The sequence below is a fragment of the Juglans microcarpa x Juglans regia genome, chromosome 6D, assembly GCF_004785595.1.
Source record: "Juglans microcarpa x Juglans regia isolate MS1-56 chromosome 6D, Jm3101_v1.0, whole genome shotgun sequence".
Classification (NCBI taxonomy): Eukaryota; Viridiplantae; Streptophyta; class Magnoliopsida; order Fagales; family Juglandaceae; genus Juglans; species Juglans microcarpa x Juglans regia.
Window position 1 is genome coordinate 29,569,191 of NC_054604.1, and position 71,314 is coordinate 29,640,504.

At 36.1% G+C, this 71,314-nt stretch overlaps 4 protein-coding genes and 1 long non-coding RNA gene across 10 annotated transcripts; 4 read left to right on the forward strand and 1 right to left on the reverse strand.

Annotated features, from left to right (window-relative positions):
* Nucleotides 1-11,629: 11,629 nt before the first annotated feature.
* On the forward strand, nt 11,630-14,764 carry LOC121268908 (putative RING-H2 finger protein ATL21B). Of its 2 annotated transcripts, XM_041173178.1 has the most exons (3): nt 11,630-12,227; nt 12,327-12,407; nt 14,127-14,764. In XM_041173178.1, exons 1-3 carry the CDS (start codon nt 11,726-11,728, stop codon nt 14,600-14,602), a joined length of 1,059 nt encoding a protein of 352 aa, XP_041029112.1. In that variant the 5' UTR covers nt 11,630-11,725; the 3' UTR covers nt 14,603-14,764. The 2 variants fall into 2 exon arrangements, with proteins under 2 accessions (XP_041029112.1, XP_041029110.1); XM_041173176.1 differs by having other exon boundaries at nt 11,633-12,407; nt 14,127-14,763.
* A 9,473-nt stretch (nt 14,765-24,237) lies between these two features.
* Nucleotides 24,238-41,700, forward strand: LOC121235074 (mitochondrial inner membrane protein OXA1-like). Of its 3 annotated transcripts, none has more exons than XM_041131298.1 (11): nt 24,238-24,505; nt 26,587-27,075; nt 28,185-28,275; nt 28,719-28,766; nt 29,334-29,383; nt 29,838-29,913; nt 30,017-30,148; nt 39,018-39,125; nt 40,334-40,388; nt 40,608-40,863; nt 41,115-41,700. In XM_041131298.1, exons 2-11 carry the CDS (start codon nt 26,597-26,599, stop codon nt 41,212-41,214), a joined length of 1,395 nt encoding a protein of 464 aa, XP_040987232.1. In that variant the 5' UTR covers nt 24,238-24,505; nt 26,587-26,596; the 3' UTR covers nt 41,215-41,700. The 3 variants fall into 3 exon arrangements, with proteins under 3 accessions (XP_040987232.1, XP_040987234.1, XP_040987233.1); XM_041131300.1 differs by having other exon boundaries at nt 41,186-41,700; XM_041131299.1 differs by lacking the exon at nt 41,115-41,700 and having other exon boundaries at nt 40,608-40,897.
* Nucleotides 34,189-36,602, forward strand: LOC121235075. Its single transcript, XR_005934504.1, has 2 exons — nt 34,189-34,311; nt 34,373-36,602. It is a non-coding gene; the product is annotated as an uncharacterized LOC121235075 (long non-coding RNA).
* A 4,184-nt stretch (nt 41,701-45,884) lies between the features above and the next one.
* LOC121235072 (long chain acyl-CoA synthetase 4-like) lies at nt 45,885-53,244 on the forward strand. Of its 2 annotated transcripts, none has more exons than XR_005934502.1 (19): nt 45,885-46,332; nt 47,068-47,131; nt 47,233-47,322; nt 47,450-47,506; nt 47,918-47,966; nt 48,185-48,261; nt 48,480-48,519; nt 48,646-48,740; nt 49,037-49,204; nt 49,349-49,459; nt 49,530-49,617; nt 49,842-49,908; nt 50,360-50,435; nt 50,594-50,711; nt 50,825-51,070; nt 51,168-51,307; nt 51,837-52,019; nt 52,114-52,363; nt 52,406-52,983. XR_005934502.1 is itself a non-coding variant. In XM_041131296.1 (19 exons), the coding sequence occupies exons 1-19, from the start codon at nt 46,181-46,183 to the stop codon at nt 53,013-53,015; spliced, it is 1,989 nt and encodes a 662-aa protein (XP_040987230.1). In that variant the 5' UTR covers nt 45,886-46,180; the 3' UTR covers nt 53,016-53,244. The 2 variants fall into 2 exon arrangements, 1 of the variants encoding a protein (XP_040987230.1); XM_041131296.1 differs by having other exon boundaries at nt 45,886-46,332; nt 52,114-52,233; nt 52,968-53,244.
* Nucleotides 53,245-64,339: 11,095 nt separating this feature from the next.
* LOC121235073 (endoglucanase 6-like) lies at nt 64,340-69,981 on the reverse strand. Of its 2 annotated transcripts, XR_005934503.1 has the most exons (10): nt 69,487-69,981; nt 69,112-69,324; nt 68,604-68,804; nt 67,109-67,198; nt 66,849-67,013; nt 66,067-66,351; nt 65,542-65,890; nt 65,361-65,432; nt 64,820-65,177; nt 64,340-64,724 (listed from the first exon to the last, which is right to left on the reverse strand). XR_005934503.1 is itself a non-coding variant. In XM_041131297.1 (9 exons), the coding sequence occupies exons 1-9, from the start codon at nt 69,688-69,690 to the stop codon at nt 64,879-64,881; spliced, it is 1,878 nt and encodes a 625-aa protein (XP_040987231.1). In that variant the 5' UTR covers nt 69,691-69,981; the 3' UTR covers nt 64,340-64,878. The 2 variants fall into 2 exon arrangements, 1 of the variants encoding a protein (XP_040987231.1); XM_041131297.1 differs by having other exon boundaries at nt 64,340-65,177.
* Nucleotides 69,982-71,314: the final 1,333 nt, after the last annotated feature.

Below are 71,314 nucleotides of genomic sequence, written 5' to 3' on the forward strand. Positions count from 1 at the left end.
ATAATTTTATAAAATGATATTATTTTTATAAGATATTTTATTAAAATATTTTTTATTTAAAATATAATTATGCAAAGTATTATAAATAATATTGTATGTAAATAATTTTCCTTGTAACAAAATATAGGAATAGGTCCGTAATTTTAATTAATGATATGATTATAGACTTGTAAAAACAAAATGAGGATTAATTACACTTTCTAATCACAGACTATCACTGAATTTTTCAATTTGCATTCCAAATTATATATATATATATATTAATTTATATACAATCATATACTATACTTTGCACCCTTTTTATTAAACCCAAGTGTTTGTGGGTGGGTTGTTATAATTTTTATTCATGAACAACTTGTTTATTAATTGTTACGTTGTTTCCTGCTTGATGAACCTCAATCAATAATGCTTGCTTTCGCGAAATAATATCATGCACAAAAACGAAGCTGGAGAGCTACAAAAATCAAAACTTAAAAAAAAAAAAAAAAAAAAAAAAAAAAAACTTGTATCACATTTCAATTTATACTAGCAACCACCAGCATATGCTTGTAATTTGAATTGGCTGCTACTGTACTTGCTAAATCCATCATGTCACGAGGAAAATATTTTAGTCACAAAAATATTGTACAAAAATAAATTTATAAATTGATGTGATACGTGAGATTGTAAAGTTATTTTTATTGTAAAGTAGATTTAACAAGTCCATGAAGTCACGTCAATTTGTATAATTTTTTTGTATCTATAGTAGTTCTCTATTTGCAATCATGCCATCACCTCACCAAAGTGCATAAATCAGCCTTTCGTTTGTTTGTTAATTTTCATATTTGAGTTTTGCTATAAAGAAGCTTAGTGTGTAACACACTACTTATAGATCTATTATCATTTAAAAATAGAAACTAAAAAGACTAATAATCTTTTAGCATAGTTTACGTGAAAGATTTCTCAATTTTCATATTCTTTGTAGGCATTTTAATCAATTCAAACCCGCGTCGAAGTTGAAAGATTTTCTGGTGTACGGTAGAGCACTTTGGATTTTGCCCATAGGATCGTTTTCTCTTGTCGGGCTCCTTTGGTGCGAACTTACTCTGGGCCGCCCTCTTGCCCTCCACCTTGCTGGACTTTCACTCTTCCGTGGCTGTGCGCGACCATCGAGTCGTTGGCCGCGTCACTCGTCACTCCGCTGGTCTAGCAGAGCTTCCAATTCTTCCATTTTTCATTTTTTGGTGAAGCAATCTTCTATTCGGAAGCTGTCAATGCAGTGGTAGGTGCAACACTCAGGGCAAGTCAGGCCTTGTTGTTGTTCTCCCTGTGGGCTCGAGTTTCTTTTGGCCTCCATGACCATGTTGGAGTGCGTGCGTTGTCTAACCCGCCCGCGAGCAAGCTACTTTTCCTTGCGCTTGGTCTCGCGTGTCTTCTTCTTGTTACCTTCCCGGCTCACTCTGCTGCTATGGACGATGGTTCTCTTATCTGCCCATTCCAGCTCGGTCTTCCAAGGAGTTGTCAGCGCCCGTAGCGTGTCTTCAGAGTTGATTAAACCGTCAGCTCGGTCCATAAACTCCCTCAATGAAGTTAGGGTTTTCCGCACGATCTCGGTTATAAAAGGGTTAAGGGACCAGACCCCTTAGCAGAGTCGATAGAGTGATTTTTTCATCCTAATTGTTTGTTGTCATGCGCTCAATATTGAACCAAGACAGGTATGACTTCAAACTTTCATCATCACGTTGCTTCACAGTCAAGAGGTAGGCAGTAGAACGTCTAATTTTCCTGCTTGCCATGAACTGAGTTAGTAAGAGTTGGGCCAGCTCCAAGAAGTTGTCAATGGTACCAGGCAGCAAGGACCCAAACCATGCTCTCGTCATCCTCTTCAAAGTGAGAGGAAATGCCCTGCACGCGACTTCCCCCAAAAACCCATGCAGGATCATATGGGTTTTGAATGTTTCCAGATAATCCAAGGGATCCCTGGATCCATCGTACGCATTTATCTGCAGAACTTTAAATATTGAGGTAAGATGGACCACTATAACCTCAGCGCTATATGGCAGGTTCGTAATGGTAAGCAACTGGTCCATTGTGGATGTCGTGCCCATCTGCTTAGCCATCTTGGCGTATTTGTCCTTGAGTTCACGGAGCTCAAGGTGCATCCTACGTCGCTCTTCTTCGGTTGTCGTTACCTTAGGGGCTCGACATGACTCAGAGCGGTGGTTGTGCTTGCCTCCCTCCATTTTCCCATTAGTTTTCCATAAGGTGGCATTCTCTTGGCGGAAAGCTGTCACCACATCAATCAGCTTCCATATCATTTCAGCTTGTTCATTGGCTCTTGCTTCTATTTCTTTACATTGTTCTTCTTCATGACGCGAGACTTGGGAGCGTGTTGTTGCCAGCATGCAAATAACACGCTACTATAGAAAAGAAACGATCCTACAGACGGCGCCACTGTTGTTGTCATGTTTCGCGGCCTAGGCAACTTCACGCTGCTAAGCTTGGTCTAAATCCTGTTGAGATAGAGACTGGGGGCCTCGTGGTGCCGTGGTACCTCTGATGTCTAAGTTCGTTGTTGAGATGAAGTGAAAGAGAGAAATATTCAATTGAAGAGGGTGTTTGTTGAAGTGTGAAAGAGTCTGAACCCTTCTCCTAACTAAGGGAATGGGTATTTATACTTGACTGGGGTGGTCCCCGAGGTGGAGGTGGAGGTGGAGGGTGTGACGCTCCATACTGGGGTCGAGTGTCCCCGCCAACTCTCTGTTGTGCAAAAGTTCTGCTAAACTTGATTGCGGTTGTCACTAACACCCCAGGAGGCAAGGTGTTGCGTGCCGAGCCCTAGGATGCATTAAATGCATCGTGGCATGCCCGTCTCAGTCCCATTAAATGCAGTGTGATTCCGGTCAGGTACATCCATCCCTCTGACCTATCTGAGATTCCGAATGCCAAGGTTCAGGGACAGGGATGTCCCTAAATGTCGGCATGTAGCAGTGTTAGACAGTCCTGCCTTTTGTCTTCTTGTTAGCGTGCTTGGCCCGGTCGCTCCCCCTCCTGGCCTGACCTGGCCCAGCCCAGCCCAGCCCAGCCCTTTTCCTTGGGCTTCAGGATTCTTCAGGCCTCGTGGACCGGCCCAGCCCCAAGGATTACTCCATTTACAGTTAGAATATTATTTTTATTTTGAAATTTAAAAAAAATTAATTGTTTATTATATTTTGTTTGAAAATTTGTGAAAATTATAATAATAAGATAAGATGAGATGAATTGTGATGAACTTTGAATCCAAACCTTCCGACCTCATTTGATTATGCAGTTAATATGAGATATTTTGTTAAATGTTGAATAAAATATTATTTTTAATATTATTTTTATTTTAAAATTTGAAAAGTATTTATTATATTTTATGTGATAACTTAAAATATTGTAATAATTATATAAAATAATTTAATTTTATGTAATTAAACCATGTACTTCTGTCCATTTTGGTAGAGTCTTTTGATGAATTGGGGCTACGAAACACACATTCAAGCCATGTACTTCAGAAGTCTATGGTCATTTTTATCCTGGGTCGTACTTTTCTTCAAGCATTAAATCAAGTCAAAACCGTGTTGAAGATACTCCTAAATTCAACTTTCCGATGTCCCTAGATTGGGAGGAAAAAAGTACACCGTACAAACAGCTGGCTTTTGCTGTACATGACTGTTAAGATTCTCTAGATTTTGTATGAATGACTAATGATAGATCAACAACATATTACATAATAATACTATAAAATAGGTTAATTTTTATAAAATAATTTTATTTTTATAAAAAATTTTATAAAAATATCGTTCATTTAAAATATAATTAAAAAAATATTATGTAAAAATCATTTTTTTTATAATAAAATATAGGAATAGGTCCTTAAATTTAATTAATGATATGATTATAGACTTGTAAAAACAAAATGAGGATTAATTACACTTTCTAATCACAGACTATCACTGATTTTTTCAATTTGCATTCCAAATTATATAATATATATATATATTAATTTACATATAATCATATACTATTCTTTGCACCCTTTTTATTAAGAATAAATATAGATAAAAGTTATTGTTAAAAATAATTATTTTACACACATAATATGGTATTATCTAGACCACACATCTCCTAAATTTAAAATAAAAAAGTAGAGAATTAAAAACAGTTATGTAGTGAGTGCAAAGTGTGCACTGTTACAATAACTTCTCTCTAATATTCTCTTTTATTAAACCCAAGTATTCGTGGGTGGATTGTTATAATTTTTATTCATGAACAACTTGTTTATTATTTGTTACGTTGTTCCCTGCTTGATGAACCTCAATCAATAATGCTTGCTTTCGCGAAATAATATCATGCACAAAAACGAAGCTGGAGAGCTACAAAAATCCCCAAAATCAAAACTTAAAATTAAAAAAAAAAAAAAGAAAAGAAAGGAAAAACTTTAATCACATTTCAATTTATACTAGCAACCACCAGCATATGCTTGTAATTTGAATTGGCTGCTACTGTATTTGCTAAATTCCCCATATTACAAGAAAAATATTTTAGTCACAAAAAGATTGTATAAAAATAAATTTATAAATTGATGTGATACGTGATATTGTAAAATTATTTTTATTGTAAAGTAGATCTAACGGATCCATGAAGCTACGTTAATTTGTGTAATCTTTTTGTATCTGTAATAGTTCTCTATTTGCAATCATGCCATCATCTCACCAAAGTGAATAAATCAGACTTTTGTTTGTTTGTTAATTTTCATAATTGAGTTTTGTTACAAAGAAGCTTAGTGTATAACACACTACTTATAGTGACATCTATTATAATTTAAAAATAAATATTAAAAAGACTAATCATCTTTTAGCATAGTTAACGTGAAAGATTCTGAATAGATTTTCTCAATTTTCATATTCTTTGTAGGCATTTTATCAATTCAAACCCGCGTCGAAGTTGACAGATTTTCTGATGTACTGTAGAGCACTTTGAATGTTTAAGCAAATTTATCAACTCAAACAAAAGAAAAAATGATGTAGTAAACACAAACTGCTGGCCTTGTTCTCGACATTTTACTTTTCTTCCCAATCTACTCAATATTTTCATAGGCCCCATATATGATCTACGATGATTGGCTTCTTGAAGAAGATAGTCCAGTTAACAAATCAACAACACCACCCATGAGAAGTTTGTTAATTATTAATACAAATTAAAAAGAAAGAGTTAGGCCGGTGGGTCCATTCTCGAAAGAGATCAATCCCTTTTACTTTGTTTTGTGAGGTATTTATGGTAGAATAATGCTAGGTATATAAGACTTTTATAAAAAAAAAAAGTGTTTTGAACTCTTATCCCACATTGTAGTTTATTTAACGTGACTCGAATTGCGGGCTAATTGTTCTCCTTACTTGCTACATTGTTACGATGTTTCAGTACTCCGTTGTAGTCATTTCATATTAATTTTTTATTGCTTATATCATTACTTTTTTATTAAAAATATAATACAAATAATTAAATATAAATAATTAAATCAGTATAAATTTTTTAAATAAGTGATAATTCGAACATTGACTCTACACTCAAATCTAATAATTATATATTCTATGTAGTGGGCTCACTCATTGAGAATGAGTCTAGCTTACACATAAGAGAGTGTCAAAAATATATATAAATAATTAAATCTACCTATTTTCGCTTAAACTTTTCTTGTGATTTCTGTAATTTTTGTAATTGTAATGGGTCAACCAATCTAAGGGACTATGTTGTTCCTTGCCTTGCATTCGGGACCTTATCTCCACGGGCTACCTTTCTCCTTTCTTTCATGAGCACGTCCTCATTCATCTCAATCATTTCTATTGATGACAGTTTCACATACCGGATATTGAACTCAATAGCAGCACTACACATTCCGAAAAAATATCCGGATTAATTGTCCCGAAACAACATTTTATTTTTTTATTTTTCTTTTCATTTTTTTCATGTATTTTTTTAATCATCATAAACATTTAAAAAAAATAAAAAATTCACATCATTAAAAAATACTTCTTTAATCATTAAGTAAAAAATAAAAAAATCCATTCGGAACACTTTTTGGATCCCGAATTCGAGACCCAAAGTATTTCTCTTGAACTCAATTACCTGCAACATAGAGAAGTAAGGGGCTCGAGGTTGAAGGGTCACCTCCGACGCCTAAATTAATTTTTCGTTTGTTGGAGAGAATTTAAGCAAGCAAGAGAACGTAAGTCCTATATTCTAACCTAATGCCCGGCTTTTATACTACTTGTCGAGATGGCATTCCGTATCTCATGTCAAGTATTTTGTTTAAATTTTGAAGTTATTTTATGATATAATTATGTGGATATCTGAAACAAAATATTCCACAACGAACATGTACTTCGAGGAGCTATCGGGACTTTATGACCACTTGCAACAGAATTGTGCTGACAGTATGGGCTTGTTGAATGTAATAGCTATGAGAATAAAATAAAAATATAATAAATATTGAGGGAATATGGAGAAGATAAATAGATAATTATTTGTAGTTGTGAACTTTGACCCCCGATATAAGTTGTCGATTGTAGAATGTTAGATTAGGGACCCTCGATGATGAGGACGCTGATAAGTTGATTAGATCGTTTAAATGTGATATTGATGATTTATATAACCATTACAACAATAGTGGTCAGTCTTTAACTGAAGGTTGTAGCTCCTCATGCCCGACCGGCTCGACATCTTCCTGAGATGACGCGCATGCACAAAGTTTAAATTTATTGTTGTTACAACGGTATCATCAAAACCGTACATCAAATAATATTATCCGGTGTAAGTCTGAGGTTGAGCGTTACATTATGGAAGATGTCGAAGTACCTAGTGATACATTCCCGATATTAAGTTGGTGGAAGGTAAATTCTGGCAAGTTTTCAGTCCTTTCTCGATCTCGCAAGGGTCGAAGAGTTGTTACCTGTCACTTAAACTCACATTCCAACATAATATTTATAGACTCCAATTCTCAATGTCATAGAAAAATTATTGTTCCAAACCAACTACCTCAATATAATTAACCTCTCAAAATACCAAATCATCAGAACACGCCAAAATTACTTAATAAAAATTCCTCAATACTCATATAAACCTTTTATGCTTAATCCATTATGCTTAAATCACCTCACTCATACTCCATAATCTTTATCCCCAGCTGAAATATTCAAATCATTTGAAAAATATTGTGGAGATAAGGGGTGAGTTATCAATAACTCAATAAGCAAAGAACATATACTAGTATGTAAACATGAGCATTTACAGAGTTCAAAATGCTGAACAAAATATTTTTATTTTTAAAATGCATAATCAGAACATGTTATCAAAAATATCAGAGCGAAAATTCAGAAATATTCTTATTCAAAAATATCATTTGGTATAGCATAACTAAGCATCATCATTTTATCGTATCGTATCATATTATATCATATCATAACAGAGACCACGTTTGACCTCGTAGTAGGGTTGTGCATTATGTGGAAAGCCAAACAGAATATAAATCACAATGACACCAAATCGATTGCACTCATAACATAGACCACTATTATATCCCGTGGCGAAGCCAAAGGCCACCATTATGTCCTGTGACAGGGCTAAAGGTCACTATTTTATCCCGTGACAGGGCCATAAGTCACTATTATATCCCATAACAAGGCTAGAGGTCACTATTATGTCTCGTGACAGGGCCATATGTCACTATTATCACCCGTGACAGGGCCAGAGGCTACTATTATCACCCGTGACAGGACCAGAGGCTACTATTATCACTCGTAGCAGGGCCATATATTAAAGCAAAACATAATCATAATCATCAGATCATGACCAAAAATAGAATCAGAAAGTTATGCCAAATTTTTTCAGATGCCACGTCATATCATAACAGAGTACTGAACAATTTCATATCATTTTCACATATTCAAAACAGATTCAGAGCATCTTCACATAACATGTACAAATTTTCAGATTTCATATTTACTCTTTTTGTATCATCAAAACAGAATGCTAAAAATTTGTTCATGTCTACACTAGTCATGACAAAAATACTTTTTTCTTTTATACAGATTTCATGAGTAATGCAGAACCAACAACTGAAATTGTTTCAAATTTCTTTTTATAACAAAATATGCATATTTTTCCAAAATCAATATTAGTTCATTTTCTTTTTATACAAAGTCTAGCATATGAACCTTGCTTACTTCGACCTTTTAATTTCTCTAAATATCCTTACAATAGTGCCAAAAAGATATCAATTGTCACTTATAAAATAATCATGTAACTTACGTAAATTTCCAGTAGTATGTAACTATCTAATTAAGCACGCACTTTCTAATTAAAAACCAAAATACTTAAATATATTTAGTCGATAATCATAACCAAAAAAAAAAAAACATCATCACTTGGCATTTTTATATAATCACATGCAGAAGCCAACCCATTTGAAAGTATTAAGAATGGCCACTTGACCAAAGGGCTTGAGGCCCATAACCCATCTCCATTTTAAAGGAGTGGGAACTCTGGGCACAGAGAGGTGCGTGAGAGAGAGAGACCAAGTGAACTCATCGAGAGAGGAAGGAGGTGCGGCGGCGGATTCTGGGTGGTCGGACGAAAACGCCAATCACTATAGTTTCCTCTGTGTGGTGGAGTCTTGCGGGAAGAAATGGAACTGTGGTCTCAACCAGAGAATAACAGAGTGGAGGGAGAGATTTTGCAACAAAGGACTTATGGGGAGGACGTGTGGCAAATCTGGGCTGGTGGGAGGCTTCCAACATCACTTTCTGTGGTTGATTTCGACAGGGTGGTGGTCGAATAGAGGAAGGTGGTTGCGACTTGTGGCTCACAGGCAGGAAGCAATGACTCTATTTATGGATGTAGGGAAAATAGGGGCTTTTGGCAGTTTTACATAGGGTGGGTAGTAGTGGTGCAAAGCAATGGTTGGGTGGCGCCCACTAGGTGGCCTGTTGGACGTGTGTGAAGACTGTTGTTTGGTGTTATAAGGGCTAAGGGAGGCAGGTTGATGGTGGAGGCTACAGTGGTTGGGCAAGGCTGGGCTTTGTTCTTGGTGGTTTGCAGTTGTATGTGGGAGTGGTGGCGGGTTTCACGTCTTATGGTGTTGATGTATGGCATTAGTGAGGTTGGCTTCAATGGTTTATGGTGGAGGAAAGGTTGTTGCTCCAGTGGCTTGCTCGATGTGTGGTGGTGAGGCTCATGATGGCGTTGCCGTGAGGAGTCTGACAAGATTGGGCGTGGCTTTGGTGGAGAAACCGAAGGGTTGAGGCGGTGGGGCAGTCAATTTGGTGGTGCAGGTCATTGTACTTGGTCTTCAGCATGAGAGAGAGTGAGAGAGAGAGAGATTGATCGGTTTGTTGAGAGAGAGAGACCTGGAAGTGAAAATAAATGTGGCGTGAGTGAGTGGAGAGAGAAAGTATCGGAGAGGAGAGGTGACGGCGTGGAGATGGAATCGGGAGGGAGAAACTGTGAGGGTGTGGGGAAGAAGAGGGAAACCAGAGGAGTATTGACCTCTAGGAAATGATGTTGTTTCCTTCTCCAATGGGTTGGGCTTCGCTTAGCTTGGACCTAGGCTTAGGTGTTGGCCTAGGTGTTACATCCTCTCCCTCTTAAAAACTTTCTTCCTCAAAATTTTTTGCACTTAAAACAAAGACTAAGGCACTTATCCATCTCATCCATTTCATGCATATTTTAATCTTCAATCATTATGTTGAATCTAATATTCCAAGATTCTAACCTTATGATATTGTCTCTTGGTGTCTCACATACCTCCTAATCCTTCAGGTATATACATTCGCGCACAAAAAAAAAAAAAAAAATCGATCATCATACTTGCCAGTGTACAATTCAAGTCTAAAATGTAAACTTCCCAAATAGAACAAAAGCTTAATAATGATTCCAGCCAAATTATTAGCTTAACCTCATATAAAATTAACACTCTCCACATAATATTATAACTTCATACGAATAATGAAGGTCGTGTTTTGGATGCTTATCAGAGTTCACTGTCTCCGACCACTGTCGAGACCCTCGTTTGCACACAGAACTGGTTAAATTCAACACCCATTAGAGTAGGTATCGTTGATGCCAAGAGCTATAGGCTTGAATAAAGTAATTTTATGGTTTTAAATGATTATTTATGTAATTTTAATATTTTCATTATTTAATTTATAATTTATATGATTTTGTAGACCTAACTATGAACACCAGACTAATTGTGGATGACTAAGATAGACTCACTGTGGGATGACCCATTTATTGGTGAGAAACTCAATACCATGATTACCATTATGCAAACCTTGTCACAGTTAAAGGTGGAAGTGAGTTCATAATGTGTCATATTTTATGTCATATATCACTTGGTTGATGGTTTAGAAGTTTATAGTTAAATGACTAAAGAAAAAATAGTGTATTTAATCAATAAAACTTCATGCAAGAAAATTAGAAATCATTATCGAGTCATCGACTCAAATGCATAAACTATCAAGACTGATGTGGGGGATTGCGGCTATTTCATATTTGAATGAAATCTATGACATTATTAATATTTTGGTGTTGTAAATTTAAATTTATTATGCTTTGTAGTTTTAAATTTAAATTTATCATTTGCACACATTAAATCACCTATTTTTGTATTGTACATGATTTAGTTATTGAATTTAATTTTTTCCTTTTTTAACTTATTTTTTATAGTATTTTAGATTTTTTTAATTATTTTTTTACATAATTTTTTTTTTATTATTTTTAAACATGAGTGGGCCAATCTGAATTTCAGATCGAGCCTTAAATGTTGGGTCATGGGCCCAGGCCCAATCTGAGTAGGCCAAATGGGGAAGCCCACTTCAACTCTGATTGGAGCTCTGAGCTTTGACTCCAATCTCTGACTCCAATCAAAATTGGAGTCGGAGCCCACCCTATACATGAGGTCTTGTCGTGATATCTGTCCACATCCTGTATCTGATCCTTAAACGTGGTGTGGCACTATCACGACATACGTCTACAGGGTAGTGTGAGGGTAGGCGAAGTTCTATCTTTCCACATCGAACAATTTCCTGTGTAGACCCTGGGCCTTCTTCATCCTTATACAATTCATGGGTCAACAGTACTGCTAATCACTGGGCCTCCACGATAAGCTCAACTCGCCCAGGAGGGATGTAAATATCCCTTCCAACCTCAATTACTGATCACCTCCACTTACGTATAGACTATCTTGCTTTACTTATCATCACTTCGATCTATCCAATATTCTCCCTAAAATTTGTTTTCCCTCCATCCACCTTGCTTTGCTTGCCTTCAGATTGTTATGGTCACGTCCCTAGTGCACCCAAGTCCATTCCCGACAGTTATCTAATAATATTTTCAGCTTGGAGTTTTTTCCTTTTGAATGATTTTCAGCTTGAAGTTGAAGGTTAATAACTTAATACTCTATATTTCCAAATAAATAAATAATAGCCAGCAAGTGTCCTGACTCCTGTATCCTTATATCTTCCGAGTCAAAATCCCGTTATACCCTCGAGTCCAGTTTGTTGGCAACTTTTCCTCCGAGGACTTTAAAGAGAAAGTCTAGGGCCTTCCGACTTTAAAGAATCTCCGACTCGTCTGACCTTTCATATCTCAAGAAACTTAGCAACCAAATTGTGTATCCCCCCGCAGGCCCATTTTTTTTGTACCTCACGAGTCACTCGCTCAAATGGCTTCCTTCCAAAGCTTCTTATTCTTCATCTTCATCTGGGTCTTCCTTTCACGGATAGAATCAAGCACCGCAATCTGCAAAACTTCATCTTGCGATGGCAGCCAAAGCCCGCCGGTTAGGTTCCCTTTCCGACTGAAAGACTCTCAACCAAAATCCTGCGGCTATCCGGGATTCGATCTCTCGTGTAACAACCAAAGCCAAACGATTCTCACTCTCCCTTACTCTGGAGACTTCGTCGTCGAAGACATCGATTACCTGGGGCAGTCCATATACATCAGCGACCCGAATCACTGCTTTCCCAAACGGTTCCTGGACAACTTCAATCTCTCCAACTCTCCTTTCCAGTTCGAGGTTCCTGAGAACTTCACCTTCTTCAACTGCTCGTCCAACGCGACGATGATGTATCTGTACTGGCCGATTTATTGCCTCAGCGGGGATGATTACAAGGTCTTGTTTACGACGACTTTGTACACTGATATCTTGTCGCCGCCGACGTCGTGTAGGATGATATCGACGGCTGTCACGGCTCTGCTTCCTTTTCCACAATCACAACCTGTCCAGTTGATCTGGGGTGTGCCCAATTGTCAACGATGTGCAGGGAGCGGCGGAGATTGTGCTCGCGAGAATGATTCGAGTCTGGAAGTTGGATGCTCCAATATTCCAAGCAATCATAACAATGGTACGTACGTTTAATTGCTTTCCCAGACAAAATTACTTTTGCCAGGTACTTGGGCTAACATGGTAGATTGCTTTGGTTTCCCTTTTTGTTTTTCCCCTGTTGTTTGATTCACCAATGACCAAAAGGATAATTCACAGAACAGAAACAAAAAATAAAGAAACAAAGAAAGAAAAATCAACACCATTCTGATAAGCTTAAAACAATAAATATTATGTTAAAATGATGAAATGAACATATAATCTCTCTAAAGTGGTTTAAAGAATTGAAATGATCGTTAGATGTTAAAACTACACTGTATAGTATATTTATCTCCTTAGCTATAACCGTGAAAAGAATAACTTATTAACAGAGCTAGGTTTGGAAATCAAAATCAACATCTTAATTAATAAAGTCAGAACAACTGGAAGAGAGGGATGCAGTGCCGGCCGTGGTTCCTTGGACACGTTTTCAGGGGGTGGTAGAATATCTCTTTCTTTAACAACCATGTGTAAACAATTAAGGGTTGGTTTGGTTTTACAAAGACATGTTTCAACATATCTCATATCATCTTATCTCAATATTAAAAAATCATTCAAATACAAGCATTTTCTAATTTCATATTTTTTTAATTTTTTATCTAATTATTATCTAATCATTATAATTTTTTCAAATTTTTAAATAAAACACAAAAAATAATTTAATTTTTTCAAATTTCAAAATAAAAATTATATTCTAATTTTATAATATTTTTACTCAAATTTTTCTCTATCATTTTTTAAGATTTCATAAAATATTTTAACTCAAATTATTTTATTACTGTTTACATATTTTTCATGTGTAACCATATGAGACCTAACGGTTCCCATCAAACAGATGATCACACATAGGGCTCTAGGTGAGTTTATTGTTTTTTTAATTTCCTTCATCATCTAATAAAAAAGCCATTATTCTAGCTAGCCAGTTGATTGGGGTGGGAGATCGCTTTCTTCGAGAGCTAGCTGTGAACATGAATTCCACATCACAGGATGATCACACGGAGAGAGATTGAGAAAGCGAGATATGAACAAAAACAAGAGTTTAAACACAGGTCGGTGGAGTAGGACTAGTTCATCACAACACAAAAATGTCTCAAGAGCTGCGCGACTGCTACCGACGACCGTGCTGCTATACTTATTTTCCTAGAAGTTTTGGACCCCACTCAATTTTTATACCGGTCGTAGTCAAAGGCAGCAGTGTCGGCATTCTCTATTGTCCAACCCCAACTTGTTACTAAAGAGACGTATGTGTATCGGCCGGAGGTTGACTACAAAACTTCCGCATCATCTTTCTTACTTTTATAGAAAAATTTTATTCATTACTTTTACACACTATATATTATATATATATATATATTTTTTCTCTTACCAAATAAATAAAATAATTCAATTAATTAAAAAGAATAAAATTTAAAAATTTAAAAATAAATAAAATATAATATAATTTATGATACGTGGGAATGATTATTAGTAAAACTCATTTAAGGCTTTTGGACCCAAGCGTTTAGGTAGATTTAAATATAATAAAAGAACAATTATTTAAACTACGTCAAGTAATGATCACATTCAATAATCTGACATATTTTAAATAAATTTAAATATTAATTAAATAATTTAAATGTGTCGAAATTTATTATAATAAACAAATTGAACGTGTTTATTTTTAATTTTTATTCACAATTTATTTATTAAAATTTTGTTTTAGGTGGTCTTCCGAGGAGCGTGAAGTACGGCGTGGCGATAGGCGTGGGAATACCCGGAATAGTGTGCATGATTGGGCTCGCATGCTACCTATGCGGTCTCGTTAGGGTGTTTAGCCGCAGACGCCATCCAAGCACAGAACTCTCCATCTCAATTACTCCTCAACGCACCATGTTTGCAACGGGTCTTGACGGACCCACCATAGAATCATACCCAAAGACTTTGCTTGGGGAGAGTAGACGTTTACCCAAGCCTAATGACAATACTTGCCCCATATGCCTCTCCGAGTACCAGCCCAAGGAGGAACTTAGAACTATACCCGACTGCAATCACTATTTCCATGCTAATTGCGTAGATGAGTGGCTGAAAATGAATGCCACCTGCCCTCTTTGCCGGAATTCACCAGACGGTTCCGTTTTGGTTACCCCTTCGGCTTCGTCGTCGTCGTCATCATCGTTGTCATCTATATCAATAGTGTAAGCTTTTCCCTAATCCATTGTATAGAATTTGTTTCAATTATGTCGTTGGATTGTTTGTTTTGTGTGATAATTAGGTAGATCTTAATTTTTGGATGATTTGAGATGACATAAATTAGGAGATATAAATACTTAAAATGAGAAATGTGATCATGTTTTTTTTTTTTTTTAATTATTTCTTTTTTCCAATTTTGTTGGGTTGGACCAAAATTCTGCTTTGTTTAGATCTTCATCTACTCTTAACTCATCATTACCATTTTTTCAAATTTCAACACAAAATATAATAAACAATTCAACTTTTTCAGATTTTAAAATAATAATAATATTAAAAAATAATATTCCAACAATATTTTATTATCTCAATTCAACTCAACTCACTCTAATCATTCTCGTTTGCTTTTGTAGATAAATTAAGATGAGATGAAATAAGTTGATATTAAAGTTAAAAGTTGAATAAAATATTGTTAGAATATATTTTTTTAATATTATTTTTATTTTAAGATTTGAAAAAATTGAATTGTTTATTTTATTTTATATGAGAATTTGAGAAAATTATAATAATTAGATGAGATGAAATGAGTTGAAATGAGTTATGAAAACAAACACATATTACAAATTTACTTGCCTTTTCTGATTTTCAGATAAAAAAATAATAGCTTGGATTTTTTTCGAAAAATGATTTAGCTTTTATTCCAAAAGAATGCATGAAGCAGTTGAACGCCACGTGTTGTATGTGTCGAAGAAGTCCACATCAATCTAAAATCATAGAGGCTGAGTTTTCCTTAAGCAAATCTAGCTGACTTGTGGTATGATAGGAATTATTTTAGTACCTTAAGACTTTAACTAATTGCATTTAGCACTCATTTTGCATTATTTTCTCTCTCTCTCTTTTTTACGTGTGGGCAAAGCCTATTTTAGAAAATAGATTTGCTTTGGCGGGTGTATTGGGGTTTGATTTCTGCCTTAGACAATTAATTGTATTTAAACCTATTTACTAACTTATGAAGTGTACGCAAACATTAAAAAAAAAAAAAAAAAACCTTGTTGGGGTAGGATTTTTTATTTTTTTTTATAGATTAATATCCATATTCTCATTTTTAAACATGTTATTCTTGTTTAAATTGATCATAAATAGTTAATGATCCGTTAACAAAAATAAATATTGAAAAAGTATGAGATGTAATTCAACCATTATAAAGTGGATGAATCCTACCAAGAACTCAATTGCTGAGTTGTTCTAGTTCTGTATGAGTCAGTACCGAGATGCATGTGTTAATAACACTTGCAATGACAGTAAATGAAGATAAATGATTTAGGCCTAAAAATATTTCGTAAAAATAAATCTATAAATTAACATGATTTAATGTAATATATTAGATTATAAAATTATTTTAATTATAAAATAGATCTAATATATCATATAAAATAATATCAATTTATAATTTTTTTTTAATAAAATTTGTTTATAACCGTAAAATCAATGATTTTTTGTCGCTCAGTACCCAATCACTTGTGCACTTGCACACCTACTTTAGAAATGCCTCGTCAACACCGATGGTTGCATGCTCCGTGTCCTTGCAAATTTTACATGTAAAGAAAAAGAAATAATGTATTCATCATTTTAATTTTTATCATTATTTTATTATCTTATAATATCACATTAAATGATAAATTTATAAGTGAAATATAATAAATAATTTATAATCACTTAATATCACATTATAGATGATAAAAAAATGATAAAAATTAAAATAACGAGTAGTATTATTCAAAGAAAAAAGTAGGTTAATATTAAATAATTTAAAAAAATTTCATCAATCACTATTCAGTAATCACACTCTACATTTTATAAAATATATCTATATATTTTATAAAATTATAAATATAAAGTGTGAAAATGAAAAAATGATTGCTTCATAGAATTACTTTTAAATAATAGGGAAAACCACTTTTAAAAGAATTAAAAAGGCAAACTATCAACTTAGGAAAGAATAAATAAAATAAAATAATTGGGGCAACATGCATTTTTATTTTCGATTTCGATTGTTGAATTTTTACTGTTTTAAATTTCTTTTAATTCTTTTAGAAGGTAATGTGAAAAGACGCATAAGTACGTAATTATTGGTATTGATGTGACGTTTTTAATAGATTGAAGCAGTTTGATAACTAAGATTTCATTTCTATATTTTTATATTGAGTTAAATTCTTTATAAATAATAATGAATTAAGAAGGAGGTACAAGTTGTGTAAAATTTATCTAAAATGAATTTAAATATATTTAAATGTGAAAATAAATTTATATGTATTAATACAAATTTTAAAAAGATTGTAGATTTTACATATAATGAAATATTGAATTAAAAAAAATTATGAGTCTCACATGTGAAGAGATTTTAAATTAAATTAATTTAATAATTTAAGAATTGAATGTTTAAATATTAGATTAATTTAAAATTAAATTGAACTAAATTAATTTAAATTGAGTCTACCAATCAATGGGAGCCTAAAGGATTGAAAGAACATGGAGATGGAAGACGTGTTACAGATTATTAATATTCTAGCATTAAACCCTTTTGCTTAATTTCCCTAAAACTCAGTTTGGTTGAAGTCTATATATGGGATCGTAATTGGTATTTCAAATTTTAGAAAAAAAGTAGAAAGAATCGGCTAAAACATTGACTTGGCGGTTTGGTTTGGATACACAAAATTATCTTATTTTATTATTATAAATTTTTTAAATTTCTACGTAAAATATAATAAATAATTTAATTTTTTTATTAAATTTTAAAATAAAAATTATATTAAAAAAATTATATTTTAATAATATTTTATTCAACTTTCAACTAAACTTTTTATCTCATCTCATTTCATTTAAACTGCGTAATTAAACTGTTCATTTTCTATGTCAATAGGCCGTACACATGCATGGATTTTTTAAGTCAATTAATGGAGACAAGGGATGCCCGATCCTTATAAACCTAAGACACGAAAATCCCCTTTCGGAGGCAACAATCCTAACTCTGTGGACAACAAAAATTGCATGGCAATATTCACAACATCTACGCCTATATAAGAGTAGTGCTAAAGCAATGGATTATTATAAAAATAATCTCACAAATTAATATAATTTCAAATATTCATTGTATTTGTTTTATATTAAAATTAATTTTACAATTTAATAAACTACATTACTTTATATGATCACTTTGTAACTAGAATATTTATCTATTTACGATATAACAATGCCTGCCCAGCGTCTTTGCCGTTATTTTCTTGCTGGTTTATGGATCAGCGATGGCCTTGTCCACGTACGACAAAGTATACAGTGAAATGCATTATTGCCTTCCTCACCTAAGGGGCAAGAGGCTGAGCCATGATCAACTACTTGCCGTGATGGTGCTAGAGTATTAGCATTAGATTAATCATTTTTATCTTTAAAATTTGATAAAAAATATATATTTTTCATAAATTTAAAATCTCTCTATCCATAACCTCACATTAGATTAACCATTAGATTCATCAAAATAATAATATAATGTAATAATTTTAAACATAAATTCATCAAATTTTAAAGATTGAACTCATTTGATGAGTCCAATGCTAATGCTCTCAAGTGCGTCGATTGGAAGGCTAAATGTGAGTGTCTTAGTTAGCTAGCCAAGCAGCGGCACAAGACTATTAGAGTACTAGTAGGGAACTCAATAAACTTTAGTCAAAATTTGACTAAGAAATTCATTTTTACAAATTTAGCTAGCCACTTGTTAACAATATCAAATAACAGGTTCAATAAATCTTTCACTATTATATTAAAATATTGATTTTAAACTTTTCATTTATTTTAATTCTAATTGTAATTTGAATTTATCAAACGGTTATATTTTCTAACGGATATATTTCTTCAACAGTTATGTTTTCTAACGACTATATTTTTTTAACGGTTATATTTTTTAATTGTTATATTTCTCCAATGGTTATATTCTTCCACTATAAAACATAACATTTCATCAACAATTTCATTCACTTCAACTCAAGTGTGTCTATAAAACATTTTCTTTTCATTTATTCTTAATGGATTGTTCAATTTTTCACAAAATGATACTTTTCGATTCAGGTCTTGACGAAGAATTTGAGCTAGTGAGACAACTTGTTTTGGCAGAAGAAGGATCAAGCTCATGTGGTTCTTCTAAAAAATCACATAAATTCATAAGGTGAGATCAATTGCAAACCCACGAAAATCTTTTTCGTGACTATTTTGTTGATCCTCCAATCTATCCTTACAAATATTTTCGAATGAGGTTTTGAATGAGTCGTTCTCTATTTCTTCGTATCCAAGCTGCGGTAGAAGCTCATGATCTTATTTTGTAAAAAGATGAGATAATTCTGGAGGATTTGATTTTTCTTCCCTTAAAAAAATAACAGCTGCTCTGAGGATGCTTGCATATGGTGTCACGACTGATTTTATGGATGAATATTTGAAGATTGGAGCGACTACTGCATTAAGAAGTCTAAAAATATTTGTTAAAGCAATTGTTTCAATTTTTTCTAAAGAGTACTTAAGGAAACCCAACAATGATGACATTGTTAGACTGCTCGCAACTGGTGAGAAACATGGATTTCCAGGTATGTTAGGGAACATTGATTGTATGGACTGAAAGTGGAAGAATTGCCCAACTGCTGGACATGATATATACTTTGGTCATATCCATGAACCAATAATTATTTTAAAAGTAGTGGTGTCTTACGATCTATGAATTTGGCATTTTTTTTTAATTACCGAGATCTCATAATGATATAAATGTACTTGATAAATCATTTATATTTTCTAACATTGCTCAATGGCTTACTCCGACTGTTAATTACACTATTAATGGTCATAACTATGTAATGAGATACTATCTTGCTGATGAGATTGATCCGCAATGGGCAATATTTGTTAAGATCATCTCAGTTCCTCAAGAAAACAAGAAAAAAAATATTTTACTGCAGCCCAAGAGTCCGCAAGGAAGGATGTGGAGCATGTTTTTGGTGTGCTTCAAGCACGATTTGCTATAACTTGTAGACTTGCACGATTTTTTCACATTGAAACGCTCAATGATATTGTGATGTCATGCATAATTTTACATAAGATGATCATTGAAGATAAACAGGCTGACAATGAAGAAGAAGAGTTCGAAGATTTACCTTATCTGTTTAAAAAATGGGAAGATTTAACTTAGCTGTGTAAAAACAGCTACGAGTTACAAGTGATTGAAAACAACTTCTGCTCTAAAAAAGTTTTAACTCTACTATCGCAATTTATACATAATTATGGCCATAAAAAACAGAAATAACCGGCAAAGAGATCTCATACCCAGCAATTTCATAAAGTAAAACTTGCATATGTACCAACATGTGATAGCTAACTCGCATGGTCATTTTATATACTTTCCAAAAAGATATTTTCAGACGATATAAAAATCAGGTAAAAATAAAACATACTCTCAAACTATGCAACAGAGGCAGTGATCAATATGCTTCACAACCAGCACAATAGGTACATACTAACGCACAATCACTTCTATTTAAAGAGATACTAACGCCCAAACTTGAGAACGGAAACCAACCAAAGACAATGCAACATGATCCAAATTAGTGTGGAAGCATTAAACCGCCAAACAAATGGCAGCATGCACATCTTCAACATTAACAAAAATAAAATGAACTTCCTTTTGTAAACCTAGCAATTTCTTATATAATCCCTGGTTCTTTCCCTAATCCCTCCTCCCCTCTATTTTTCAAGATCTTCATATTCCAACATGAGCCTAAAGTTTCAGTTTTGAAAACGTTTCTAGCAACCAACATTAGAGACGGAAAGCTGGCCATCACATTTTCTTTTCATTAATTCCCACTAGCAACTTCAAGGAAACAAAATCAAATCTTACATCACCTTCCTTTCCTCCAACCACCAAAATCTTACATCACATTTTCTTTTTAGGTATCAGTCCAAAGCAGCAAAAAAAGGCAAATGAGTCATGGGGATTGCAGCAGGCCTCAACTAAGCCGATTCCCAACAAGAATTAACACCAGCAGCAGGGCTAATGAACTTTGAAGCCAAAGGAGGCTTCGCAAAGAGATTTGTGGAGCCTATTTAAGAGCCAGGAAACTTTCTCAAAAAGCACTATAAATCCAAGCGATTGTTCAGGCAATGAAGCAGAGAAAGGAAAATGTAACTAACTAATTAAATCAAGCGGGTGTTAGAAAATCCCTAAATCTTGAATATCCATCTTATAATAAGAAATACCGAGAGAAGATAAATGGAACTAACTAATTAAATCCTAGCTCTGAGACAGAACACATCAAGAGAACAATTAAATCCTAGCTCTGAGACAGAACAAATCACAAGAAAACAATTAAATCATACCTTTTCGAATTTTAATGGATGTTTTATGAGATTTTACTTTTTCGAGGCAGAACCCAGGATTTTGAAAAAGTTAATCCATTTTAGCTCTGGGATTCTAGAGAAAGGAAAATGGAGATTGCATGGCTTACGGGGGCTTTAAAGTCCTAGTTTGGTCAAGGATGAACAATCGGATTCCAAGACTTAAAATCGTAACCCAGGATTAAAATCATTAGGGAAGATTGAAAATCGCACAATCACTAGCCTGGAATTAAAATCGCACAATCACTAGCCTGGAGTTAAAATCGCTAGGGAAGACTGAACAAAACAGAGAAAGAAAAATGGAGATTGTGTGGTTGATGGTGGTGACTCCGACTGACAATGGCGTTTCGGGGCTGCGAGTGGGAGTTGATGGCGTTCCACAGTTCTGACTAGGAGTCGATGGCGTTCTGTGTGTTGCGATGGTGGGAGTCGATGGCCTTCGTTTTTGCGATGGTGAATTTTGTTCAAGCTGAAAGAGGGGAAATGAAGAAAGCCGTGTTTATTTCTTGGAATTTTTTTCTTGTGCGGGAGAGAGAAGGAGCGGGAAGGCAATACTTTAGTTCATAAATAATATTTGACCAGCCAAATTTAGCTAATGAATTCATCTGAAGATAAAATTACTGTTTATTCAGCCAATCCATCGTTGCACTTTAGTTATTTTTTTTATTAAAATTTGACTTTGTTAAGCCCGTTACTACTCTTTTTAGAGTGGTCTAGTTATTTTTAATAAAAATTTAATTATAATTTATTTTTTTTTAAATTTAATTAGTCACTTCTCAATAATACCAAATAATAAATTATCCAAATCTATCACTATTTCATAATTTTTACATTTTCATTTGTTTTAATTCTAATAGTAAATGAAATATTTATTTCTTATTATAAAGTCCACATTAATTTTTTGACAATAACAACTGATAATAACAACTAAAATTAACTGATAATAATCGACACTTCCACGTTTTTCTTATGAAATTTACACTAGAAACTCTAAAATTAACTAGTGGTGGATACCATTTCCAATCCAACCACCAGTGATTGAAAACGCTACTAGAAAACAGATTGTATTTCCCATATTCTTTCGAGAAACCGCAGATGGATGTATGAGAAAACGATACTGTTTCCAATCCAACCACCGGTGGCAGACGATTGTATGAGATGTTGGTGTGCTTCGTTTTTGGCAAATCTATGTCAAGTTTTAAGTTGTGTTTGGATGTTGAAGTGAATTAATTTGAGTTGAAGTGAGATGATAAAATATTGTTAGAATATTATTTTTTAATATTATTATTATTTTAGAATTTAAAAAAAGTTGAATTGTTTATTATATTTTGTGTTGAAATTTGAAAAAATTATAATAATGAATTGAGATGAATTGAAAGGAATTAAGAATACCAACGAAGCATGCTGTGAGAGGAGCTGTTTTGTGGAGAGAAACTAGAGCGCGCGGAGAGCATTAAATTTACTGTAGAATTGTAGATATATTGTGCAAGTCTCAAGCGGAAGAGAATAAAATATTGTGCAAAATGATTTGGTCAGCAAGGAATACAGGACATAATATACGAGAGAATCCGAGGTTGCCCATATTATGGAATCAGGTCATTAACAAGGATAAACGGCTGAATGGGTAGGTGCCTGGGTCTCTTCTTGAAAGCACACAAAAAGCTTCTTGAGAACCGCCCTGAGAACACGGCCCCGTTTTGGGATCCACCGAGGGGCCACAGCAGCAGCAGCTGTATTGGAAGCAGCAAATGCGTCCATGTCGGACTTGTTAGCTTCTGAGATGAGAGCAGTGGGTGACAGTTGGATTAGCGCTTTGCGGCTGAATGAATGCAATGTAATAGAATGGTGCCAAGCAGACAGCCGACGAGGAAAGTATATATATGCGCGTGTCGACCGCGTTGGACGAGGGATCAGAAACGTTCTTTGTTTGCAAGGGAGACTCGTTCCAAAACCCAAACCCATAAAGATTTTCCACTTCCCTTCATCTCGACGTCTCGTTAATCCCCCAAATACTAATAAATAAATAGTAAAAGTCCAAGTTCCGCCGAACATGTCTTTAGGTACTCTTTTTGTACCATCTCTCTCTCAGTATTAATACGTCTCTCCGGTTGGGGTTTGAAGGAGTCAGGTTCAGTTCAGATACACGTTTTGCAAGAAAGAGTAAAATTTAAGCAAATACTATATGACTTGTTTCGTCGGTTGTCTTGTGGTCAATGCCTAATACATGTTTCTCACGTACATCATGACTTAAGTACGTATAGATAAGTTTAGTCATGTGTATACAAGTTCTTAAACTCTCTTCCCTTACAAGCCAATTTGATTCAAAGGTGAATCCTAGCCAATAATTTGTATTTCAGGAGTCGATATTAATTAACACTTGAGTTCTCTTTATTCCTACGATCTTGGCTTGAGAAAAATGCTGTCAGGTCTCGTTTGTTTTCAAGAAACATCTCATTTCATCTCACTTCAACATTACAATTTTTTCAAATCTCTACATAAAATAAAATAAATAATTCAATTTTTTCAAATCTCAAAATAAAAATAATATTAAAAAATATATTCTAACAATATTTTATTTAATTTTTTAACTTTAATATCATTTCATCTCATTTCATCTCTGAAAACAAACGAGTCCTAAAACTGAGTCTTTCGACTGAAACAACCACCACATGAAACATGATAGCTTGTCCGGTATGAGATCAAATGAAATATCACACCTTTGTAGTCGTCAAAAGATGAAAGGACTACCGTCGGATCATTAATGTCCATATTTTTAAATTAATTAAAAATTTTTCTCCAATAAATATCAAGATAATTTAAAAAAATTATTATAAAATAGATATGATGTATCCCATCAATTACATCGACTTGTAACTATTAATTATATATATATTTTAATTATCTCGATAGATTTAAATGCCGTTTGAATAGTGAGTAGATAAGATGAATTGATATAAAATTTGAAAGTTAAATAAAATATTATTTATTATATTTTGTATAGAAATTTGAGATTTGAAAAAATTAATTAATTTATTATATTTTATATATAAATTTAAAAAAATTATAATAATAAGATAAAATGAGAAGAAACATTTATTGAATTCAAACCGGGCCGTAACAATTTTTTACAGTTTGTCAACAGGGCTTGGTTTGTGGATTGGACCCGTCTGGGCTCTGCTGGACGTAACGGGTTAATGAATATGTGGATGAGCTGAAGTGAGATGATCTAGACTGGCTCGTAAAGAATGTGGCTGCCACTGGCTTCACGAGCGAGCTGTTATGGCCTGAAGGAAGAAGATGCGTTTGCTTGTTAAAGCAGCCTACATAGAAGGCAACCTGACGAATTGAACATTTAAATTTTAAACCCTACACCGCCATTGGTCTCCTCCAGTTCAGCTATTGATCAATCTCTTGGACCAGGCTACCCGTCGGAGCCTCAGAGGCCGACCAGACTTTATCCTCCTCTCTTTCTCCGGAGGTCACGTAAAGGTGAGATAGTTTTCCAAAATTTCCCAGTAGTAGTAATCTTTGCTTTGAGTTGCAGATTTTAACTCAGGGACTTGAACTTTGTTTCTTATTTAAAGCATTTCTTTATATTCGTTTAGATAGTGGATCATTTCTTTGACTAAGGTTATGCCTATGGAGTCGGTTTTATGGATATGGATTAATTTCGTGTTTTGTTTGGCAGTAATATGTGTAAGAAACCGTGGTTATTCAGGATTTTAGGCTGAATCCGAGCTTTACTTTCCATTAAATAGAGTTCGGGTTTTGCTAGGGTTTAAAAATGTTGATCGGTCTACCCGTGGTTATACTCCGATCTTTATTGAATTCCATCTCGAACTTTAATAACCAAGTTTAGTGTTGCATTCTGTTAAGTTTGTTATACTCTTCTCTCCGAGAGAGTATAAACCTCTTTTTTTATTTTTTATTTTTATGTCGGGAACCTCTCCAAGGCAGGGCCCTTCGGACTCACTCCTGCAGATTAAACTCCAGTCCCGTGCACTGCACCCTCGGAAGTTTCCCTACACGGAACTGATTAAATCGCTGGCTTTTCACCGGAGAGTGTGACCCATAGAGATTGTTTGCACCCAAGGGGATTTGAACCTTGTACCGGGGGGAGCATACCCCCAAATCCAAGGCCTTTACTACTTGAGCCAACCCCTAGGGGTTGAGTATAAACATTTAGAGAGTTTCGGGGCTGCAATGGCTTGGTGTGCGGTTCCATTATTTCCCTCTAGAATATATACGTGTCAAAATTTTATTTGAGTGTGTAAAAGCCCCTTATTCACAATGTCTGGCCCCTAGCCTCTCCCCAGGGATTAACTTCGAATCAGACGCGGTGAATAAGGGGCTTTTATACCCTCCAATGAAATTTTGACATGTATGCATTCTAATAGGGGAATAATGGAACCCCACACTAGGCAAGTAAATCCCATTTTCTCTTTCTCCCCTCTCTCCCTGTTTGCTTGGTCATGCTCTCTCTCTCTCTCTCTGATGGACAGCCCGTGAACTTGACCAAACGAAATGAGATGGCATCACATTGGAGGACATGAACCAAAAACACAACCCTGTTTCTTTCACAATCAAAACACAACCCTGCAAAACAAGCAAAATGCCGCATCAAGAGAACCACAAAGGTTCAACTTTTTAGTGAGAATTTGACAACTCCATTAGCAATTTCCCAGAGCCTTCAAAATTAATGAGCTAAAAACTGATTGAAATCTCATTTGAACCAAAGCTTTAACAGAACTAGCAATTCAGATACGTACTCAAGATATTTTCGAGTGAACAACCACATATATCAGAAAAATTTTCTACAAAACCTAACCTGGGTAGAGTAAAACAAAGCCACAATATCAGAAACACTTCAGTTAGAGAAAAGGGAAATGACCCAGATTGTAAAAATGAACGAAAAGCCATGGGACTTTATATCCAACTTGTCACACAACCAAAATTTGCTGCACTGCTGCTATTCAATGCATAGATATATAGATATGCATTTCAATTTCTGCATTCCAACAACATTTTCTAGTTCAAAAACTTCCAATAGACATTTAGAGAGTTTCGGGCCTGTGATGGCTTGTGGGAGAGAGAGAGAGAGTGAGAGAGAGAGCACGACTAAGCAGAGAGAAGAGGGGGGGGGGGGGGGGGGGGGGGGGGGAGAAGGAGAGAGAGTGACGGGGGTGTGTGCGTTTGTATGGGATTTGCTTGCCTGGTGTGCGGTGCCATTATTTCCCTCTAGAATACATACGTGTCAAAATTTTATTGGAGTGTGTAAAAGCCCCTTATTCACAGCGTCCAGCCTAGCCTCTCCCCTTTCTTCTATGCTTTATTAAGAAGAGTCAAGTGATTTTTCTTTGCTGTTGAGATGTTTCTAGGGTTTAAGAATTTCGTTCCCATTGTAATAGTCCAGTCTTTGTAGACTTATATCTTGATCTTAATAGCCAAATATAATTACTATATGTGTAAAATTTTCATACGTTTCTTTTAACGTTTTATCAGGCAGTGATTTCTTCCTTGATTCCTTCCCACTATTCTCTAAGATTTTTTTCATTGACATTTATTTTCAGAATATCGTGAATGGCTTATATGCGTAGTCTGTCCACAAGAGCAACCTTTATTGCTCGAAGATGCCATCCATCTTTTACTTATGTTCTCCATGATGATGATCGAAAACATTACACAAGTGTTGAAGATTTGTCTCCCCAGAGAATTGATAATTTTGTTCAGAGGAGGAGGTCATTCGGAAGTAGTAGCTTCAACAAGTTGGCTGGGTTTGTTCCCTTTCTCCCAGATAGAGGATGTTCCCACGTTCTTCTTCCGTCAAGCTTCGGCCCCTCGTTTCACAGGTATATGTCAACGACTGTTGGTGATGGGTCAGAAAAAATTGAAATAATGAGTGATGTTGCTGGTGTTTTGACGGATACAACTGTAGAAGCAGTTGCTTCCCAGGCCTCTGCAGTGAATGAAGTTGCCATTGCTGCTGCTGATTCTTTCCTGCCTGTTCAGGCGTTGCAATACCTCATAGATGCTGTACATTCTTTTACCGGCTTGAACTGGTGAGTATCCATTTGCAATCTTTTTATTATTATTATTTTTTAATGATCTATTTTGTAGCACTATGGTTTTGTAAGCTTGGATGCTCAGATATGCAGATATTCTGGAACATTGTTTATATAGTGTAGGTTCTAAAGAATGCACTAGGAATTACCCACTGTTAAAGAGATGATGTGCAAAGAATAAAAAATGGATTACGAGGATATTTAATGATTAAACTATTTACCCTTGCATGAATCACCATAACAATACAAAAACTCCGACATTCAAAATCTGAAACTTTTACCTGTCACTTCTTTAGGTTTCTAGATGCTGAATTTAGTATTGGCATAAGGCTGATGTTGCACGAGCACTAACAATATCTGCCGGAAAATAGCTACTGTCATGGAATAAGTGACAAGAGGAGGAGATTATACTGTTCATCGTATTTGAATACAAAGATTCTTATTGCCAGCTCTTTTGGATGGTTTGATTATGGACAGAGTGGAACGGAAGGATTGGTGGGAACCCACCATTTGGTTGTTTACGATTTTTTTAAGGAAAGGAAATGGTGGAGTGTAACCCCTTATTCCATTCCTTCACCTCATATATATTCCTCCCACCTTGAGCAGAATGTAGAATTTTCTTTATTAAAGGAGTAAAAAGGTCCTTTTTACCTTCTAAATTCCATTCCATATGTTCTGTGTACCTGGGGTAAGCCTTTTGCATTTTTTAAACAAAAAGTTATATTCTATAAATTCAAGTTCATTCCCTCTTAAGTCAGTGTATCCTTTCCTTCCTTTGCAAACTCCAAAACACACCGTAAAGTAAAGGGGAGGATTAGCTCAATTTGTATTTGATAATGATGGTTTAGTTGGTAGCAACCATATTACTAGTTGTCATAAGAAATGGCAGAGAACTATTTATTGTTGCAGTACAAGGCTTTAAGTTACTACTAGCAAATTATTACTGTTATATATTTAGTAAACAGTGGATTAGAGAGATGATTTTTTATCCTTAGTTTTTAAGAATACACTGTTTTCAAGTTTACACCACCACAAAGTTTTGATGATATTCGATGTTAAAAATGGAAAAGTAACTATTTTATTTCACTTTTTCTTCCTCCTTTCAGGTGGGCTTCCATAGCTTTAACAACCCTTTTGATTCGAGGGGCAACACTTCCACTTTTGATAAATCAACTTAAAGCTACTGCAAAACTTACTGTATGTGGCCTGAATTGTTAGTTACTGCAGCACACAATTTTGCTGGTTCATTCACATCATTTTCTTATATTCTCGCTGACAATCTGATGCACTCTATCTACTCAACCCTATGAGCAGTTTTTTTAATTGATTTATAATAGGCTTTGCTAATTCTTAAGCAGATTTTTTGATAATTTATAATAGTCTTTGCCAATTCTTAGATGTGCCTGTTACATACACTGTTGACTCACCACTTCTACAATGTACTTTCTTCTTATCTTTTTGCATATCTATAATTCTCTTTATTGACATTGTGTGGAAGGATCTATTTTATGTGCCACAAAACTAAATAAATGTACACAGTAATTTTTTTTCTTTTATTAAGCACCATTTTATCACAAGCATACATCAATTTTTTTGTATACAGTGGCAAGGCATCATTAATGTTCATGCATGTTCTGCAGCTCTTGAGGCCGCACTTGGAGGAATTAAAGCAGCAGATGCAGGATAAGGTACTCTTACCTGATTAGTATTTGTGTCATGGTATCACTTTTTTAATTTCTGACTACTTTTAGTAATTTTGTTGTACAAATTACCCACAAGTCTTGTGTCAGCTACCTAGGACAAGGTGAATGTTATTACTTGTTAATCACAGCCCTTAGTTGATGTCTTATTGGTGCATATGGTCAACTTGTTAGCACATGCTAAGATCCATGCTAAGATCCACAAATAAAGTGTTATTAGTTAGCTCAAGTTTCCTATATAAGTTAAATCTACAAAGGATATAGAATGCGACTTAAAATTAGCCTGTCACCAGTCCCCCCCCACCTATAGACTTCATGCTTGAATACATCTCTATACTGCTGGAAAGTTCATTTCATTTTGGGCATATCTGTGTGCTGAGAAATATTCAGTTACACTTTTGAACCAATAGAGGTCCCCAGTCAGCTTAAGGATCTCCTTGTGCTGATATAGACTGAGTTTGGGATAGACTTGTGTCTACTAGGGATATGAATGCAATAGGAAGGTAGATACTTACAGAAATGACTCGCCTAGCATGTGAACATTCTTTTTTTCAGGGTATGGAGCCAGCTGAAGGTCAACAACAAATGCAGAAGCTTTTTAAGGAGTAAGCTACTTTTCCATGACCTTTAAGAGGAACCCATGGCAATTAAGTTATTGGTTTTCATACTCCTTTTTATTTTTATGTCCACACAATATGTGATGCTGATAATATTACATACTAGTTTAAATGATAAAATGCATGAATGTGCCCCATATGCTGTGATTGTCATCATTCAAGTCAATTACTTGGTAGTTTGTTGTGAAGCTTATTCACGGATTCGCATTAAAGGGCCTTTTCAGTGATTTCCAGACCATTAAGAAGCTATTAAAATTTTGAGAATTGCCCCCTGCTATTTTCTGCCAATACAAATGGTTTATTGACTGAAGTTTGATAACCTTTTGTGCAATATTCTCATTTCGATTACAAGCCTGTAGCTGCGTGCTAACCTTCAGTTCTCTCCTATATGCCCTCGGTTTTCTTCATATCTTCATTTTTTCATCGTGATTCGACTCTGCAGATACGGTGTAAGCCCATTTACTCCCTTGAAAGGACTTTTAATACAAGGCCCTGTCTTCATCAGTTTTTTCCTCGCAGTAAGATAAAATTCTTTGGTCAGACTATCTTGCAATTTTTTTTTTTTTTTTAATCTTAGATATGAATATCTATATATGTCTCTGATAAAATTTTCTTTGGCAGATTTCAAATATGGCAGAAAAGGTGCCATCATTCAAAGGTGGTGGAGCCTACTGGTTTGTTGATCTCACCACTCCAGATAGTTTGTACATTTTCCCTCTTTTGACAGCAGTGACATTCTTAGTAACTGTGGAGGTAGGTACCTGCTTTGTTTAATTAATTGTTCATTTGAGCTTTTCTTTATGCTTAAAGAAGGGCCAATGAGGGATTGCAAATTACACTGATGAACTTTACTTGTGTATTTGTTGAACACTATCTTTGTGCTTCCTTCATATCATAAGGGTGATGAACGTATTTGATCTAGATAAGGTTGCACTAGCATATATTCAAATCCATGATATCTGAACCTAGGCTGTTGGAAAGCCTGTTTTTTAAAATAAAAGTTAAAAGTGCCTTTGAATCTGGAAAATGAACACATTCAAGGATTGTTGATAGGTGGCATATAGTGTCCAGTAGACTGTAGTTGAACCTGGAACCAAATTGACTTTACCAGGTTGAAAAGGCTCAATGTCTATGCCTGTATCACAGATTTGTGGGAGGCTTGCTGCGCCTGGGCCCATGGACCCATGGACCCATTTCCTATGCACCGGCCAGAGGAGCCACCTACCTCTGCACCCGTAACTCCTGTCTCCGATTCCGGCAGCACCAACATTGGCCAATCATTGTCGGTACCAACAGAGCCTGTGCAAATCTGCACGCTGGTGCCTACGGAGCACATGGGTGGGTCATCAGATCTCAGGGTGGCACAGACTCCGGCGCCGACACTATTTGGGCTGCCTCATGTCACCATGGCGATGACGGCTATGGTCCCGGCATTGGAGAAGGCTATGGCACTGAGCTTTGGAGATGAGATGACAAAGTCGGCGAAGTCTTGGAGCACTGCGAGAAGCCACATAAACCACTGACGGAACCTTCTGAGTCGGTTGCCAACCGCCGTTCCTTGTCATCTATTGTACTAACGTTGGGGAAAAAAAATTCAGCCAAGAAACAGCTATATGTTGTTACTGGAAGTGTGGAATCAGTGGGTGAAATGGGGGATGCTGAATTGGTTGGTACATTGGTTTTTTTTAGGCTAATAAGGACAGGGGGAAGAATCTATTCCTCTAAACTCATTTCATCCTAATGTGTCAGATTTGGTTATCTAGAAAGCTATGGAAATTAAGCATTGCGTAGGGATTACATGCGAGGGTTTCGAAGCTGAATTTATGGCCGGCCTTACAGCCATAGAGGCCGAGAATGCACAATTCAAATCCAATCTATCCCTTAATTTGGCTAAAACAATGGAAAGAGAACTCAAGAGGCTTACGTGAGCAATGAAAGATGATGGTGGAGAGGAGCTCTAACTGGGGTAAGATGGTTGCTCTATGAAGCCAAAAATAATAAAGGGGGCCGTATGAACATAATAAGTGGCTCCACGTTAGAAACTTACATTGCCAATGGAAGGGGGATATTATTTGTTTACAGGAGACCAAGTTGGAAGTTATTACAAGACAACTAGTCCGCAGTTTATGGAGAGGGCAACATGTCGGGTGGTCATACTTGCCATCTAAAGGAGCATCTGGGGGAGTCCTAATTATGTTTGATAAAAGGGTGGTGGAAAGGGTGGAGAAATGTGTGGGTGACTTCACTGTGGCATGCTCTTTTGTGAACTCAGAAGATGGCTTCCAATGGGCATTCGCTGGAGTTTATGGCACAAATATTAATTCGGAGAGAAAGGTATTGTGGGAGAATTGATGAGACTTCTTAGTTGGTGGGAGCTATCAAGTTGCATAGGGGGTGACTTTAACATAACTCGCTTTCCATGCGAAAGGTCGGCTGTATCCCACATCACTCCTGCCATGAGGGAATTTTCTGATTTCATTTCAGAACAGGAGCTTATGGACATTCCATTAACATGAGGCACGTTTACTTGGTCCAACAATCAAGAATTCCTGTCTTGGTCGAGGATTAATAGATTTTTGTTAACTCCAGAATGAGAGCTACACTTTCCGGATGTAGCTCAAAGAAGATTATCCTGTTTACGTTCTAATCACTTCCCATCTTTTTAGACTGTGGAGGCATCCAATGGAGTAGAAGGTATTTTAAATTTGAGAATATGTGGTTTAAAACTGACGGTTTTGTAGACAGGGTCAAACAATGGTGGACTTACAATTTCCAAGGCTCTCTAAGGTCTCGTTTGTTTTCGCAGATAAGACGAGATGAGTTGAGATTAAAGTTAAAAATTGAATAAAATATTGTTAGAATATTTTTGTTTTAATATTATTTTTATTTTGAGATTTGAAAAAGTGGAATTATTTATTTTATTTTGTGTGAGAATTTGAAAAAGTTGTAATAATGAGATGAGATGAGTTGAGAGAAGTTGTGAACAAACGAGGCCTAAGTTTCATTATGGTAAGAAAGTTGAAAGCACTGAAACAGGATCTGAAACAATGGAATGAACAAGTTTTTGGCAATGTGCTTCAGTAGAGGCGCTCTCTCTTGGAGGAGCTACAAGGTCTGAAGGGCAAAAAGGAGGCAAGAACACTCTGAATTTGAGAAAATTCGCAAGAGTCGGGTAGTCATTGAACTTGAAAGAGTAATATTGATGGAGGAGATTTCATGGAGACAAAAATCAAGGGGGCTTTGGCTCAATGAGGGAGATAAGTGTACAAAATTCTTCTATAGGGTGACTAACTACGTTTGGGTAGTGAGAATACTTGAGAAGTTTTAAGAATGTTTGTGAATAGTAGTGAAAAAGTTTTAATAGAATATTGAATAGTAGTAAAAAGTAGGTGAAAAATAATAAATAGTAGGAAAAGTAGGTGAAAAATAATAATAAAGTAAAGAATAGTAGTGAGAGTGTTTGAGAGTAGTTGAGATACTCTTGGCTGCTAGGTTTATAGGACGAACAATGCTATTGATATGCTGATGGTAGATGGGGCAGTTTCTTCGAATCAAATTAAAATTTTGGAGGCACATTTGGTGTGGGGAGGAGGCTCTAGCAGACGCTTTCCCATCCGTTTTCTGAGTGGCATGTGATCAAGAAGCCTCGGTGGCGGATCTCATGACTCGCTTAGGGGACCAAGTCCATGGGAATGTCACTTTTAGTAAAGCAGCTTAAGATTGGGAAATAAATAGTTTTGAGGATTTTTTTAGCCGAGTGTATTCTTTGAAGTTGTATGGTTTGTGCGAAGATAAGCTATGGTGGACGCTTGCAGGTAAGGCAACCTTCTCAATTCGTTCCTTCTATAAGTTGCTTACTTTGCTCCCAAACTCTCATTTCCCTTGGAAAAGATTGTGGAGGAATAAGGCGCCTCCCAAAGCACTTTTTTTCACTATGACAGCGGCCCTGGGTAAGATTCTGACTACTGATAATCTGCGAAAGCACCAAGTAATTATTCCAGAGTAGTGTTGTATATGCAAGAAAGCTAGAAAGACAGTGAATAATCTTTTGTTACATTGTGAGACAGCTAGAGACTTATGGAGCGAAGTGTTCAGTCGGATAAGGATGCCTAAATGTAACGAGCGGACATTTGAAGACAAGGAGCGGACAATAGAGGAACTTACAGCTTTATTCTTCCGCACCTTATTTCTTTGGGCTATTCCTGTAGATTTTAATGGCCTAAATGTACATGATTTCCTTGTTTCTTTTATAGCAAACTAGATAGGTTTTATCTCTTGTATACTTCATTGTCTACTTGGGCTTTGCCTATTCCTATTAATACTACCGTTTACTTATATATAAAAAAAAAAAAAAATTAGACATATGGAGAAAGCATATGACCACGTCAACTAACAGTTCTTACTTTATTTAGTTGCAAGATGTGGCTTTGGGGGGAAATGATAGAAATGGGTAGAATTTTGCATCTCTACAGTTTGATTCTCTATCTTGGTGAATGGTTCACCGGTGGATTTCTTCAACTTCTCTCATGGTTTGAGATAGGGGGACCCGCTCTCTCTTTTACTTTTTTTATTAGTCATGGAAGCTCTCGGTAAGATGATTGATGGCCTGGTGAACGGCGGGCTACTTTATTGTTTTTTCTGTGGGGAATGGTGATCTTAACATTTCTCACCTGCTATTTGCTGACGACACTCATCTTTGTGGTGCACATCTCGAGCACATTCAATCCTTGAGGGCTTTACTCCTTTGTTTTGAAGTTGCATTGTGCTTGAGAATAGGCTCAATGATTGCAACAAACGCCTTCGTATCAAATCATTATTGTGGATGTGGAAGGTTGTTGTGGTGTGCTTTCAAGAAACAAAGTTGCAACTTATTGATAGAAGTATTGTGCGGAGCCTATGGGGATGCTCGTATGTGGGTTGGTCTTACTTGGCCTTTGAGGGTGCCTCAGGCGGAGTGTTACTTATGTGGGATAAAAGATTGGTTGAGGCGATTGAGGAGTGTATTGTAGATTTCTCTGCAGCAACTCTTTTCAAAAATGTTGTTGATGGATGGGAATGGGCATTTGTAGGCACATATGGTCCTAATGTGGACAAGGTAGAAGAAGGTTGTGGGAGGAGTTGGCGGGCCTACATTCTGTTTGGGTTGTGCCGTGGTGTATGGGGGATGATTTTAACATAACTCGCTTCCCTAGTGAGTGATCGGGGCATTATCGGAATTTTGTGGCTATGAAGGAGTTTCCAGAGTTCATCTTTGATCTGGAATTTACGGATCTTCCATTGGTAGGGGGTGAGTATACTTGGTCAAATGGTCGGGTTTGGTCCAAATTGGATAGATTTCTTGTCTCTCCGTCGTGGGAAGCCCACTTTCCGGAAGTATGTCAGAAACAGCTAGCTCGAGTCAACTCAGATTATTTTCCTATTATTCTAGATTGTGGGGGTATGAATAGGGGTCGTCAGTCTTTTAAGTTTGAAAATATGTGGCTTTTAGCGGATGGATTTGTAGAGATGGTGTGTGCCTAGTGGTCAGCATATCAGTTGTTAGGCACTCCAAGTTTCATTCTTGCAAGTAAATTGAAGGCCTTGAAGAAAGACCTGAAGAAGTGGAACTTGGAAGTTTTTTGCCACACTGACAATCCAAAGTCAACTCTGTTGGAGGAATTGAGGAGATAGAGGGTAAGGAATTTTTGGGTAATGTTTCGGAGGAGGTGTTATTGAGGAAGGCCACAGTGATGGCAAATTTGGAGAGGGTTTTGTTGTCGGAGGAGACTTTGTGGCGTCAAAAATTCAGGGCCCTTTGGTTGAAAAAATGTGATAAGTGTACGGAGTATTTTCACAAAGTGGCTAATTCACATCGGCGTAGCAACACTATCGAGTCGCTATATTCAGATACTCAGGTCTTATCTTCTCCTTCCGAACTAGAAAATCACATTGTGCATTATTATGAGGCCCTTCTCAAGGAATTGGCTAGCTGAAGGCCGAAGCTTGATGCTTTGTCTTTCGAGGCAATTGATTCTTAGAGTGCAAGTGTTTTGGGGAGACTTTTTTATGAAGATGAGATTTATAAGGTTATTTCTAGTATGACTAAAGATAAAGCGCTGGGTCCGGATGATTTTTCAATGGGTTTCTTTCAAATTTGTTGGGATATAGTGAAATGTGATGTTTTGCAAGTTTTTAGTGAATTTTACTTTTTCCAAAAGTTTGAAAAATCCCTTAATGCGACGTTCATTGCGCTCATTCCCAAAAAACATGGGGTTTCGATTATTGAGGATTTTGACCCTATAAGCCTGGTTAGTAGTGTGCATAAGATTATTTTAAAGGTTCTTGCTAATCGTTTAAGTCTTGTGTTGGAGCAGATCATTTCCAAGTCCCAGAACGCCTTTATTCGTGGGAGACAAATTCTTGATTTGGTACTTATTGCAAATGAGTGCTTGGATCATAGATTGAGGGAGGGAGGTTCAGGTATCTTGTGCAAGCTTGACATGGAGAAGGTCTATGATCATGTGAATTGAGATTTTCTTTTAAATCTGCTTGGGAGATGTGGTTTTGGTGACAGGTGGATTTTCTGGATGAGTCATTGTATTTTTACCGCTTGGTTCTTAGTTCTAGTTAACGGTACACCTACTGGGTTCTTTGATAGTTCGCGGGGCTTGCGACAAAGAGATCCACTATCTCCTCTGTTGTTTGTTATAGTTATGGAGGCCTTTAGCCGGATGGTACAGTCTACTGTTGGTGGAGGTTTCTTATCTGAGTTTCAGGTGGGTAATTGCATTGGTGGTTCCATCTTCATCTCTCATCTTTTATTTGCAGATGATACTCTACTCTTTTGTAAAGCAGATAGCAGCCAGATCCAAACTTTATGAGCACTGCTACTATGTTTTGAAGTAGTGTCTGGGCTCAAAGTGAATCTTGGTAAGTCTGAGATAGTTCCAGTGGATGCAGTTTCTAATATTTTCAGTCTAGCTAGCCTTTTAGACTGCATGGTGTCCTCTCTACCAATGAAATACTTGGGTCTTCCTTTGGGAGCATTTTTTAAGCCTAGAACTATATGAGATGGGGTGGTGGAGAAGATAGAGACTAGGTTGGCTGGGTGGAAACGGATGTATTTATCAAAAGGGGTCGTCTCACTCTTATGAAGAGCACTCTTACTAATCTCTCCACATATTTTTTATATTTGTTTCCGATGCCTGCAAGGGTAGTGAACAGGATTGAAAAACTCGTTTAAGACGTTTTTTTTTTTTTTGGGGGGGGGGGGGGTATGGGGGAGGAAAAGAAATTTCATCTGGTTAGATGGAAGACAGTTTGTGCTCCTGTTGTGTATGGGGGGTTGGGAGTGAGTGATCTAAGAACTTTCAATAAAGCCTTACTGGGGAAATGACTTTGGAGATATTATTTAGAGGAGGGATCATTATGGAAATAAATTATTGACGTTAGACATGGAGCTGCTTGGGGCGGTTGGTGCTCCAATGAAGTGCTCCCGGGGGGGGGGGGGGGGGGGGGGGGGGCATGGTGTGGGTTTATGGAAGTTTATAAGGGGGGTGACCTTGTTTCGAAAAACACATTCGATTGATAGTTGGAGCGGGTAATCAAATCAGTTTTTTGGCGGGATGTGTGGTGTGGAGAACATGCATTGGAAAGGGCTTTTTCCGGCTCTCTATCGTATTGCATCTAATAGGGAGGCTTAAGTGGCGGATATGCGGCTTTTTTCCCATGGCGCTCACCAGTGGAATGTACTTTTTAACAGAGACTTTCATGATTGAGAATTATCTAGTGTATCAGATTTTTTCAATCTTCTATATTCCATGGGGACTCCGACGGCGCAACGCGACCAATTGAAGTGGAGATACAAGGATCATAAGAAATGCACGGTGAAGGCATATTATAAAATCTTGTCATCACAGGATCCTACTCTGTTTTCTTGGAAGAATATTTGGAGGTCACGAGTGCCTTCTAAAGTTGCCTTTTTTGTATGGAATGCTGCTGTTGGGAAGATCTTGACCATGGACAATTTGACGAAAAGAGGATGTATTGTGATAGATTGATGTTCCATGTGTAAAAAACATAGAGAATTTGTGAATCATCTCATATTGCACTGTGAGCTAATTAGGATGTTGTGGGATAAGATCTTTCAAATGGTTGATATTGCTTGGGTTATGCCTTTAAGGGTGGTGGATTTGTTGGGGTGTTGGAGGAAGATGCAAGGCTATCATCAAGTGGCAGCAGTGTGGAAGATGAGTCCGTTTTGCATCATGTGGTGTATTTGGTCGGAACGGAATGCACGATGTTTTTAAGATAAGGAACGCACTATGGCGAAACTGAAGAATTTTTTCTTCCACACTTTAATGCTTTGGTTTTCTGCTTTTTTACTAAATGGGAACAATGTTTATGATTTCCTGTCTTTAATTTATCGCTCTTAGAATGCATTTAGGGGTCTTTCTGTATACTTCTTGTGTACAAGGGCTATGCCTACTTCATTCATATCAATAATATCTATCTCTTATAAAAAAAATAAAAATAAAAAAAAAGGATGCATTGATTGCCGATCTTTTGGTCTTTTCCAATGACTCCCCTCAATGGAATATTGATTTCATTAGGACAACCCAAGATTGGGAGTTGGAGACTATTACAGAGTTCTTTGTGGCATTGTATTCAATAAGTATGACAGGGGACATCGGAGAAGAAAGGTAAGTTCATTGTTAGATCATTTTACCAAGTTAGAACGAGTCCTGGAATGATCATGTTCCCGTGGAAGAGTATATGGCAGACGAAAGCTCCTTCAAAAGCGGCTTTTTTCGTTTGGACAACATTATTGGATAAGATTCTTACCACAGATAACTTAAGGAAATGCCAGGTAATAGTGTTGGATTAGTGTTGTATGTGTAAGAAGCATGGGGAATCAATAGATCATTTGCTTTTACACTATGAGGTGGCCAGGACCATGTGAGATGATTTTTTCATGAGAATCGGATTATCATGGGTTATGCCTCTTAGATTGGTGGATTTTCTCGCAAGCTGGAGAGACCTTCACGGTAACTCACAAGTGGCGGCCATATGGTGAATGGTTTCTATATGTATGTGTTGGTGTATTTGGAGGGAGAGATGCTAGAAGCTTCGAAGATCGCAAGAAAAGAACAAATAAGCTAAAAGTTTTCTTTTTTAAGTCATTGTTCTTATGGGTGGGTGCCGTAGTTTGTAACGGACTAAGTGTCCATGACTTTCTATTTTCGATTGTAACCTCTAACTAGGTGCTTCTCGTGTATACTATCTGTGTACCTGGACTTTGCTTATTTCTATGAATAAAATTTCTTGATTACCTGTTAATAAGTGTCTGTCCTACTCGTCACTTTCTTTTAAGCACTTATTCCATGAAGAAAAATCAAGTTTTAGGAAGTATTAATGTGTGAACTTGTAGCTGAATCAACATAATTAAGTTGTCTTGTTTTGTTTCTTCCTTCTTGGTTGGCTACCCTAGTTGCTGCACTATTAACTTTTGCAGCTTGTATCATTATTCTTGTTCTGCCCTTTTCTTTGCTATCCTTTTTCTCATTTATCTTTTTTTTTTTTTTGGGAGGGGGAGGTTGTGCCTAACCGATTTGGAGTTAATTTATTTTTCACTGTTCCTCAGTGCAACATGCAAGAGGGTATGGAAGGAAATCCTGTTGCTGGCACCATGAAAAATGTTTCAAGGGGCATTGCCGTTCTTACAGTTCCATTTACCATGAGTTTTCCGAAGGTAATTCTCCATCGTTTAGTCGCTTTGGAGACATGTTATGGGAACTATTTGTTCACCTCTAATAGGAACATGAATGTCGAAATAAATGTTTGTCATATAATGGTCGTTCCCAAAAATTGAATGCATGGTTTAGAGTTATGAATTCCAAAGCTTGTTTCGGTTGCTTGCATTATTGCATTTTTATCTCCATATAAAGCCAGTTGCCCTACGTATAAAAAAATAAAATAAAATAAAGTCAGGTGTCCCATTCTCGCAAAGGCATTGATAACATTCCCACTTAACTGTAAAAAAAAGCTGCTGGTACAACCTAGTGGTCAAAGGGCAGGCTGAAGATGAGTTATGAACTCAGACATCTTGGGTTCAATTTCTCACTAGGAGTTTCCCTAGATTACATAATGAGAAATGATAGTTGCAGTCGTGAGTGCGCAAACGCCGTACAATCACATTGAAAAAAGTGAATAAATATGAGTCCTACATAAAAAAAAAAAAAATTTTTAGTAGTAGACTCCACTCTTTTTCAAAACGACTGCACGGCGCACTCCACGACTGCATGTAGCATTACTCTTACCTAATATACAGTTCAGGTGGGTGGGGTCGTGTATCCGGGCTCCAATGGTGGGCCTAGAGGGCTTGACCTTAAGTGAGATTACATCCACAAAAAAATGTGTATGAAATGCTGAAAAGATTTTTAAATGCAACGTAGTTGTTTAGAAGGGACCTAGTTTACAGATAACGAGTGTACTCAAATTATTAATTGTCCCTCCTAAGTCCTATGGCATTTTGGCTCATGAAGGTCATCATCAAAGTGACTGTGAGGTGTCAGTTTACTTTATTAATTTTCCGGTGCTTGCAGGACTCGTTTGGATAGTGAGATGAGATGAGATGATTTTATATGAGTTAAATAAAATATTGTTAGAATATTATTTTTTAATATTATTATTGTTTTGGGATTTGAAAAAATTGAATTGTTTATTATATTTTGTGTAGGAATTTGAGAAAGTTGTAATGATGAGATAAGATGAAACCATCTCTGTATCCAAACAAGGCCGTAGTGTCATCTTAATAGAAAGACTGATCAGTGTTGATGTATTTTCTTTCTTTCTTTTTTCTCATATTTTGATGGTTGTTTTGCCTTTTTAAGTGACATTGTTAGTAGATTTACCGTATGGTTTGGTCAACTGATGATACCTGTTTTAATAACACTGCAGGCAATATTTTGTTACTGGGTTACGTCCAATTTGTTCTCGCTTGTGTATGGGCTTGGTGAGTCCTTTCAGTTTCAATTTTGAGTTTAACTTCATTTTCACATCTTCCATCTGGGAATATATGTGCAAAGCTTTTCTAGTCTCATGCACATTTAGTTATGCAGCAATATACAATGATTTCAGCTGTGGAAGACTAGAAGTTGAATGAAATGATATTTTGATGTTATGAAATTTTCTGGTCATATTCACTAATGATGCAACTGTTTTGAATTTTCAGCGCTTAAAAATCCCGGCGTGAAGAAATTCTTGGGTGTTCCTGAAATGCCTGTGGCGCAGCCACCTACTGCCCCACAACCTGCCTTCTCTGCGTTTTCAGCACTGCAACGTCCTACAGTGGTCAAACAGGAACCCACCCCAATACCTCCTGAATCAGTAAAGCGCCCAGACCAGAGAATTTCTTCATCATCCCTTATCAGTCAAAGGCTTAGAAGTTTAGAGAAACAAGTAAAAGGAAGAAAGAAAACCAAGAAGAGGTGAGGAAAAAATTTCCATTGTTAGAATTTATGCTACCAAGATTATAACTAATGAGGTCTGATTGCTTTTAAAACGAGTGTAATATTCTTTGAAATAATTACTCAATTTCAATTTTTGTTGGGACAAGGTTTAATACCTGAGAGAGAGCACACTATTAATAGTTTATTTAATAAACTAGGTTTAATTTGCGCAATGATCTATGTTTTTGGGGGTGAAAATATCTGTTAACTTTACTGGGCTTCCCTTTCAGTTCTGTATTTGTAGTCTTGAATTGTTCTGTTGGTTTTGCCTTGCTGAAACATGAGTTGAATTCGACCCAAGGTAGAAGAAGACAAAGCTCCCGAGGTTGACTTGAGGAAACTCCTTGACCATGTCGAACACAGACTAAATAAATTTGCTTTGTTTCTGCTCGCACCAAAAAGAAAACAAAAATGACAGGATAGGAGTGAAAGAAGAATGAGCTCCTCTGAGAATTCAATTGCTATTTGTTATTTTTCGGAAAGGATAAAAGTATTTGGCATTTGGAACTCAGCCATGAGCGGTGGCACGGAGAGATCATGGAGGAAGTGTGGTGGTTGGCTGGCATTGCTCGAAACAGGCACTTTTGACTTTCGACACTAGGGAGAAAATTTGGCTTAAGTGAAGTTTGTTCGAATTGTTTCGATCGGAACAAACTTCGACATGTATATCATCTGTGAGAAAATTTTCTGTTTCCTTCGACATGAAACAAACTGTTCGGATTGTTTCGATCCAATTTGGCTCAAGCGAAGTTTTATTAAATGAGTTGATCTTACACTTGAAATTATTATCACAGCTTGTATAAAGCTCAATTTCAATCAGATTCGAGTAACTTTATATGATTATATTTTAACTTCAAAAAGAAAATGTCATAAAGTATTCAAAAGAAAAAAGAGAAAATCATAATTGTAAATGCCACATGTGTTTGCATTATTATGCATATAATCATTAAGGTATACACATAAATTATATAAATATGTTTAGAAAGACATAAAGTTTGCTTAATAAAGTTATAGCATAAAATATAAGTAATTAGTTCGTGAATAAGTATGAACTTGATCAAAAGAATAAATAAATATTTATGAACATAAAAACAAAATAAAGACATTTGTCTAAGATATATTCTAGAGGCAAGATATTAATTGCTAGTGTGAATTGAAATCGGAAAACGGTAAAGTCGCGAGCCTTTCTACCGACTTGTGTGTGTTTTTATGAATTTGTAATTTCCTTTTAAAATGTTTTAAAAAATGCTTTAATAAAAAAAATAAAAAAATGGGTGCAAAATGCACTTGTCGGGAAAAGTCGGTGGACATAGCAGCGTCTATTGGAAATAGAAAAAGGCTACTCAGCTGCTCAAAATGTACCCTTCGGTTTGACTGTTTGATAAAAAATTTTTAATTTTTTTACTAAACGATAAAAAAAATGATTTTAAATATATTGATATATTTTTTTATTTTTTAAAAATATTTAAATATATTTAAAAAAAAAAAAAAAATACCATGCGGCACACTTGAGCGACTATTCGACAGAGTAACCCGACTCCTGAAAATAAGCTAAAAACAGCCGCCAGAAATTGCCGTGTGTCTGCAGCAACTTTACTTCAAAGCTTTGGACCGTTGCTGTCTATCAATCAGAAGGTTTCTACCAATCGATAGCAGAGTCATAAATTTTTGATGTGATAGTTTTTTTTGTTCAGTTCATTACTACTGACATAGACAGATACAGACTAAAATGATAACTTTTCATAATATTGTTAAAATCAAATTATTGTTATAAAATATATCATTTTATAAAAAAATATTATTATTTTAAAATATATATTTTAAAATGTGTTGCATAAATAATTATCATTTGATCATTGAATTTGATTTTTTTTAATTAATAAAGTGTTGTTATCACATTATAAATGAAAGAAAGAAAACCATATGCATTTAATTATTTTTATAATTTTTTTATATAATTATGTTTTAAATTAAGAGTATTTACCAACATTTTATAAAAAAATATTCCCAATTAAAAATTTAATTATATAAAAAATTATAAAAACGATTGTAGTATACCATTCCAATTTTCATAAACTTTTGCTGGCAATTCTTATGTGACTTTGAACATTTCGGGAGATTTAAAATGGTTTCTTTCTTTGAATTCCTGGTTTGTTATTTCATACGCTAATTCGTGGGGTTGGGTGCGAGGAACGTGGTTGTAAATGTGGAGACTGTAGATAGGGATAGGCATAGTTGAAGGGGCAAACTTTACAATGGGAAAAGTCATTCATTCCAATTTTAAAATGTAGGTAAGAGAAGCCTCCCAATCTTAAAAATAAAAAATCTATTCATTATTTTAATTTTTATCATTTTTCTATCGTCTTATTATGTATCATTAGATGATAGGCTTATAAGTAAAATATAATAAATAATTTTCAATCACTTAATATTACATCATAGGATGATGAAAATTAGGATGATAAGTAGAATTACTCAATTTTAAAACCCTGGAGCCCAATCAGATTTTTCTTATTTCATTAGTTTTCTCCAACCCGTTTCTTTTATAGGAAAATAAATTGTGCACCACATATGGACCGTTCAAGGCCAAGGTCAAAATCTGTCATTGTTCATAAATCTATTAAATAGTTCACTTTGAAATACTTTAGTGACATATAATTTTATAAAAATAAATATATAAGCTGACGTAACTAGATATGATATGTCAGATTATAAAATAATTTTTATTATAGACTAATATAACGTATCATATAAACCCACGTTAATTTATAGATTTAATTTTATGAGATCTTTTTTTTTAGCTGTGACACTTGTTAAAAAAAAATATTGATCTTGTCCATATATTGTCCTTGTAAATCTGTTTTTTTTTTTTTTTAATTGGGATTTGACATGAAACCAGGAGATGTATTTAGTTTTTGAGCGATGCTACGTTGCCGCCTGAGTAGCACCGCTCCAAGTGACCGCTAGGCCAAATTGACATTTTTATTTTTTTCATTTTTTTTATCATTTTTAAATATTTTAAAAAAATATATATAAAAAAAGTTCAATACACTAATAATTACTTCTTTAACTATTAAGTAAAGAAAAAAATTAAAAAAAAATTAAAATACATGAGGTGTCAAAATGAGGAGGCAAGTTGAATGGGCAAAATAATATTTTTCTTAATTTTTTTTATTAGGTTTTGAGTGGAAATTTGAAAAAATTGTAATGATTAGATGATATGATAATGGTTGAAAACAAAAGAGGCCTAAAATCAATTGTATTGAAATGGTAAAAATTTCTGAGAATACCTGTTTTCTTTTTTAATTAAAACATACCAAATTAAGGTGGAGTATAATATCCGGGGAAGCTTTGGAATATGCATGCCGGTTCTAAAGAAGATGAAGATCTTTTTTTTTTTTTTTTTTTTTTGAGTAAACGAAGATGAAGATCTTGAGACCATTAAATGATGATGTCGAAGCACTATTGCGTGATTTTGATTGTACGAAAAGCACTTTGGCATATAAAGATTTATGTTGATATCTGATACTAACTAGTACATGCCCTTTTGATTTTGAGTCTTGACAATTTATAAAATTTAATAGCATGTTTAGTAAATTTATTTTAAAAAATAATTAAAAATATTTTTTTTAAAAGAAAGGTTTCAAATTAAAATTATTGTTGAAATGCACCTCTGACAATATATTAAAAATAAGTATAATATTTTAAAACCATTTAAAACCAAATAGTAAAAGCTTTTTAATAAAGCCCTATAGTTAAAAGCTTTACAATTAATAACTCTATTATCCACAAAAATTTCAAACACTCATAAGTCAGATTCAATTAAAAAATAATATGAAAGTTTAGTTAGAGTTTTCATTGGCTTTATGTTTTCTTCTTAATTTATGAGATAAATACACTTTACTTTCTTAAATTATGAAGTTACGTACTATTAAAATAATAATAATATTAGATATAGTCATAATGTGTGTAAGTTTCACACACTTATTTTGAAAAAGTAGTAGAGTCCATCATTTAAAAAATAATTTTTTTATATGAGTCTTAAATTTACCCATTGTTTTAAAAAATAGTACATGAGACTTGCGTTTGGATGCTGATGTGATCTCAGATGATTTGAATTTATATGATAATAATAGTGTTTTGTGGGTCCCATTGAGATATGTTTGAATGTAAATATGTTGAGATATGTGTTTAAATGTATTATATAGGTTGAAATGAGTTTAATTTTTTATGAGAATTTAAAAAAGTAACGAGTCTCATTGATGATTAGTTCATGTTAGGGTGCAGAGTGTTAGTGTTTATTTATTTTTTAACTGTTATAATCAAATTAGGTTGCAAAGTATTAGTGTTTATTTAATAATGCTAAATACAGTTATGAATTGTCTAAACGTCGCACGCTCATTTTGAAAAAAAATGTGATTCGATTGTTAAAAATTAATTTATTTTCTTTAGATCTCATATTTATTTATTTATTTTTTAAATAAATATATTTACACACTTTATGACTATTGTAGTTGTAAGTATCATTTCTCTTTTTTTTTTAATAGATGGAAAATGGAGCGAAGTGGAAGTGGTTTGGATTCAAAGATGAGTTGAGATGGTTTGTGAATAGTAGAATATAAGTTAAATTATTTATTATATTTTGTGTGGAAATTTAGAAAATTTATTTTAGAATTTGAAAAAGTTGAATTATTTATTATATTTTATGTGAAAATTTAAAAAAATTATAATGATTAAATGAGATAAATTGAGATGAATTTAGATTGATTTTGAATTCAAATTTAGTTGAATTTAGTTGTAAATACCAAATAGTTGAGATTTGTTCGTGAACACGTTCCGTACAAGTAGATGCCACATGGGAAGACTGCTTTGCAGGTACGTCTCCACAAGAACACGAATCCTCGAAGATCAACCGTCCAGGTTCGGTCAGATACAAAATCAGATTTGATCGGACGGTGAGAGTCCATTATTGAGAACCAAATACGGCACTGCGGTTGACCGAACCCCCGAAGGCCGAAACCACCAGACAGACAGATCTCTCTATCTCTCTCTCTCTGCTTTTATAATAGTCATAGTTTTCGTCTACAAGTCAAAACCAGCGCTAGCCTCATAAAACCAGCTCGGATAATCGTAAAGAAGTCGTATTTACTGCTTTTGCCACTCCGGCTACGCACAGCCACCTAATTTCTTGAGACATATATACATCACATTCATATTTCTCGGAGATAGGAAGAGAGGGAGAGAGCGATCGGTCAGATTGTTGAGATTTCTTTTCTTCGGAGGAATTGACTGAAAAATGGCGCAGAATAATTTTCTAGTCGAGGTAGAGAAGGGCAAGGAGGCCAACGATAGGAGGCCGTCGATGGGGCCGGTTTACCGCAGCGTTTTCGCCAAGGATGGATTTCCTCTTCCGATTGATGGAATGGATAGTTGCTGGGATGTTTTCCGGTACGAATCCTGTTATACTCTGCTTGGTTGCCGTGAAAAAATGCCCCGGGAATGCAACGCAAAAGACTTTTTTTTCTTTATTCCTCTGTTTTTTTTTTTTTTTTTTTGTTCTTTTAATGGTTCCGAAGTAAGAAGAAGAAGTTGAATGCGTTAGTTTGTTTTTATAAGATTATAGTAACCAAGAATCTATGGCAAAAACAAGGTTAATTTACTTCATCTCCAATTGTACTATTTCGTTAGGATTTTGATAAGTTGGATTTATTTTCCTTTTGTCACTATAGAGTTGGTGCTTTTGCTGTTTGGGAATTTTCGAGTATATCAGAATTTGATTGCTCAACTTTAATTTCCGAGGATTTCAATTTCGTATTTAATCAAATTTATTATTTTTGTAACCGTTGAGCAGAGGATTTTAGGGACTTTGATCACTTGTAACTGATTCGGATCATAGTGCTTGAAATTAAAATAATAATAATAAGAAGAAGAAGAAGAAGAAGAAGCAGAATCTAAAATGAGCTGTTTGTTTGTTTGTGCTTGTGCTTTAGCTTTTGTGTTTATTTTCCATAACTCTTACTTTTCTCGAAAAATATTTTTCCCCGGGGTTTTGTTGGTTCAGATTTTCTAGAAGATACTACAACAGCTGTTTTTAACACTGGAAAGCTGATAGAGAATACATATAGTTCTTTAGAAAAATGATAGCCCCTCGATTTTTTTTTTTTTTTTGTACACTTGTAACAGCATGACTGTTGAGAGATATCCAGAAAATCGGATGCTTGGTCGTCGTGAAATTTTGAATGGAAAGGTACGTAAATCTTTGTGTATAGTTTGTGTTTCTGACCGTCTAGGTTCTATGATCTGTTAATTCTGAACTACACTGTACTATTGTGGTCCATATCTTTGCAGCCCGGTAATTACGTGTGGCAAACGTATAAAGAAGTATATGACTTAGTAATTAAAGTTGGAAATGCAATGCGAAGTTGTGGTTTTGGGGAAGTAAGTCTACATTCTACCATCTTTTCTCCCTGAAATATACTTTTCTACCCTATGCTTTTCCTGCAGTATTATCCTAAACAACTTAAGTGTGCCTGATGCCTTACCTTTCTCTATTGCTGAATTGTAGGGAGCAAAATGTGGTATTTATGGTGTCAATTGTCCAGAGTGGATTATAAGCATGGAGGTGCCTCTATTATTTTCTTTGATATTTCCCTCATATCACTCACAACAGAAGATGTATCTTTTAATAATGATCAAATTTAAGGGGAAAAGCTTGGGATGTGGACTCCAGACTCCTATCTTGTTCTATAGTTGCTCCAAATTTATCTTCCTTATTAAAATCATTTTCCTTTTTTTGGTCCATAATAATATTTGTTTATGCACATAAGTTCTATCCTTTGATTCACCTTTTTCTTCAATTTCTCTTTGTAAGTTGTTATGCAATGCCCTCTTCAATCTCCATCCAGTTTTAAATTGTTATAGAACATTTAAAAAATTTACATTATTAACTTCCGTGGTCATGGCTTTCATTCTTCCTTGAACAGTGTGCTTTGTCTCTGTAAAATTTTGATTTAACACTGAAAATCTAATGCAGGCCTGCAACGCTCATGGGCTATATTGTGTCCCTTTATATGACACTCTAGGTATGCATATCCATTACAACAGGATGGCTCAACATTACTTTCACTAAAAGACAAACCCATGAAATTTCTCTGGGTTCTAAAGATTTGTATAGTTAGAATATATGGCTTGTAGTCTGTTCTATGTAAGATGTTTGATACCTATATGCATTAACATTAAAATCTTAAGCATCATGTGAAATATGTATATGGCTTTTTTATTCTAATGATTTGTTGGTTAGGTGCTGGGGCCGTAGAATTTGTTATATGCCATGCAGAGGTTTCTATTGCTTTTTCTGAAGAGAAAAAGATTTCTGAGGTAAGTATTTTCTGTGTTATGTTTATGGTTCTGACTAAAGTTATTGTGGGTGCATTTCAGAAAGATATTGTAGTCATTCTGTACTGGAGTATTACCAGGAAAGGTCACCTTTCAGTTGACGAGTTGCTATAATAGTGAAAAGTTGGCTTTCTCGGAGTTTTTACTAATTCATATGTTAAGGAGATTCTTTCTTATTAGCTTATGCTTTGGCCTTTCAGGTGTTGAAAACCTTTCCTAACACAACAGAGTACCTCAAAAGTAAGTTAGACTTGTCGTTAGGATTTCTTGTTCTTGCATATGCTAATAAAAATCATATATATATATATATATATAGATATGTGTATATATTATTTATTCAGAAAATGTGGATATATTATTTTGTAGCACTTGTGAGCTTTGGCAAGGTTACACCTGAACAAAGAGAGGAAGTTGAGAAGTTTGGGTTGGCAATATATTCGTGGGATGAATTTTTGCAACTGGTAGGTTTTTTTATTTAGTGTTTGTCTACTAAAAGAATTATCCTTTTACTATTTTGTGAGTTTTTTTATGGTACTCGAGGCAAAGACATCAAGCTGGAAATCACATATTCTGTGATTAGTCTGGTTATATATATATATATATATATATATATATATATATTTGAAATATACCAAACACTATTCAATTTCTTTCTCTAGTGGTCATTGTTATTCATGACTCTGCGGAGAAATCGCTACTTGTTATTTGTTCATAGGTATTGTTTTTTATACAATATTTGGATGCCTCTTATTTGCAGGGTGATGGTAAGCAGTTTGATCTTCCAGTGAAGAAGAAAAGTGACGTGTGTACTATAATGTATACTAGTGGAACTACTGGTGATCCTAAGGGTGTAATGATATCCAATGAAAGCATCATTGCTCTTTTAGCTGGGGTGAAGCGCCTGCTAGAGAGTGTCAATGAAAAAGTGATTTCCTGCTCATTTTAACTTGTTATCAGAACTCCATTTGTTTCTGGCACAGTACAATGGCCCCATATGGCCATCAAATTTGATTGCTTATTTTATCTTATAATACTGAACTCTCACATACATTTTTGTATTTTCTTTCAGTTGGATGAGAATGACGTATATCTGTCATATCTTCCTCTTGCGCATATCTTTGATCGGGTGATTGAGGAGCTATTTATTTTAACTGGTGCCTCGATTGGATTCTGGCGTGGGGTGAGCATGAATAAAAATTTTCTTCATCCAGTGAAAGTTCAATATCATAACGGTTTTTTTATTTCTGAAGGATGTCAAACTTTTGATTGAAGACATTGGGGAGCTAAAGCCAACTATTTTCTGTGCCGTCCCACGTGTGTTAGATAGAATTTACTCGGGTAAACGTCCTCTTTTGGCGGAATGTGTAATGTTTTAATTATTTGCATCTTTTTGTGCACGTGTGGAATCTAATCAGATGAAGTTTGGCATATAAGGAAAATGCCTTTCTTCTATGTATGTTGTTTTAGTGGGGCACTGAATTTCATCTTTTACGTTCTTAGTCCAGTGCAATTTTATTCATCTGCAATTGCAAATGTATAATTATTGACCTGCTTATTTTCAGGTTTAAATCAGAAGGTTTCCTCTGGGGGCTTCTTGAAGAAGACAGTTTTCAATTTTGCCTATGCACAGTGAGTTATACCCAAATGTCTATTTTCTGCCCATCTTCTTTCCATCTTGAGGACTTATTTTCAACCAAAAATGAATTACTTAATATCAAGATAAAATATGTTACACCTGCATTCTCGAAAATAAATAATATTTTTAGCAGTAAAATATACTCAATAACCCTACTCTCCAAGAAAAAAATGGTTGTAGTATCAAGTCATTGTATAACTTTGCAACTGACCTTGAGATGTTTCACCAATATAATCACCTTAATATGTTCTACTTGTTAAATGCTGTTTTATGACAATCATACTTCTGCTATTGTTATTTTTTATTTGACAGTTATGCATTGATTGTCACTTATTTTAATCTATTGCTAAAATTCAGACACTAGAATGCTCTTCATTCTGGGTTGATTACTCATTGCTGTTTCTTAATCTGAGTGTAACCTTTTAATGTCTTTGATTGCTACAGTAAGTTTCGTAACATGAAGAAGGGAAGCAAACATGAACAGGCATCTCCAATTTTTGACAAATTTGTCTTTAGCCAGGTGATGGAAATACACATTCTAATACATACTTACAACAAATGGAAATTCAGATTCTATATGTTCTTATCTACCCCCAGTTCCCCTCAAGACGTTATTAACATTGACTGTGTCTACATCCTGTTTGTTTTTTAATCTCATTAGTTTTTCATTTGCCTCAGGTGAAGCAAGGGCTTGGAGGTAAGGTACGCCTTATTCTTTCTGGAGCAGCACCTCTTTCCACTCATGTAGAAACTTTCCTACGAGTGGTGGCATGTGCTCATGTTATACAAGGATATGGTATGCCAATCTTCAGAAGATTCTGCTTAAGATGCCTTCTCTTCTGAGCTTACATTAGTGCTTGTGTTGCAATTACATGATGAGCATGTTATTCTGTACCTATTCTTTTGTAGGTCTGACGGAAACTTGTGCTGGGACATTTGTCTCACTGCCAAATGAACTGTCTATGCTTGGTACAGTGGGCCCTCCAGTACCCAACGTGGATGTGTGCCTAGAGTCTGTTCCCGAAATGGGATATGATGCCCTTTCAAACACACCACGAGGAGAAGTATGTGTAAAAGGAAAAACATTGTTTTCAGGGTACTATAAACGTGAAGACCTCACCAAAGAGGTCATGGTTGATGGGTGGTTCCATACAGGTTTGCTTAAACCATGCTGTTTTTTTAGATTTAAGATTAGTCCCTTGTCATTAATTGTCTTCTCATTTAACGTTGTTGATGATGATGTTTGCATCAGGGGATATTGGTGAGTGGCAACCAGATGGAAGCTTGAAAATCATTGACCGCAAGAAGAATATATTCAAGCTTTCCCAAGGAGAATATGTTGCCGTTGAAAACTTGGAGAACATTTATGGTCTTGTCACAGCTATAGATTCGGTATACTTTCCAGTAAACATACTATATTTTGTTTTTCATGATATTGGTTTCCTCTTTCTTCAGTTGCCTGTAGGTAACATAGATACTTCTTCTATACATGCTGTATGGCTGTGGCCTTTCCGAACCTGCACAAATCGAAGTAGCACACTTGTTTTTTAATACAGCAAAAAACGGTTCTAATTGAAAGGATTTGTTAGTGTCATTATGTCTGTATGATGCTGAGTTTTACTTATGATTCCATATCCACGCAACATTGAACCACATCAGACATACAAGTCTATCTGCTAGATCTCTTGGGTTTTTGACTTGCAGGCTCCCTTGTCACCTCGTCTGGTGGAGACAATTCAGAATAAGTGACAGCAATTATTGTAGCAACTTAGTTGCATGCTTATTCTTTTCTTATGATGGCTATATGTTTTCAAAAGTTTTATTTAGTGCACATGGAATGGCTCAGTTCATCATTCCAGCTCTGATCTACCCAGTGAAATCTTATATTAGCTTGACAGTGTATTATCCTTTGCATTTTTAGATATGGGTCTATGGAAACAGCTTTGAGTCCTTCCTTGTGGCTGTTGTGAACCCCAACAAGGAAGCACTTGAGCGTTGGGCTGAAGAAAATGGTGTCAATGGGGATTTCAATTCTGTCTGTGAAAGTCCCAGGGCAAAAGAATACATTCTTGGGGAGCTTGCGAAGATTTCTAAAGAAAAAAAGGTTGCTGCTTACTTTCTTTGAGAACCTGTCCAATGATTAAATTTCTAACTTGCGATGACTAATCTCTCTGTGATCTTAATTTGTGCTCTTCCAGTTGAAAGGTTTTGAGTTTATTAAAGCTGTTCACCTTGATCCTGAGCCATTTGACATGGAACGTGACCTTATCACTCCAACCTATAAGAAGAAGAGGCCCCAGTTGCTTAAATATTATCAGGTCTTTACTCGTCTCTCTCTCTCTCTCTCTCTCTCTCTCTCTCTCTCTCTCTGTGCGACGTGCTTTGTGTGAACTTCCCAATCACTAACGGAGTATTTTTTTAACCGGCTAAATCCTGTTACGATGATCCATTTTACATTGGTGCTACAAAAGAATGACCCATCTTATATACAGTCTCAATTAAAGTAGCAGACATGGCTTACAATAATGTTGTGGTCATAGGCTGAGCTGTATGTCATAGATGTAGCCCTTGTAACAAATTCATGATTCAAGGTGTTGATGTGGTGATGACCTCACCCACCTATATGTGGGTCCTTTGACTTATTCAATGTAGTGAGTTGAAAGGTGAAGGCTGAAAATTATTTTCATTCTTGCGTGGGCTGTCCAATCAGAAGGTTGGAAGTTTGGTTACATTTACGATAGCTATCAAGCAAGAAGTCAGCATGATGCCTCTAGAAACCAAATATTAGAATTTCTATTCATTATCTTTTCCCACTTGGTTGTGGTCCTTTTGACTCATTCCTGCCAATATACCCAAAGTCTTGGCAGTATTAAAGTTTCCTGCTGATTTTCTGTTTAGTTGTTTTAAGCCTATGCATTATTTCTTCAATCAATATATTGTATGCCAAGTCACAGTAAAGGAGGGATCATTGATGAGATTGTTCGTTTATATTTGATAATAAAAGAAAAATCCTTGGTGGTGAAGCTACTGACATGATCTCTTTGTTGCACAGAATATCATCGACAACATGTACAAGAGCGCAAACAAGCCTAATGCGTGAGGCGAATCACTTCCGGATCTCTAATTTTCCCTCATTTTGCAATGACATTGCATTATGTCTAGTCATTTTATTCTTCTTGACTGTATATAACTTATCCTGAAACCAGCTTATGAGTTCAAATCAAAATTTGTGTTGAGCACTTTCTTTGAGGTCATTGTAGGAAATGACGGAAAGGAAATACTGTGTAAATGAATTTAAATGTTCTTATAAAGGACATAAATGTCTCAAATTAACCTCTGTTGAGAGCTTTTTACAGTAGTCACCCTTTGTTGATGCCTTTCCTGCATCTCGATCAAAGGTTTTAGGACATGTGAGGAGAATTAAGACATTTGTTAGGCTTGTGTACTGTTCGATGAGATTACACAAGGGCTTCCAGACATGTCCAAACTACAAAAAATCATACGGTACACGACAGATGACAAATGATCGACGATAGATCATATGCTGGTTCTGTCATTTTAACTATCATTCTTTCATCATTTCATTGATATAATATCAAGTAATTCACTTTCGAACAAACTTTCCACTGCAAATGGTGCTTGCTAATTCTCAAACAAAGTTTTCATCCAAAAACTGATCTAAATGGTCAATTCCAATAAGCCACTCCCTTGAAGTTTAGCGCTAGATATGGAGAGATGAAGGAATTAGATACCCGAATCATTGGCTTTCCGACAAAACATGCATCATCGCCGGACTCCCAATTGCAATGGATGCCGGAGCTTGAGCCCCTATCAACTTGACGTTGGATTCATGTGGTTGATCTCTCTATGGCCCTCGTTTCTTCAACACAGATCTCTCATCTGTCATTAGTAAAATGTGAAAAAAGAAAAAGTGTTTTATCTATAAATAGGTGCAGTGGTGCACAGAAAGCACTTAGCTCGAGCCAACACGAGTTCCACATGGGTAGGGTCACCTTGGGTTTAAAGTGTAGCCCATCCTCCAGGGTGTGGGTATTAATACGAAATCAGTGGGCCTCCTAGCCATGGTAGGCCATGCATACAATTATGGTTTCGGGCCATGGACAGACCTTCTAGCGTCTCACCCATACTCTCAACCACTTTTATTTTTTTAATTTTTAAATTCAAAACGTTTAGAAAATACTACATGCATAGAAAACTAGAAGTTGAGATTTTAACTTGTAACTTTGATCCAACTAATGAACATAGTGACCCATGTTATATACTTAGAGGAAGACAAGAAATATGTATATAAAGAGCTTTGCTTCTGATTATTTCCACACACTACACATCATACTTAATTTTATTTTTTTATTTTATTATTCCTAAATTAATTGAATTATTCTACTTATCATCCATACATCACATATTTGGTAAGAGAAAAAAATTAAAAAAATTAAAAATTATGTGTGGTGTATAGTGTGAGGATGATGAATAAAATTTTTCTATAATTATTCGAGAGTTCACACAATTTGCACAAATCCAACCTACCAACATCATCTCTCACTTGTGTTAATACTTTGGTTACCTCCAACCACTTTTACAAAATTGACTGAGTAAAAATTGACTCCAAGCATAATGTCAATTTTTATAAAATTGCATTTATTTTTTGATAGTTGGAAAGAGAATTGAGACTGGATGTAACTGATGGAAGATGGAAAGGGATATAGGTACGATAAGAGGGCACGGTTAAGCAGGTTAGTGAAGGCTCTCTCTCTCTCTCTCTCTCTCTCTTTGTGGTCTTGTGTAAAGCCTTTCCGAAATTAGTTTACATGATTAGTTGATTGAATTTAATTTTTTTTAGATTATGCAAGAATGTTGAAATTTTTAATCCAAATTCAAAGAGTAAAAGAAAAAAAAACAGTTAGGTAGTAAAACAGTAGTAAAAAATGTGCAAGGGTATCATTACCCTTATTGATAGTTTTGGGATACATTATTAAAATTGAAAGTTTGAGGGTCATTATAAATTTAGTAATGCTACTCATCATCTCAATTCTTATCATCATTTCATCATTCCATGATGTGGCATTAGATGATTGGAGACTATTTATTATATTTCACTTGTGAATCTATCATCTAATGCCACATCATGGAATGATGAGAAAATGGATAATGAATAGATTTTTTCTTATTAATTACGTAATAGTTTGAGGGGATTTGTATATGTTTTCCAAAATCTGAGTATATGAAACAATAAAAAAACCAAACTAAACTGTGTGACACGCCGAAACGGTAGAGGAAGAACCAGGCGGCGGTGTGAAGGATAGAGAGGAACACCGAACACGACAGCAACTCTAGGTTTTCTACAGAAGACTTAAACAAATGTGTTGGAAGGCAGAAGACTAAGGGAAAGGGGGCTCATGGGTCAGCGCACGTGGGCCTAAGGAAGGATCATGTTGGGCCTTAAAGAAGGAAGGGAGACGTCATGGACAATAGGGGTGTGCATCCGGACTGGTTTTTTTTCGGTTTGGTCCGGAACCCGAGAACCTGAAAATCCGGGTGTATCCAGGCGGGTGAGAATAATCCAAATCCAGTTACGGATCCGGTTCTGTGACCCGGTTATCCGTAATCGGGTAATTTAAAAAAAAAATCTGCCCCTCGCAAAATCCCTAAGCTTCCGAATCCCTTTTGCCTTTCCGAATACCTTCTGCCTACTCTCTTCGACGCAGCCGTCTCTTCTCCTTTCCGAATCCATTCTCTTCTCCTTTCCGAATCCATTCTGCCTTCTCTCTTCGACGCAGGCGTCTCTTCTGCTGAATCCCTTCGTCTTTCGAAATCCTTTGCAGTTTGCGCATCTGGGAGAGAGACGCGGAGGCTACCATCCAACATTTTTGAAGTCTAAGCTCGTAAGGTATATTTCGCAAGCCCTTCTCTACTCTGTCAGCTCTCTTTCTCTACTCTGTCAATTTCTGTACGGTATGGTCATCTCTCTTTCTCTACTTTGTTAGTTTATGTAAATGATGGGTTTAGGGATTTTTGATTATGAGTGTTGGATTTTTTTTTTTTTGTAAACGATGGGTGTTTTGGAATTTTTGTGTTTTAGGGTTTTATTGTATTTTTTGGTGTTTTAGGATTTGGTTGTAAACGATGGGATCGAGTTGTGAAAGAAAGAATAAGAGGGTTTTTTTTTTTCTTATGTATAATATGAGTGGTTGTTTCAGATGGGGAGGGTTTGTTTCTGGTTTTGGGGAATTAACCAAGGTTTTTGCATATTATTTTAGGGGGGCAAGGTGGGTTTGTTTCTGGTTTTGGGGAATTAACCAAGGTTTTACGACATTGTTTCATGTTCTCTCATTTTCAGACTTTCAGTAGACTTGTTTCAATTAAAATGAATTTGTTATGGTTTAAGGAATCTTTATGGAATTTGCTGTGTAAATTTATAGGCTCTTCGAGGGGCCTGGCCTCCAGTTTGTACTCGTAATGTTTTTGGAAATTCTGAATACCTCATTCATTCATTATTAGCATATATATATAATACTACAAACGACACTAAGTCAACATAACCCACGGACTCAACAACCCGAGACCCACTAACTCATAGATGACCCACTTAATAACTTACTCAATTATAGGGACTTAACTGACTCCTAATAGAACGTAAAATATTGACTCACGTGGCCCATATAAGTACAATCTGGAAGCACTCAAACATACTCATTCAACGACTCCAATTATTGGACTCAACAAATAGAATATACTGGACTCAACAATTAAAATAGACTCTAGGACTAATGGCCCATTCAGGCCCACTTGACACAACCCGGTCCACCCAAGGCTTCAGACATTAACCCTAAAGATTAGGGTTCCTCTTCGCGGCTCATAATATACTTCCTTTCTTCAGAAGACCTTGCCCTCAAGGTCTGGGAAACGGCGCTGCAACTTTTCTCGATCCACCCACGTAGCATCTTCTCCCGCCATGCCCTTCCATTGTACCAGCATCTCAACCCCTGCCTTCCACCCTTTCTTGAGTAAACGCCGATAGAGAATCATTTCGGGCTCGAGTTCTAATGCTCCTTCCGCCGTAACTCTAGGTAACTTTGCTAAGGGTTGAATCTGTTCTCCAAGTGTCTTTTTGAGGCACGAAACATGAAATATCAGGTAGATCTGCGATTCTTTGGGTAGATCTAACCAGTATGCCACTTTGCCTATTTTTTGCACCACTGTGTATGGCCCATATTATCTTGGTGATAACTTGAGGTTTCTTCTTACCGCAACTGACATCTGTCGGTATGGCCTTAGCCGAAGGTAAACTGTCTCCTTGCTGAAATTCACGATCTGTTCTCTTTCAATCTGCATAAAGTTTCATTTTTTCTTGAGTTTCCTTCAAGTTTTCTCTAACTAACTTGTTAATGAGCTCCCGATTTCTAAGTTCTTCATCTATTGCTTGAACTTTTGTTGACCCCAGTTCATATGGCATCATTCTTGGGGGTGGCTATCCATACACTACCTCATATGGCGAGATCTTGGTAGAGGTATGTTCCGAGGTGTTATACGCATACTCTGCGAGAGCCAACCACCGTGCACAGTCACAGGGTCTGTCTCCTGAAAAACTCCTCAGGTAGCCTTCCAACCCTTTGTTTACTATCTCTATTTGGCCGTCTGTTTGGGGGTGGTAGGCTGAGCTGAGCAATAACTCAGTACCACTGATCTTGAATAGTTCTCTCCAGAACTGACGAGTAAACACTGGGTCCCTGTCACTCACGATTGTTAGTGGAAAACCATGTAATTTAAATATATTATCAAGAAATACCCTTGCCACCGTGACTGCTGTGTAAGGGTGGGAGAGAGCCATGAAGTGAGCATATTTGCTTAACCTATCCACTACCACCATTATCATTGTACGCTCTCCTGATGGTGGTAGACCTTCAATGAAATCTATACTTATATCACTCCAACTCCTTGTAGGGATTGGTAAAGGCTGGAGCAAGCCTGCTGGGTGAATGTTTTCCACTTTGTTTCTCTGGCATACATCACAGTCACGGATGAAAGCCCTGACATTTCTTCTTAATCCAGGCTAGAAAAACTCTTTTTTGACTCTTGCATATGTTTTATACACCCCTGGTGTGGCCCCCTAATGGACTACTGTGGAACTGTTGCAGGATCTCACGTTGGAAGGCCACCAAATTCCCAAGGTGCAACCTGCCTTTGTAAAAAGGCAGGCCATCTCTGGTTTGGTACTGGGATTGGTCCAAGAGACCCTGATGGCAGTTGCTTAAAAGCTCCTGCAACTGGGAATCTTGGGGGTAAGCTTTCCTTAACTCTTCTATCCAGCGAGTTTGTAAAAGGCTTATGGCTTGGATGTTGGCTTGTTGAGTTTGTTTTTGGTGGATGGTTATGGGTGGTTGGGTTGGTGTTTGGTTTGAGAGATTGGGTTTCTGGTTCTGGTTTTTGTGTGATGGGTAATCTAGAGAGAGCATCTGCTACTTTATTTGTCTTGCCACTCTTGTACTCGACTGAAAAGTCATACCCCAACAATTTTGAGATCCATTTTTGCTGAGCTGGAGTACCCACTCTTTGCTCGAGTAGATACTTTAGTACTTGTTGATCTGTTCTGACTTTAAAGTGGTGTCCCAATAAGTAATGTCTCCATTTTCTGATTGCCATCACTAAGGCCAGAAGCTCTTTTTTCATATGTAGACAACATGAGAGTTCTCCCCTTTAATCCTTGACTTAAGAAAGCTATGGGCTTTCCTTCCTGCATAAGTACAGCTCCTAATCCTTCTCCTGAAGCATTACATTCAACCACAAATTCTTTAGTAAAATCTGGTAGACGTAGTACAGGGGGGCTTACCATTGCTGTTTTCAGCTTCTCAAAGGCCTCTTGTGCCTCGTTTGTTCATATAAAAACATTGTTTCTCAATAGGGCAGTCAAGGGAGATGCAATGGCTCCATAGTCTTTTACAAACTTCATGTAATGTCCTGTTAACCCTAGAAATCCTCTTAGGGCCTTTAGACTCTTGGGCAGGGGCCATTCTTGCATAGCTGAAATTTTATGGGGATCGGCTTTTACTCCATCTTTGGAGATTAAGTGACCCAAATACTCGACTTCCCGACACCCAAACACACACTTGGATTCCTTTGCATTAAATTGATGGGATCTCAAGGTTTCTAGGACCATATGCAAATGTTGTAAGTGTTCCTCCCAAGATTTGTTGTAGATCAGAATATCATAAAAAACAAACCAAAACAAACTTTCTTAAGTAGGGCCTGAAGACCTCATTCATCAACCCTTGGAAAGTTGATGGAGCATTAATAAGCCCAAAAGGCATCACCATAAATTCATGGTGACCCTCATGGGTTCTAAATGCTGTTTTATGTATGTCCCATTCATGCATTCTAATTTGATGATAACCCGAACGCAAATCCAATTTAGAAAAGATTTATGCCTCATAAAGTTCTTCAAGTAACTCATCAATATTAGGAATAGGGTACTTATCTTTCACTGTGTTTTTGTTTAGTGCATGGTAGTCCACACACATCCTCAGCTTCCATCTGCCTTCCTAACCAGCAACACCGGGGATGAGTAGGGGCTTTGGCTTCTTCTAATTATCCCACTTTTCTGCATCTCAGTCACCAACTTTTCTATCTCTGTTTTCTGATAGTATGGATATCGATATGGGCGTACACAAGCTGGTTTTGATCCCTCCAACAGCTCAATCTTATGGTCATGACTCCGGGGTGGAGGCAAGCCACAAGGTTCAACAAACACATCTTCAAAACTTTTATTAACTTGTTTAAAAATAGGCCCCTTTTCTGCTTCAACCTTCATCTTTTCTTCACCAATCAGGTGCAGCCATAGTCCTTTCACATACCCTTTCTTTAAATTTGGAACATGTTCCTCTTCCTCCAATGCATTAATTGGTGGTTGTAACCCCTGCAATTTAACCTTAGCACCCCTGAAATCAAACTGTATAGTAAGATAAAAAAAATTCCATAAAATTGATCCCAAATTCCTCAACCAATCCACTCCCAAAACCACATCACAACCTCCTAAAGTTAACAAATAAAGGTTAGCCATAACCCTCAAATTCTGTAGATTTATAGGAACTGCCCTACAGTAACCTTGGCAAGGTAGGCTATCCCCATTGGCCACTTTAACTGTCAGCTGGCTTTCTCCCACTGGTAGTTTTGACTTCCTTGCTACATATGGATCCACAAAACTGTGAGTGCCACCTGTGTCAATAAGAATCAAAACTTTTTGATGATTAATGAGGCCTTCAACCCTCATGGTTTTAGGAGATAACGAGCCTGCCATGGCATGTAATGATATACTTAACAGTTCACCCAACTCTTCTTCTTCTTCTTCTTCAACTCTCTGAGATTCTATGACTGCTAGCTTACCTTCATTTAACTCGGTTTCCTCTCCTTCCTTCCCTTCTATCCCTTCCAATAGGAACAACTTGGGTCTACTACATTTGTGGCCAAGGTGAAATTTTTCATCACAATAATAGCAAAACCCCTTCTCCCTCCTTTCCTGCTTTTGGGCTGGGGTAATCCTTTTTATGGGAATGGTGGGCCTTCCATTTGGGTTGAAAGTGTTGATAGGAATTTTGTTTTCAGGCCTTGGTGGTGGTGGGGGTAATCTAAGTATGGGTGGTGGTCCAAGTAGCTTGGGAATATACGGGTGATTGGTTAAATTCTGGTTTTGGTTTCTATTTGGCATCCTTTTGTTCCTCCTAGTCACTTATTCCTCCTGTAACTTAGCCAAACCAAAAGTAGCTTAGATTGTATCAGGTTTAAGCATAGTTACCATAATTTTTAAATCGTCCCTCAGGCCACTGATAAATGTACTAATGAGGAATGCTTCTGTAAGGCCTTTAATCTTATTAGATAGAGTCTCAAACTCAGTTTGATACTCCTCTACAATGGTTGTTTGCCTTAGTTTGGTGAATGCTCCAATTGGATCCTCATAAGTAGAGGGTCCAAAGCGCACCCTAAGTGCTGCAGTAAAATCCTCCCATCCTCCTATAGGACCTGAATCCCTTAGCCAAGAGTACTAAGACAGTGCCTTTCCTTCCATGTGGAAGTAGGCAATCTGTAATTTTTGCTCATTAGGTGTCTCAAAATACTCAAAAAATTGTTCAGCTTTAATAATCCATTCCATGGGCTCTGTCCCATCAAACTTAGGGAAATCCAATCTAAGAGTTCTAGCATGTATGCCCTCATCCCCTACAAACAATAGATTATTTTTTAACTGACCTTTTGGATTGGATGATCCTTCTCTCATGTGTGTATCTTCTGACTGCACTGCTAACTGCTCATAGCTGGCTGCTAAGTTGTTGAGTTGCTACAACACCGCTTCCAGCATATGTTTCTGTTTGCTTTGTTCTTCACGCAGGTGCACCGTCTCACCTTTTAGTTTGGCAACAGCTTCTGCCAATTGAGCGTGGTGTGTACCTTCAGCCATGGCGTAGGAACGCGGCTCTAATACCACTGTTATGGTTTAAGGAATCTTTATGGAATTTGCTGTGTAAATTTATAGGCTCTTCGAGGGGCCTGACCTCCAGTTTGTACTCGTAATATTTTTGGAAATTCTGAATGCCTCATTCATTCATTATCAGCATATATATATATAATACTACAAACGAGACTAAGTCAACATAACCACAAACGAGACTAAATCAACATAACCCACAGACTCAACAACTTGAGATCCACTAACTCATAGATGACCCACTTAATAACTGTCTCAATTATATGGACTTAATTGACTCCTAATGAAATGTAAAATACTGACTCACGTGGCTCATATAAGTATAATCTAGAACCACTCAAACAGACTCATTCAATGACTCCAATTACTGGACTCAACAAATAGAATATACTGGACTCAACAATTAAAATAGACTTTAGGACTAATGGCCCATTCAGGCCCACTTGACACAACCCGGTCCACCCAAGGCTTCAGACATTAACCCTAAAGATTAGGGTTCCTCTTCGCGGCTCATAACAGAATTTTTCAGTGAACTCTATTTCTGCTATAGAACACTCTGCTGGTTGTTTTATTAATTTATACATTGTTTTATTAATTTTTGACGTCATTCTCATTGTAAATGATTAGAGGATTAGGTCTAATTACATTGATACCATATGCTGGAGACAATGCTAATTATGATTTGGATTTGAAATTAATGTTTTATGTCACCTAAACCACCATTTGTACACAATCATGTGTAAAAATGCTTTAATTTGAAGAACTGATCGTTAAGAGTTTTGCTTTGCGTGTGTGAGAGGCTTTGTAAACTTATAATCTGATGAGTTTTGTTCAATTTTCATTCCCATAACTAAAGTGCTGACTGTACTAACACAATTTCAGAAATGGTACAGTGGTGCTTTTGCTCTGTTTCCTGTATGCAGTTTGTGAAGGATAACCATAACCATTGTCGTTGGATATGATCCTTTATATCTGGATATTTAATTGGGTCAATATTAAACACATTCTGCACATTTTAGTTTTAATCCATTTTTTCCCTTTTGATATTTACTACTTATTGGCTATTAATATGCATTAGCTTTTGTTGGTTAGGCAAGTGCGAGTTTGAGAGTCTGGTGAGTAAATTCTTCTCTATGACCTGTAATATAGTTTGTTTTTTAGTAGAATTGATGTGGACTTATATTTAACATCATTTATCATTTGTTCAGGTGTTGTTTGGTTTTGGGAAAGTCATTGTTGTTTCTTATTTAGCTTGTCTGCAATTAGCCAAGTAATTTTCTCCTATCTACTGTAGGATCATGAATATTATGTTCTTAAAGAAGATGCCTCCCCATGCATTTTTGGTTCTATTGAGAAATAGAGATGGCCCAATGCATTTTGGGACTTCTCAAGTTATATTCATCTTTTAACATGGTTCGATGTTACTATCACAGTCCATGTAAAATGTAGTTGTTTATAATCTTTTAAGTAATTATATGTGACAATGTAGCAGTTGACACATCTATAAAACTAGGTGGGAAAACACTGTAGAAAGTAGTTTTTAAATGAAAACAGCCTAACAAAGGATTTTGTAGCTAGCTTCAGTGTTTGTGCTTCTGTGTTGGGGTAAGTTTAGTAATTTGTTGTTCTAAATATGTGGTGTATGCTGCTGTAAGAAGGAAACGCTGGGAAATCTTTTTAGATGCATATCAAATTATTCTCTTGTTCTTTTTGACTTATTGTTTCTAATCATTATAGTTTTCATTTTTCTGTTGTAATTGATGTTGTTGGCAGCTTATGGAGAGACAGTCCAGTAGAAAATTTCTCCCCAATTCCAGATTCAAGATGTGAAAACTAATGCATTTTGTTCTTTATAAATTTATGTTTTAGTTTAATTAGTTGTGATGTATTATTATTTCTTTTGTTCTTTGTAAATTTATGTTTTAGTTAATTAGTTGTGATGTATTATTATTTCTTTTGTTATTTGTAAATTTATGTTTTACATTGTGATGTAACAACAATATTATTTATTTTGCATTTTTTTTTATTTTGTTCTTTAATTTTTTTTTTTTTTATAAAAATCTTTTAAAAAGTGTTTAAATTATTTTTTAAAAAACATCTGAGGAATTTAAGCATATCATAATTTTTTTTTTAAAAAAAAGTGCTATTTTAAGTTTTAAGTCTTTTTTTTTATTTTAAAATAAATAAATAAAACCGGATTTATCCGGTTATTAATCCGGTTATAACTCGGATCCAGATTAAATCCGGATATCCGGTTACAATCCAGATATCCAGATTAATCCGGGCGGATAACCATCCGGATTTTAGCATCCGAATCCGGTTCCAGTTGAACACCCCTAGTGGACGACGAAAGGGACCTAGGGCCTGGCCCAAGAAGTAGTGTTATTGCTTTTATTATTTTCTCTGTAATGGTTGTTACTAAGGGACACTTTAGTCTTTTCATATTGCTAGTATATCTAGTCCGAAGAATCATTTGGAAACTTGATCATTTTTCACTGTTTGATTGTTTGGAGGAGCTCCCCTCCTTTGCTATCATTTTCCATTGTTTTATCCCCGTGTTTGTCTCCTATTTTCCGTTTCTTAGTTTAGTCCATTACAAACTGTTATTTAGATTTTATTCTCTGAACAAGCTATACGATCGATCCCCCTTTCTTTACCTGTGGTTCCAGCAATTTATGAATCCGCATACGCATTTGCACGTCAATGATTCTCCACATGGAACGAACCAGCACCGGAGATGCAACCTTTACCAATACCTTTGGTAAAGGTTGCTCTCTCGTATGGTCGGAGCCATTGAAGCCTCGAACGCAAAGCTATACCCGATGAATTTTGCTATTTGCAAATCTACATATATCATTACGTTTTTTTCGTTGTTGGATCCACTTCCGTGTGTGTGGTGGTGAGGATACGTTAAATAAAAAAGAAAACAGAAATAAGCTTACAAATAGATATTTTCATTGAACAAGAGACATACACAAAGATGGTGCAATTTCTCAGACAAGAGATAATGTCATTACTCCAACTATATTCGAATGACAAACAAGAAATGTTGCAGAGTTTACAACTTCACCAAAAAAGGAAGAAAAAAAAAAAAAATACAGAACATCCAAAGCTTCTTAAAAGTACAAAAAGAAAGAAAACTCCTTGAAATATGTTGTGAAGTCATTTTCTTCAACTCTCAATCGTCCACTGCTGCCCTCTCTCAAATCACTATATAGAAAGGAAGTGGAGGTGAAAGAGGATGAGCACACTTTTTAAACCGTCTCTTCACACCTTTCTTCCTCCAACTTTCAGCCTTATTTAACTAGCTACTTCCACCTAAAAAAACAAGTGAAAATGGAAAGTTTGAAAGGGCAAAAAAAAAAAAACAAGACCTTTCTGGACTGCATTTCGTATAACTGCACAATTCTTACATTACAACCCCAGAAACTGTGTGAACCTCTTCTGTGTATCTTGGCTGCTGCTGCTTCTCTTAGGCCAATGTGTAGCTTGAGACCGATACTTCTGCTGGTGATGCAGAATGGATGTAGACAAACTCGAGGCTCTTTCCAGCAGGTAAAGAGTTGAGCCATGATGGAAAAACATATGAATCACCAGACTTTGTGAGGCCCCATAGAGGACCATACAGCTTGGATATGGAAAGATTGAGAAATTTCAGTGTCTTAGCAGACTTGTTGGTCACTGTTGTGGAATATCGGTAGTACGTGTTTCCCTTGGCAATCCACGAAGCTGTCAACTTGTGCTCTATGGCAATTGGGCTAGAAGATGATGCTACAAAAACATGATCCAAGTTAGGCCTTATTTTCTATTACGGACTTTAACAAGTAAAAGCTTGGCTCTAAAATAAATTGGTGAATGTGCCTCAGTTATCGGTCAATGTGTACGGAAAACTTGACTTCCCTAAACTGCAAATTATGTTGACAGAGACATCCAAAAAAAGAGGCCAGGGGATACCTGGAGATAGAGTGACTTTAGGTTGCTGAGATGGCTTTGGTTGGATAACAGGTTTAGGTGCTGGAGGAATCACTGTAAGAAAATTTGTTTTCAACGATCACGATCAAATGCTCATAACAAACTCAATTCAGTTAAGATGCTAAATTTTAGAAAATTGACGATTCTTTTTCAGAGCATTTACCTGGAAGGAGTTGGTTATATCCGCTGTGACCACCACTTAGTCGGGCCAATATACCAAAAAGTGGAGCATTGTTGTAGGTTGCAGGCTCAGTTTGCTCATAATTATCTCTTTCATCAGCAAAGTTGTCATAGGCATCAGGTCCACCAACAACAGCACCAACAAGGACGTTGGGATCACTTGCTTTCCTGCCGAACCAAGTGGCATAACCCCCTCGACAGCTGATAAATGAGGAGTCAACCTTGATGGAAACAATTGAGGAAGCCCTGTGGTGAACTTGTCGTGGGAAGTTGTTACCATATCCGACCATGTAACTTGTGGCTCTTGGATTGTCCCCAAGAAGGTAGTCAACCTGAGTGTTTTGGCATTGCACAACGTCAGTTGTTTGCTTGGTTGCCTCGATTAAAAATAAAATATGTACAAATCCATCTCATATAACTAAACAAGCCCAGTTCGATAAAACAGGGGCGAATTTCCAGAATACTTGAGAACCACTGCTTTGAGGAGAAACAGGTATGGTTGCATTACCTGTGATTTGGCAAAGGAGAGAAGCTCCGTTGGTGAAACATTGCCAGAAGCACACTTCATGTATTTTCCAGCAGAAGCAAGATAGTCGGAATACACAGTGGACAGGAAGGAGGCACTTGTCACAAACTGCATGTTGTTCCACCGCTGGCGGAAGATAAGGCCACCAGGAGTCTTCTGAAGATTGTGATTCCCTTTCCCAAGGCACGAACACATGAAATATTCTGCCTTCTGCTGGTACCTCTCAAATACCGGTGCATAGCGACCGGCTTTGCCTTGCACTAGGAACTGCAAGGGAAGAGACAAGACCAACAAATCAGCTCCCCAACTAAAACCATCGAACTTGTTAAAGGACCTTAACCTTTGATGGGAACCAGAATGTCATTTCACTTTTGGGGGGAGTTCATAAATTGACTATGGTCACATGATTGAGGTGTTTGACTACCGAATTATTAGATAATGAAGTCCTGTAACCATAACACCTTAACCACTAAAAATACAAGGAATGACATAGCCTTAACATGTCAAACATAACATGATTCCAAACTGAAATGTAATATACATTTGAACAATGATAATTTTTCATCATGAATTTGTGATCTCCAGCTACACCAGTTGATGTGGCATAGTTTAAATGATTTTATACCATTTTTATATAACCACTTAAAATCTGTCATATCAGCTAGTCTGGCAGATTAACCAAACTCTGGGATGAAGAACATCATTTCTAATTACCATTTTAAAACCAAATCACGTAGCTGAAGTTAAGTTTGATGGTTGATTACCTTGGCTACGAGAGTCTGTACACCAGCATACTTGACATCCCAACCAAACTCAGTCATGCCCCATCCAGTGCCCCCCATGGAATCACCATTTTTTCCGAGATAGTTCAAGTAGTACTGGTTGTCGGTTGCCTGATACAACCATGCAGCTGCCCAAAGCAACTCGTCCTATAAACCCACAAATCGAATTAATATACAGAACATATATTACCAAACACTTCAAAAAAAAACATGTTAGCTAAGAAAGAGTTCTGTCAACATACATTATAGCCACTGACAGAACGGTAGTACTTCTGGGCCACGCTGATGCTGCTGTCATATTTGCCTCTGTATTTGTCCGCAAAATCGAATAGCTGAAGACCCAAAAAAAAAAAAAAAAAACTTTGGGGAATTAGAATTCGAATGCAATATGGTAATACATGCAATATTGCAAAAAGTGAGAGGGCACTTTGGAGATAAGGAGTTCCGGGGGGGGGGGGGGGGGGGGTTGGGGAACGTGAGGCTGTTACGCTGCACGAGTACACCGACGGTTGTGCTCACGTGTCAAGGCAATGACTGTGGCGCTTTTCACGGATTGTCACATGTGGACGGTTAAGATCACAAGGTACGAACAAGCTGTACGGGTCAGCGGACACGGGAAACAGTGTCCGCATGATCCAAAATGCAATGTCGAAAATTTAACCTAGCTAATCAACGACGTCGTCTCGAGTAGGTCCAGTTTCCCCATTCGGAGTTCTTTTATGGCACGCACGGACCTATTATATTTAATTTAACGAGGCCTTCTTCAGAGCCCACCCTAGTTACCAGCCCATTTTATAACCATTTTTTACTACTATTAATAACAATTGTTTTCTTTTTCTTTTTCTTTTTCTGTTTCTTCCAATCATATTTCACAAATATTAATAATAAATTATTTTTATTCTGATTGTCAAAAGATATGCTCAATTTATCATTTTTTTCATATTTTATACTAACTATTAATTTATATATAATATTATGAAACTTAAAAATTTCTTCTTATTAATTTCTATTCACCACTACTCTACATTCTAAATTCTCAAACTTTATAAAAAAATTAAAGTGTGAAGTGTAAAAATAAATAGTGACTGATGCATAAACTCAGTTTATATATTTATGTCATTGGCTCTCTAATACTAATATTTATTAACCAAAACTCTTACCGTTCATAATCACTTCTAATTTTTTATTTGAAAATAAATCATGTAATAATACTGTAAGTACTCTTTTTTTTTTTACAAGAATACTATTAGTAATCAAACCTAGATTTTTAACTTCAAATCTTAATTTCTCATATTAAACAGATATAATTACATAAAAATAATTAATTAAATTGAGTCGTTAGTTTAAGATTGCGGAAAGAGAAAAAATGGAGCGCGAGTGTCAGATCCGTGCCATAGATGCGCGGTTGTTACTCGGGACCAAACTTCTGACATAAATTTACCGGCGTAACTACCTAAATTAACTACGACCGTCGTGCAGAATAGGCTAAAACTGAATCCGTCAGTTTAGCCGACGACACCTCATGTTGCTAACGTGCGCCGCGCAGAACAGGCATCTTCGCCGCTGACATTTGTGGTCCCACCATTTCTGTTACACTGTTCACGCAGGTCGGAAGTATCTCTCTTTCGTACTTTCCTTGAAACTTCTTCCCTTTTATCTTTTTGTTCTTTTTTGTTCATTGGAAACAACGAAAAACACCGTCCTAAAATTAGAGAGAAGGATTAGTTAGTTAAAAACCTGGGTGGCGTGGGTGAGTAGTTCGCTTGCGTAGGCGGGGTTGGAGTGGCGGAATACGAGGGAGGCGGCAGCCATGGCAGCTGCGCTTTCACCAGCGAGATCCGACCCTGGGTTGCTCGGGTCAATCCGGTAAGCACGCCTGTCGGTGGTCATATCCTCCGGCCTTTGCCAGCAGTAGTGGTCACTGTTTCCATCCCCCACCTAACACAACCAACACACCAAATAATCAGTAACATTTTTAATCATTTGGGTGTTACGCAGAAAAGGCACTCTCGGTAAATGGGTTTAAGTCCAATTTCTGAATAAATGGAAATATAATAACAATACAGTTTTATACAGTTCCACAGATTATGCAGTAATTTCATATGGGTGATTTCATGGTGGAATCCTCATGCTATGATTAGAGTCGAGAGTTGTAAGTTTAAAAAATTTGATAGATAAGTAGAAGTGTTTAAGTACTTCATTAAAAATATAGCGGTTAAAGGGAGAGGGATTGAAAGGGAAAGACCTCTCCGTAGAAGACATTAGGCTCTGGGTGTGCTTTAATGAGGTAGTCGGTGCCCCACTTCACAGCATCCATGGCATGACCGAGCTCTCCACTTGAAGCCATTTGCTTCCCGTACTCCACTATACTCCATGACATCATTGTTATGGTGAATGCCATTGGCAGCCCAAACTTCACATTGTCCCCGGCATCATAGTACCCTCCCACCAGATCCACCTTCATGTATATACAACACATAGTACAACAAACGAATGATAAATAGATATTATTTTCAAGAACCAAGCTTTAAACTCGAATTTGAAATTGAAATATTATGAATTCAATGCCCAAGTTTTGAAGTGGAAGGGAAAAACGATGTTAGTGAGAGAAAGAGCTTACCCCACTAGCCTTGCCATCATGCAAGCCAGAATCAGCTCTCCATGAGACTCTCTGGGTGCTGGGAAGGTAACCAGATCTCTGAGCTTCAAAGAAGATAATGCTTTTGCTTAGAGCTTCGCCATAGTCATGGCCCGCCAAAGCATAAGGAAGAGCAAGAAGCAGAAGCAGAGGAGCCATGGATACGAATCTCACAAAGCTCTCCATAACAACAGTATTAGAACACAAACACAAGAAGGGTTTCAGCAAAGATAAACCCAAATGGCAATGCTATGTTGTGAAACAAAAAAAGGAGGAAACTTTCACTCTTCACTAGCCCTCCCACGCAGAAACGTGGATAAAGTCGAGAATAAAATGGCAATGTTATATGATTTATCAGCTAAAATTTCTGATAAACCCCACCCAGATACAGGACTACTAGGAACAGAGGCTTTGAGAGAGGGTGGAAGAAAGTAGGAGGTGGGAGCAGGGGAGGAGCTCGAAGGGTCTATATATTGAGGAATTGGGGTAGTATCAAGTGCACACTGCACAGAAATCGACCAAACATAAAAAAAAAAAAAAAAAAAAAAAAAAAAAAAAAAAAAAAAAAAAAAAAAAAAAAAAAAATCCAATTAAAACATTATATTAATTTGCTATGTCAAAATATATATCTTTTTGGAGGGCTGGAAACGGTTGAGAAAAGAACAGGGTCATGTGGGTGTCCCTGGCTCTATATTGGAAGGGTCGGTGCGGATTTAATGTACTTAAGAAAAAGAAAAAGAAGAAACAGAAAAAGAAAAAGAAAAAATACTACTGCCCACAAATAAACAAGAAAGTGAAAGGTTTAAAATGAATTCCACATTCTTTTGGGTCAGTGAAACGATTGACATAGACGGGAGAAACTGTCTTTCGGTTGTTCCCACTCTGAATTATCTATGCTGTCCCCACTCCCAGAACACCCCCCCCCCCGGGGCGTCTCTTGGGTCATTTGAGCATTCCACATTTCCCTTTAGACTGAGTAATTTTTATCTAATGTTTATTTTTATTTTTAAATGTAGCTACTTCAGATAACTTATTCATAGTATTGTGGAATTTCTATAATTTTATTTATAGATATGCTTTAGGCCCCTTCAGAAGGTGGGCCTAAAAAATGTCTTACTGGCAATCATTAGATGACTTTTGATGACTCGCATGTTTATGATTAAATTAATGATGCCCCCACTCCGAGCATGAGTAAAATTTAGGTAGCTCGATTGAATATTCCATAATCTTTTAAATATTTTAAGTAGATAATGGAGATTCAAACATTGAACCAAACTATGTAATAAAATTTACGTGCTCGTTTATATCTCTCCATGTTATATGAGGTATCTACATTAAAAACAAAAAAATTGTAGGAATTTACGATTAAAAATTACTTGTACTGCAGAGACCTTTAAATATAATTATTCATAAAAATATAGTTTTAAATGGATTTAAGTATTTTTTAACTTTTTTATCCGAACTTTTAGAGATTAGATTGTGAAAAAGATAAACACTTGAAACAAATCAAATAATATTTATAGTTGTTCAGATGAAGCAACATCAAATGTTCAATTAATGTTATACGACATATTTTATGTGTCTATGTCTCACTTTAAATAGTATAAACTTCATAAAATTCTAATCCATTTTAAACTATATATCAACTAATACCATGCAAGATATCGATTTACATGCATTCGTGATTAGACATACCCCCAAAATTCCCATCTCAGTCTAAAGCGATCTTCGGGATCTTTCCTCCATGTGACTGTACCATATAAATTGTTGGGAAGTACCATTTTTTTGAAACTTCGCTTCCCATGATCAC

Coding starts and splice junctions, on each gene's coding strand:
- LOC121268908 (XM_041173176.1), top strand. CDS start 11,726: ATGGCTTCCTTCCAAAGCTTCTTATTCTTCATCTTCATCTGGGTCTTC. Junction 12,408..14,126: donor TCCAAGCAATCATAACAATG/GTACGTACGTTT, acceptor ATTTTGTTTTAG/GTGGTCTTCCGAGGAGCGTG.
- LOC121235074 (XM_041131298.1), top strand. CDS start 26,597: ATGGCTTATATGCGTAGTCTGTCCACAAGAGCAACCTTTATTGCTCGA. Junction 27,076..28,184: donor TCTTTTACCGGCTTGAACTG/GTGAGTATCCAT, acceptor TCCTCCTTTCAG/GTGGGCTTCCATAGCTTTAA. Junction 29,914..30,016: donor TCATCAGTTTTTTCCTCGCA/GTAAGATAAAAT, acceptor TTTCTTTGGCAG/ATTTCAAATATGGCAGAAAA.
- LOC121235072 (XM_041131296.1), top strand. CDS start 46,181: ATGGCGCAGAATAATTTTCTAGTCGAGGTAGAGAAGGGCAAGGAGGCC. Junction 48,520..48,645: donor CACAACAGAGTACCTCAAAA/GTAAGTTAGACT, acceptor ATTATTTTGTAG/CACTTGTGAGCTTTGGCAAG. Junction 50,712..50,824: donor TCATGTTATACAAGGATATG/GTATGCCAATCT, acceptor ATTCTTTTGTAG/GTCTGACGGAAACTTGTGCT.
- LOC121235073 (XM_041131297.1), bottom strand. CDS start 69,690: ATGGAGAGCTTTGTGAGATTCGTATCCATGGCTCCTCTGCTTCTGCTT. Junction 68,805..69,111: donor CTAATGTCTTCTACGGAGAG/GTCTTTCCCTTT, acceptor TGGTTGTGTTAG/GTGGGGGATGGAAACAGTGA. Junction 67,199..68,603: donor TACTCACCCACGCCACCCAG/GTTTTTAACTAA, acceptor TTGGGTCTTCAG/CTATTCGATTTTGCGGACAA.